Here is a 72089-nt window from a genome sequence, read left to right as displayed (position 1 = left end):
GCCCCCTTGTGGCGCAAAAGAGAATTAAAATGTTCACCAACTGGGATTAAACAAACGAACAAATCCCGCTGCAAGTGTCCGGAACAGAACAAATACATTATTGCTTATGTCATGTTTATCAAAATGTGTTGTACGTATTGTCTGTTGAATTGTCTTACTCTCCAAAACATTTAGACCCAACGCCTGGGTCATTAGATGCAAAAGTGCTGAACATGTCGTCATAATCTCTAAGGCATCATTTTACTTCTTTTTTTTGTCGTTACATTTTGGTAATTTTTTCCTAACTTGATTAAATTTTTCGCAGGTGAACATTCAGATACAGTAAAAAAGGGAATTTGTGAAGGTTTAGATCAACCAATGGTCTCAACTACAGGTCAGAGGTGCGTCTCATGAACCTTTACTGTAATTGGCAAACATTTATAGAGGCTAAACACTGCAGTATCACAAAGTCTCATAATGGAAACACAAGGCCATGTGCAGGGTGAACAGCCAAGAAGAGGAGTAAGACTGTGTGGTGTAAGGCTGAGGGGACAAAACAGTGAAATAAGGGCAACAATTGTGGACCATGTTGTACATGTAAGTCATGGTTTTACAATGGCTGAAGCTGGTCACTGGGTGCAGCTGAATATTGGAAGAACAACTGTGTCTGTGTTCAATTGTTCAAACATTTCATAGAGAAAATGTATGTAAATTCAGAAATGTGTATATTCTCTGGAGGCTGTATGTGCTCAGGTTGTTTTGAATGTGTAGAATAAGTTTCTTCTAATTTTGCAGTTTTTCCAGTCAGCTGTCTGTCTTTTCTGAATTTCAATCAGATTTGTTTTTGTCAACAAATTGCAGTGCAAACAATACAGTCAAACAATATTGCTGTACAAAATTGATTCCAGCCCAATTACTTTCTATCAGTCTCCCAAATACAGTCATGTGTAACTTTGTGTTCTGTGTAACTTTGTATTTTGTGTGTAAAATGTATTGTTTCATTTGATATACCACAGCATGTGCAGCATTCTTGAAATCAAAAGCTTAGCTAGTTTCCATCAGAATGTACTTACAGTCTGCACTGACTGTGACTTGTGACTGTAACGGGCCGCCCAATGGATGGGTTCCCTTTTGAGTCTTGGTCCTCCCGAGGTTTCTTCCTATTCCCCACCATCATAGGGAGTTTTTCCTCACCACTGTCGCCTTTGGCTTGCTCATTAGGGATATGGACCCATAGTATTGTTAACCATGTAAATCCTGTAAAGCTGCTTTGTGACAACATGTGTTGTGAAAAGCGTTATATAAATAAATTTGACTTTGACTTATAGTTGCACTGACAACATGACAACATAATTATTTTGACTGCCTTGTTCATAGTTAATGGCACACAGACTAGATACTCTGATGGCACTGACAAATTGACTGACCTAAATATTTGCTTTTGAAGCAAAAACAAAGAATTTTGAGTGAATTATGTGCTTTGCAACTGTTTTGAAAATCATGATGAAAGAAATGTACCAAATCGACTGAGAAAAACTGTAAATCAAATCTAGCTACCACCAACTCTCTATCTCCACAAATATGGACTTGTGCTAAAGGGCCGCCCAGTGGAGGATGGGTTCTCTTTTGAGTCTTGGTCCTCCCGAGGTTTCTTCCTAATCTCCACCATCATGTTTTTCCTCGCCACTGTTGCCTTTGGCTTGCTCATTAGGGATCTGGACCCATATGATTGTAAAGCTGCTTTGTGACAACATGTTTTGTAAAATGCGCTATATAAATAAATTTGACTTGACTATCTATCTCTATCTCTCTCTCTATCTATCTATCTATCTCTCTCTCTCTATCTATCTATCTATCTATCTTTCTCTCCAGAGATGGGTAGAGGTTCACCAATCTGTCAATATTGCATCTAAATATTTTCTAAAAAGAAGTGCAAATATTTTAGCCAAGACTGTATACAGTTTTATATTATTAGTCAAAAACGTTCTAATCACTTACTTTAAGTCAATACAATGAATAAGATATTAACTGATTTTAAATAAGAACCCTGATTACAAAATGCAAAACAGAATGTACATTTCCTAGGACATATGTTATGAAGGTGCAGTTGGTGCAGTGAGATTGCTGTTTATCCATTTCTATTCTTATTGTGCTTTATTTCAGACCAACATGCTGTCACTAAGTGGAGGCCACACAATAAAGAGAACGATATGGTGGATCTCCAGCAAGGTCTTCACCCCAAACCTGGCAAAAAGCCTTAACTGGTGTGGCAGGGGACACAAGCGAGGATTAAAACAGACAGCCTGTGGACAGCTTGTTATTGGTGAGTATATTAGAACGACTTACATCTTACATTTTTAGCTTTAGCATGAAGCGCATAGCATTTACGGACTCTTATAGGTCATGTGGTTTTTAAAGTTTTACGGCAAAATGACCGGTAAATAACAACACCTTTGTATATTTTGGAAAATACTACTCCTCCTCCAATTACTTACTATGCTTGTAACCTAATACCTTAAGCCTAGCCTAATAACAGATACATTAGATGATTTATTTCTTACATGCAGTTTACTTTATGTATTCAGGGTAATATAACTGATAAATGTGTAGCCCTTATGCCTCTTTAACAAGAATAGTAATAATATTCTACATTTTGACACACAGCTGCCGCAGTGAAGAACCCAGCGCTACCCGCTCCTATGAAAGCAGAGGCTGAAAAATGCCTAAAAGACTACCTCCACCTGGCACCAGCAAGACGCTCATCTTTAATTTGTTAGTTACACGTTTGTTGCATATTGTTGATTTTCTGTTAAATAAACATGTTAAATGAAAATCCCTTTCACTTAATTTTGTTTTGTGCTAATAATATTAATAATATTAATTAATTACATAAAATAATATAGCATAATTTTCCAGTGTATATTTCTGTTTGAGTCTTTAGGCTTCTTAGTGGCTCATACGATCGCGCTGCTTGTGTATTTCGTAGCTTTAACTTAGGGAGGAAGAAGAATGTAAAATCTAGCTTTAAGTGTAATTCAATCTGGTTTGATTTTAAATGCCACATTCACAGGGTTGCCAACTTTTGACGTTCGCTTGGAGTGAGATTTTAACCTGGAGCCGGTGGCGAGTGTATTTTGTTGAGCGGGGGAGGGGGGGGTGGCGAACGTAAAATGGACACAGATTCAGTGTTATATCGCTGGTGGATGGCGCCAGAGCTAGCGAACTAGTAACGTATTGAATCATATATGTGGATCTGGGGTAAATAAACTGGATATTTTTTTTCGTCGTGAGATATCGGAAGTGTGGCTGCAGATGAATAAACGCCGTATTAAATAGTCTAGGAGAGATCTCATAAGCGTCTCCGAGACGCAGGCGCGATCATGACGCAGCCAGGTAGGTCTGTAATGCAGCTGCTGGAGGTCTTTCACGATCCACCACAGACTATCAGAGACGTGTTGGCGATGAGCACGCGCTCTTAAATACGTATTCCAGACGAACTGTGTTACATCCAGCAGAGTCTCTGAGATGTACATGTGCTATCAGTTTATCCTTCTATACAACCCCCTTCACCAAGCGTTCGGCTGAAGAATTAAAAGCATAAAGGAGTTTGTAGTGGACAGACCCAATTTTAGGGTTCGTACGACTGCTTGAAATACTTGGAAATACTTTCATTTTAATGTTGCTTTTTCAGATTAAAAAAAAGTGTTGGATATTGGCTAAAGCATTTGAAGATGCTTGAAATGAACTGTGTTTCGTTTCGCAACAAATAGCTATTTGACTGAATGGTTCGCTTATATAACGTTACAAATATATAAGTTACAAATACATAAGAAATGTATCAACCTCTTGTAATTCCAGCGGTAAACTCGAGAGTGCATTAAGACGTTAAGATTGTGTGCTTTGAAAATAAACTACCATTAAATAAAATATTGCTAGTTTGTTAGGTAAGGTAGAGCTACTGGATTAAATCCTACCCAAACGAGCATATATCTTAACTACATATTAATACGCCAACGTGATCGTTTGGGGGGGGGGGTGGTTAGGTAATAGCTAGCGAGCGAATTAGAGAAAAAGCAAAACTGTAGCTGGCTACCCAAACACGCACATTTAAAACAGTGCTGTTGGTTTATGTATTGTTTTGAAATTAATCGACCTTATATTTGATCTTATATGCTAATAAAGCAGCGCTGCGTAGCGCGTTGTGGTGCCTGTTACCACGTCACAATCGTAGAATTCGAATTGAGCTTCCATGGAAACCGCTAGTTTACATTACGCGTTGTCATAGTGATGTGCAAACAGAACAACATTTACGGTCGACTACGAATGAATTCCGTGTAGTTTTCTTCTGCTTTTTATTCAAAGAGTTTGTTCTGAGGTTAGTTAACCCAGATAACTAAATAAGATATTCAGATTGGTTAAATCTCTACCACCTGGTCCATGGCGTACTTTGACTCCATGGCTACAAGCAGCAGTTTCCTCAGCATGGACGACTATCGTCTAGTGCAGCACGAGGTCCTCTGCTCTGCCTCCAACAGATACGAGGTGCTGGAGTTCCTTGGCCGCGGGACTTTTGGCCAGGTGGCCAAGTGCTGGAAGCGCGGCACCAGTCAATCTGTCGCCATCAAGATCCTGAAAAATCACCCTGCCTATGCCCGCCAGGGCCTGATCGAGGTGGGGAAATTATGGTAGATTTAAAAGAGGTTTTGAGAATCAATGTGTCAGGGCTGGCTCGGCTGCCACTCCCTCTACCACCAGGAGTTGCGGGACGTAATCAGCAATGATCCGTTTCAGCTGTCTGAAGTTTTGTTTATTGTTTTACTGTGCTCTCACGGCTTATATTGTTTCTCTTTTCACACGTCAAGTACCTACCTGTACTCCCGCGTTACACAATTGTAGCCCTGATGTTGCTTTGTTCCTGCTCTAATAAGATGTAATAGGCTGATATTGGCTAACACTGCAATTTGTAATCAGGGGCAGTGGCGGCTGGTCAATATGGGGCACTGGGGCGCCGCCCCCTTAATATTGTTCCGATATTAAAATGAGTTCATTATAAACTGCGATAGTGAGGAAATTATTTAGTGACACTGTGTGTCTAATTGCCATGTTTGAATTTATTAAAAGTGTAAACACATAATTGTATTTAATTGCTTACATTGTGCACACTTCCTGTGTGCGGGGCACCGGTCTAATGAGAGTGCATGGAGAGGCATAAACTTTTGCCAAGCACTGATCTGAGGCTGCAGTTTAATTGGTCGGTTTCAGACACACCCACTCTTGTTGGACACACCCACTCTTGTTGGTAGTGTCAGTCAGCTGCGGTTCGTTAAAGCTGGTTTATACTTTCGCGAGTGATCGTAGGGCGAGACTCCGCCCACCTCGCGCGAACCTCCAACGTAAATCGGTTCATGTTGAATATCAGCAGGCTGGAGCAGCAGCTCATACAAAATGAGAGAAAATTCAGTTTTATCTTTACAAAATAATCTTCTCACAAAGCATTCACTTGAAGAACGTTAGGGCAAAATTCATGTTCAAATAAATAAAGGGCAATAAGACTGCTTTATTTGTTTTTAATTTGTTTACACCCCCCTCAATTATTTGTGCACCAGCCGCCACTGATCAGGGGTCATTTCCCTCTGGAAAAGAGCATCTGCCAAATATAGCAAAAGTAAATGTCTGAAGGGAGCCATGCAGTAACTGGGCTGATGCTATTGAAGTTACGTAGCATATTAGCCCTTGAATGCTGTGCCCACATAACTTAACGCCTGTCCCATCTTCCCCCATCTGCTCAGATGAGCATCCTGAGCCGTCTCAACAAGGAGAACGTAGACGAGTTCAACATTGTTCGCTCGTACGAGTGCTTCCAGCACAGGAACCACTTATGCCTGGTGTTTGAGATGCTGGGGCAGAGCTTGCAGGACTTCGTCAAGCACAGCCCGCTGCCGCTGAAGTGCATCCGGCCCATAGTGCAGCAGTTGGCCATGGCGCTCCTGAAGCTGAAGAGTCTGGGCCTGATCCACACCGACCTCAAGCCTGACAACATCATGCTGGTGGACCCCGTCAGGCAGCCGTACCGGGTCAAGGTCATCGACTTCGGCTCCGCCACCCACGTCTCCAAGGCCGTGTGCTCCTCCTACCTGCAGACCAGATACTACCGGTGAGTGGCACGGCCTAAGGCATATTGGAAACAGATGCATGGTTGCGGGAATCGCTTCCGCTCGAGTGTGCTTGAGAGGTGAACTGCCCGTTGTGGATGGCTATGGTGACACGGCTGCACATTAAGATTGTGATAAGCATTACAATGAACTGCAACGCGTTTGATTGCCATTTGATTTATAAGTGATGTATTTTTAACTGGATCATGTAAGTGTTGTCATTTATCCAAACACCAAAGAATATCTTAATATTTTCAGTGCCTGAGAAGTTAAGATGCTCTCAGCACACATAAAAATATTTTTTTGGTTGGTTTTATGCTTCAGGCTTTGGTAATATCAGTACAGGGTACCTGCACTGCTCCATTGTAGTTACACCATGGCAGTGTTGTTCTGTATTTACGTAGTGGAGAACAGCACATCAGTATGTAGTGTCAGTGTGTCAGTGTAGTGTCAGTGTCAGGTTACACTACAGTAGTAGATGGGTAATGCACAGGCCAGTATTGTGCTACCAATTTACCAAAAGAATATTTCAGGTAGTAAAAAAAATACTTCTTAAAGCTTTTACATTTTCACACATTAATTCATCACTCTGTGTTAAAGTGAGTACCTTTGAATCACCACAAACCACAGTATCATGCTAAACGTGATGATGGACGTTTTTGTCTTTTTGGTCCAGATCGCCCGAGATCATCCTGGGTCTCCCGTTCTGCGAGGCCATCGATATGTGGTCCCTGGGCTGTGTCATCGCCGAGCTCTTCCTGGGCTGGCCCCTGTATCCTGGAGCATCTGAATACGATCAGGTCAGCCCACGGGCCTCGGACCCGAACCTCGCCTTTCTCACGCTTCTGTCTTTATTCACGAAGCATCGAAGAACAGTGCTGATTTAGAGTCTGCTTTCCCACCTCCTTTCCAGAACTTCCTCGCTGTGTAATAAAGATGTAAATCTTGTTTGGGAGAAGAGTGGAGTTGCTAACAGTGATGGCCACCTTTATTCTAACTATGCAGCTTGCTAGCTGTTCTGTAATGACTGGCAAGGAAGAGACTATGAATGATTTTTGGGGAACCAACAAAACAATTAACTCAAATGTGTTGAGAGTGTGATCTGTGGGCCCTTTAGGCCTGAGATGTGTTTGCTGGCTATAATTGGAAATCTAATAAGAGCTCTTTACAGTAGTGCTAGAAATACTGTCTTGCAGTGGGAAAAAATCTCAGGTTTGCATGACAGTGGAATTCTAAGATGGGTCCAGGTGAAGCTCCCAGTACAACAGGGTTGACTGGTGCAAGGTGTTTTAGGAAAGCGAAGCCCTTACTGTGTTAGAGGTGCAGACCCATGGTGGCTTTGTGGCTGTAGGGACATGTAGGGTTTGGATAGAGTAGTTGTCTTTGCTAGCTCGTCTTCAGGATCAATATATGAACATAAAATAAAGTCATCCATAAAATCATCCCTCCTGTACGCTGTCGCCGCAGATCCGGTACATCTCCCAGACGCAGGGCCTTCCAGCAGAGAACCTCCTGAGTGCGGGAACCAAGACCAGATGCTTCTTCCACAGGGGCTCTGGCTCCAGCTACCATCTGTGGAGACTCAAGGTCCCCCATCCTTCTTGTGCCATGTGTTCGGTTCATAAGAGATCTGTAATGGCACCTGACAGTACACCTGAACGTTTTTTCTCCTTCTATGTTCCCCAGACGCCTTTAGAGCATGAGGTGGAGCTTGGCGTCAAGTCCCAAGAGACCAGGAGATACATTTTCGACCGTCTCGATGACATGAAGCAGGTTATTTGTGCTCTTGTACACCTTATTGCACGCTTAGCATCACTGCTGTGACATGCAAATGAAGAACAAAGCGCACCAGCTGCTGGTGGAGCATGTAGAGCAAGGTCTTGGTTTTGAGTTCAAGGGTTCGAGGGTTCGTGCTGTCATAATAAGAAGTGTATGTAAGTCACAACAGCGCCTGTGAAATGCAGAGGAACACACGGCAATGTTGCTGCTGAAACAGCGTCTTAGGCACATCGCCGCCCTCTGCTGGCACATAATATGACCTACCCGTTCGTCTCCCATGCAGGTCAACATGCCCATTCTGGAAGGCACAGACGTTCAGGTGGAGAAGGCTGACCGGTGGGAGTTCATCAACCTGCTTAAAAAGATGCTGACGCTGGACGCAGGGAAACGGATCACGCCATTGGAGACTCTCAAACACCCATTCGTCACCATGGCTCACCTCTCTCACTACCCTCACAGTGCACAGTGAGTGTGTACAGGGCCGTCCCTCCGTCTCACACAGTCCAGCCTGTGTTCCAGCTCCGACGCGGGCAGGATGGTTTGCGTGTCGATCATTATGCAGGGCTGGGCGCTCCATAATTTGCTTCTTTCGTGTTAAATGTATTCAGACAAGGAGCTAAGAATTCCAACTGGAAGCACACTAAAGTTGCATGCAAATGGAAGAAAACCCCAAAGAGCTCTTTTTAAGGAACGCCATCTTATTGTAACTTGCTGTAGCACAGTGCTGTAACTCACCTCTTTCTGTCTCACTGACTCTGTGTGTCACTCTCGTTGTCTGTCTCACTCTCTGTCTCTCTCACTTTGCAGTGTAAAGTCTTGCTTCCAGAACATGGAGATCTGTAAGCGGAGGTGCACGGGCTTCGACGGCAGCAGAGGCCTGTTCGGCAGTGGGGGCGTGGCTGGGGGCGGGGCTGGGAGCGGGGGCCAGCACCAACTCCAACCTTCCAGTCACCTTCAGCAGCCAGCCCGACCAACACAGCCAGGTGGGCCTGCCAGCACAAGCTTGTCGTGTGTTGCACCAGTATCCCCAAACCTACAGCTCACATTAAACACTGCAGGTGTTCAGATAAGAAATTACTCACCGGAAATGTGCTTTTCAGCTATGTTTGAAGGGTCTTGCCATTAAGTACATGTGACCTGTTTGTTGGTTGTGTGTGTGTCCTCTGCCACGCACCCATCTCAGCCCATCGTCATCTCGGACACACTCCGCCCCGCTGTCAGAATAATCACCATCTCCAGCGACACCGAGGGCAAGGACAATGCCAAGATCCTGCCCACCAGGTGCCCTCCCCACGAACTCCTTTGCTCCGCCTCCTGTGCCTCTGAGCTCTGTGTTTGCTCTGTGTTGAAACGGTCACCCTTCTGTTTGCTCACTTTGTGGATTTAAACACTCCTCCCTAGCTGCGGCGTGAACAAGCGGGTGGACGTCAACAGCTGTGTGACCGTGCGGGACTCGGACACCTGCAGCCCGCTCAGCCCCAGGCGCCTGCCCACCTTTGTGGAAAACGCCGCCACCCTGCCCAAGTCGCTGGCCATGGTCATCCCACCGGGTGAGTCCCACGCGCTCTGCCTCTCCCTCCCCTCCGGCTCTGTCGACAGGTCGCAGTCGTTGATCACTGTCTCACATCTCCTTATAGAATAGAGCGCCGCGGCCTCCGGGATGGTCCAAAAAGACCTCGGTTGTGCCTTCTGCCAGAGCAGCCCTGCCCGGCGCCGAGAGACACAGAGCCGCGTCCTCCAAGTTTCAGCCTCTCTGAGCCAGGTAGAGCGTCTGTAGAGCAGTTTGCCTTCTCACGCTGCAGCTGCCGTCACACTTCACACTGCCCCATAGAAAATCTTATCTTCGCTCTGTTGTCTTATCCACATGCTGCTCATCAGGTTCATTTTAGATCATTTTCTAGTATCCTGTGCTTTGTACCTCACGTTTACTATCTCACATAACCTTTAGGTGAGTGTATTTGAGAATATAGCAGAATGTGTGTATTGTGAGCAGACCTGTCGCATTGCAAATCTTTGAGTCTGACCGGTGTATTGATTTGCTGGAATACTGTATATGTTGGCCAGAGTATATTTTATATATTCACAGTTGTATATATTCACTGGTCCCAGCAGCAGCACTGGTGTCCTGCTCCCCAACAGTCATAGTCAGAGAGACCCTCGAATGGGCCACTTTTGGCTTGCTTATTTTATTGAAGCGCTTTTCTGATAAACAAAGTGTTTTGTAGGGCTGGAAAAAGGTCTGTTATGTTGGTGGGAAGTGCTGTTGTAAGCTTATTGGTAAAAATCAACCAGGTGTAGTCCAGAGAGTAGTTCAGCTGGGAGTATTGATATCTCACTGCCATTTTGTGTCTTGGCTCCTCCTACAGGTCCAGGATCTGTTGTGATCTCATGACAGTTCAGGAGGCAGATCCCCCTGGCACCAGTCCACCAGTCAGGAGGATCAACTCACTCCCTGCTCTTTCTTCAATTTGCACTCCTGTTACATTTGCACATTATATTTCTAATTCATTGCATACGTTCACTTTAATCGTAATTACACCAGATTCCTCATACATTCACTTTGCACATACAGTATGTTTACTTACTGCTGCATACGCCACTTACTTGAATGTAAATTTCAGAGACCTCTATTTATTTTATTATATATATACACAACTCAGCTATATTTTTTATCTTTACTATTGTACTTACCGTTACTATTGTACTATTCCTTTTTTTACTGTTTTAGTTAATGTTAATTTTAAGTAAATGTTTACCGCTGCACTATGGAGTCTGAGAGTAACGTAATTTCAATCCTGTGTATGTCCCGCACGTATCACAGATTTGACAATAAAGTTGACTTTGACTTTGAACTACCCCTCAGCAGGCTCTTCTTACCTGAAAAAAATGACTTTATTACAGAATTTCAATACTGCAGTGTCTGGGCTTTTTTGTTTGTTTGTTAGTCCATTTTTGTTTGTTTTAGCCTATTTTAATATTTTGTTTTTAAATTATGTTTATTTCAGATGCATCATCTGTTTTATATATTTATTTTTATTTAACATTTATTCAACCAGGAGGAATCTCACTGAGTTACAATACCTCTTCTCCCAGGGAGTCCTGGCCAATATTTGCAGAACAAAACAATTATACACAATGACATACAATACTTCTATACACAACACAATTTCAGAGAGGGTAAGAAGCCTAGGTTTAAGACAGCTTGACGCTCATTCCAAACATAAGGCGCATACAATGAAAAAGCCATTTTCCCCAACTCAATCAATCAATCAATCAAATTTTATTTATATAGCACTTTTTACAACAGTTGTTGTCACAAAGCAGCTTTACAAGTGCCGAGTCCTAGCCCCCAGTGAGCAAGCCAAAGGCGACAGTGGCAAGGAAAAACTCCCTAGTTTTTTGCATGAGGAAGAAACCTTGAGAGGAACCAAGACTCGGGGGGGGGGGGGGGGGGGTGACCCATGGTGATGGTGACCCATCCTCCTCTGGCCGACACCGGTCACCATGACCAACTCTGTTCTTTCTAATGGGCTATCTAAGAGCAACTTATTTTGTGATTTTGTATTATATAAATAAGATAAATTAGATTGAAATGGAAGTAGATTAGAAATATATAAAGGTATTTTCCCCAATTAGGGCCTTTGCAATAAAAAATCAATACATGATACTTCCTTCTAATAATTCTATCCACTGAATTTCTGTGACATTACATGTACACCGTATACGTCCTGTGTGTGGGGCGCCGAACTAATTCGTGTCTATTAAACTTTTGGCAAACACGTGACTTGGAGAAGCTTTTTAACAGTGTGTGATAATGCAGACACAAAATAAAGACAATTGTATTCTTCATCACAGCTGTGGCGTTATGGTGAAATATCTGATCGGTTAGAGCAGTTCTTAACCAATTAGATTGTGTGGCAGGAACTAACTCTTTTATACATGTGCTAGCAATGTATTAATTTGGATAGATTGCTGATAATGCTAGCTTGCTGCTAACGTTAGCAAGCATTTTATTGCTCAAAAATAACTTTATTATAGAAACTCTGTTCATGTCACGTTATAGCCTATGTCTTGTCATTCACTTGATCTTTTGTATGAAGCACACTGTTTTGCTTTTGACTGAAAGCAGTAATGGTTTAAAATGTTATTTGATGCCAAATGATAATAAACAAGTTCATATCTATGAAACCAGTGTTGTCAGTGAAGTTCATTTACAATAATTATAACAATTAAGTATTAATAATAAAAAATCTCATAAGTAAAAGTATTAAAAACTTGATGTATTAACTGTAAGCAGTTCTTTCTTAATAGTTTAAGTTATTTGTAATTGTGTAGTTAAATTAACAAGTAAAAGCAACTGAGTAATTTTAAATTGAGTAATTTCAACTTTTAATTAGTTCACTCTATTTAAATCATATAAGTATGAATTGTATCCATACAACTCAATACCTCTGTTTTTTTATGTAGATTGAACTTATTAGGGTTAACAGTGTGTGATAATGCCGACACAAAATAAAGACAATTGTATTCTTCATCACAGCTGTGGCGTTATGGTGAAATATCTGATCGGTTAGAGCAGTTCTTAACCAATTAGATTGTGTGGCAGGAACTAACTCTTTTATAGATGTGTTAGAAATGTATTAATTTGGAGAGATTGCTGATAATGCTAGCTTGCTGCTAACGTTAGCAAGCATTTTATTGCTCAAAAATAACTTTATTATAGAATCTCTGTTCATGTCACGTTATAGCCTATGTCTTGTCATTCACTTGATCTTTTGTATGAAGCACAGTTTTGCTTTTGACTGAAAGCAGTAATGGTTTAAAATGTTATTTGATGCCAAATGATAATAAACAAGTTCATATCTATGAAACCAGTGTTGTCAGTGAAGTTCATTTACAATAATTATAACAATTATAACAAGACTTCTCTCTTTGTCTCCAAACCTAACATCTCTTATACATATGGTTCCTGTCTCTGGACTGTCTGCTTGACCCGAGGTCACCATACATCAGGATGTCATACATTCATGTTTCACCCATGTCAGCATTATTAGTTCACCACTTCTGCTTGAGCAATCACCTTCTCGTTTATACTCCTTACGCATCATGATTTCCTAAGGCCCCTCTCTCGGGTTCACAGCTCGGACACATTTAAAACAATAGTTACATTTAATTCCTATATTATGTTTAAAGGGTAAGCAAAATATATTGTTGCTAATGCTAGTGCTAAGCAAAAAACTCAAAATCATAACAAAAGTTAAATTAACAAGTAAAAGCAACTGAGTAATTAAAAATTGAGTAAATTGAGTAATTTCAACTTTTGATTAGTTCACTCTATTTAAATCATATAAGTATGAGTTGTATCCATACAACTCAATTATATTAGTTTTGACAGAAGCCATTACTTAATTTTTTTGAGGCAACGAGTTACCTCTGTTTTTTAAGTAGATTGAACTTATTAGGGTTAATTGGTTGCCTTGAAGTTTACGGTGGGGAGCAAAGACACGCGGGACACGCCTACTTTTTTGGTAGCCTATCAGTATAGTTAATTATATTTCCTCTTATGTGACTGGATTATCCTGGATGATTTGCGTTAGCGTTTGGATAGCTCGTTAGCTGACCAGGGGGCTATTCCACGAAGCGAGCTTATGAAAGCGGCGCTTATTAGAGTGAGCCTCGCTTGAGTTAGCCAAACAGTTCACTTCCGTCTAGTTCCGTTCCACTAACGAAATCCAGACGCAACCTATTCCCACTAATTCAAGCCAGGCTTTTGTAATCGGCGAACATGCGCGTGCACACAGTATTTACACAGCCTCACTAATCGATATTCGAAAAGGCAAGAAAATGTCGAAAGAGCTGAAGAAACGAACAGCTTTTTTTTTCTTCTGCTGAACAGGAGCTACTCACACGTCTTTATGAGGAATATAAACACGTTATTATGAAGAAAGGCAACACATCCTGTATTAATAAAGCCAGAGAAGTTGCTTGGCATAATATTGCAGACAGATTAAATGCGTGAGCATATACACTACCGTTCAAAAGTTTGGGGTCACCTAGACAATTTTGTGTTTTCCCTGAAATCTCATACTTTTATTTATCAAATGAGTTGCAAAATGAATAGAAATATAGTCCAGACATTGACAAGGTAGAAATAATTTTCTACTTTAAACTTTGCTTTCGTCAAAGAATGCTCCCTTAGCAGCAATTACAGCATTGCAGACCTTTGGCATTCTAGCTGTTAATTTGCTGAGGTAATCTGGAGAAATTTCACCCCATGCTTCCAGAAGCCGCTCCCACAAGTTTGATTGGGTTAATGGGCACTTTTTTCGTACCATACGGTCAAGCTGCTCCCACAACAGCTCAATGGGGTTGAGATCTGGTGACTGCGCTGGCCACTCCATTACCGATAAAACACCAGCTGCCTGCTTCTTCTCTAAATAGTTTGTGCATAATTTGGAGGAGTGCTTTGGGTCATTGTCCTGTTGCAGGATGAAATTGGCTCAAATCAAGCACTGTCCACAGGGTATGGCATGGTGTTGCAAAATGGAGTGATAGCCTTCCTTATTCAAAATCCCTTTTACCTTGTTCAAATCTCCCACTTTACCAGCACCAAAGCAACCCCAGACCATCACATTACCTCCACCATGTTTGACAGATGGTGTCAGGCACTCTTCCAGCATCTTTTCAGTTGTTCTGCGTCTCACAAATGTTCGTCTGTGTGATCCAAACACCTCAAACTTTGATTCATCTGTCCATAACACTTTTTTCCAATCTTCCTCTGTCCAATGTCTGTGTTATTTTGCCCATATTAATCTTTTTCTTTGCCACTCTGCCCTGAAGGCCAGCATCCCGGAGTCGCCTCTTCACTGTAGATGTTGACACTGGCGTTTTGCGGGTACTATTTAATGAAGCTGCCAGTTGAGGACCTGTGAGGCGTCGATTTCTTAAACCTGAGACTCTAATGTACTTGTCTTCTTGCTCAGTTGTGCAGCGGGGCCTTCCACTTCTCCTTCTACTCTGGTTAGAGCCTGTCTGTGCTCTCCTCTGAAGGGAGTAGTACACACCATTGTAGGAAATCTTCAGTTTCTTGGCAATGTCTTGCATGGAATAGACTTCATTTCTCAGAACAAGAATAGAATGTCGAGTTTCAATTGAAAGTTGTTTTTTTCTGGCCATTTTGTGATTTTAATCGAACCAACAATTGTAATGCTCCAGATTCTCAACTAGCTCAAAGGAAGGTCAGTTTTATAGCTTCTCTAATCAGCAAAACTGTTTTCAGCTGTGCTAACCTACTTGCACAAGGGTTTTCAAGGGTTTTCTAAATATCCAATAGCCTCCTTACAGAGTTAGCAAACACAATGTACCATTAGAACACTGGAGTGATGGTTGTTGGAAATGGGTCTCCATACATCTATGTAGATATTGCATTAAAAACCAGATGTTTACAGCTAGAATAGTCATTTACCACATTAATAATGTATAGAGTGTATTTTTGATGCATTTAATGTTAGCTAAATTGAAAAAAAAAAAACTGCTTTTCTTTCAAAAATAAGAACATTTCTAAGTGACCCCAAACTTTTGAACGGTAGTGTAATTTAATCTATTCATTGGCATTTTAAAAGTGTTATAGTAAATTAATAATGTTAATAATTTCCTGATTTAAAAGTAACATGAGCAGGGTTAAGAGAACGTGGCAGCAGGTCAAGGTGAAATATAAAAATATACTCCAGAATGGTAAGTACAGTTGATTAGTCCAATGTGCAGGAAAAGGTAAAACACCATATTAAATAACTATATAAAATATTTTAGCAACCAGAAAGAAAACTGCTACTGCTGCTGCTGGTGGTGGGCCTCCTGTAGCAGCCCTCACTCCTGCAGAAGACCTTGCTTTAGAGCAAAACAGCGGACACCCCATCATTGTGGGAATTGAAGGAGGAACATCATCTGATCCTGTCTGTCCTCATGATACACAGCCTTATGTTAAAGGTAGGTTCAGTTGTTTCTCAGATTTTACATGTTTGTTCTTACAGGCTACATCATAGTATTATTGTATTCTTGATGACTACAGTGGTGGGGGGTGTGCGGACTCTTTTAGACCCTCCTGTATTTGACAATGATGTGAGTACCATAAACCAGCCTATTTCTTATGACTGAACCCTGAGGATCGTTAACATTTATGTGTCTTAATTTGTTGTTTGCAGGGGGAGATTGCCGGACCATCCAGGATGGTACAGGAGAATGAGGACACAGTGTCTGCCTGTTCTGTAAGGCGTGTGTGTCTATGTATCTGTCTGTTAATGTGCTGTGTGATCTCATGATTTGTGTTGTATTTAAAGGAAATGGAAGAACAGAGAGAAGACCCTCAGGCCTCCATGTCCAGAGCTCACACCTCTGCAAGAGAACACGTGAGTAGTAGTTATGCAGTTCAACATGAATAAATACTTCTCAATCTTGACTATACTTCAGTCTTAAAGGAATCTGAGATTAGTGAGATCTACAAAAGGTTCTTGCTCCAAGATATAGAATGTAAAAAAGCAGATCTGCAATACAAAAAACTAAAAATATGGAAGTTGGAGCTTGAAATAAAGAAAATGGAGAAAAATGTGAGTATTTGCAAAAAGGTCTCACTTTAATATGCTTGTTTTTGCAAGATAAGTAAATCAAAGTTTCTTCTGTCCACAGGCTCAGCAAGACAATTAATAAATTTCTCTTTCCAAAAAAAAAGCCGTCTTGTTTTATGTCAATAGTGTTAATGAACAAATGCAAACAAAATATTCCCTTAACCAAAGTAAGTGTTTGCATACATGTCCCTCATAGCTCTACCATCCATGTGGTCTGCAATTAAAATGCCATCTTCCCATTGCTCCAACTGCACTCTTGGCATTTCTTCTTTTTGCAGTATTGCCACATTGTGCAAAACTGCACAGGGTGCTACGATATCACAGGCTCTCTCAGGGGTGACTCTGAGATGGCGCAAGCAGTTAAATCTGCTCTTTAACTGTCCAAATGCCATCTCACTGCATGCCCTTGTCTTAGAATGTGCACGATTGAACCTCCTCTCTGCATCTGTTGTAGGGTCTGCATATGGGGTAAGGAGAAAAGGTTGGCAGGGGTAACCCCTATCCCTAAGCAATAAGCCAGGAAAAGCACCTACAATTATAAGGAGAAGAGTTAAACACTGAGGCCAAATCTGCACTATTTTGTGTGGTTGGAGTGTTCTTACCTTGGGCAAACCTCTGTGCCAGTGAGGAGGCACGAAATATTGTGCACCGAGCCGGGCCATTTTACCTCAATGTTGGAGAATAGAAATTGGCTGGTGCAAACCATTTAGAACAATGGCAAAAGTGACAAAGGGTGAAAGTTGTTCAAACCCATGAACTGACATGCTTTACATTTTCTGTTGGGTAGGCAAAACTTGCATGTACCTGTACATTGATGCTATGAAATAATTTTTTGGTTCACATAGTCTGCCTCCATGGGTACAGATGGAGCCTTTATCCAGATGTGAGTACAGTCTATAGCACCAATGACATTTGAAAATCCTAGAGAATTCAATGCGTTTTGAATTGAATGAATTTTAGCATGAAATAGTTGATTAAGATGAATACAAAGCACTTTGGTAAGTGCTCTGGATAAGAGCATCTGTTAAAGTCATATACATTTAACTCCAGTGCCAGCCCCCTACTGCCTGACCGGATAAACCTACACCATGATGGACATTACTACATATTTTCCTTTTCTTTAATTTCTTTCTGTCTAAATTGTTGTTGTTGTCATGGTGACCGGTGTCGGCCAGAGGAGTATGGGTTCCCCCCCTGAGTCTTGGTTCCTCTCAAGGTTTCTTCCTCATGCAAAAAAACTAGGGAGTTTTTCCTTGCCACTGTCGCCCTTGGCTTGCTCTCTGGGGGCTAGGACTCGGCACTTGTAAAGCTGCTTTGTGACAACAACTGTTGTAAAAAGCGCTATATAAATAAAATTTGATTGATTGATTGATTGACTCCAAGTTACTGATCAAACCAACACTACTTCTCATGAATACATGACAGCTGTTCTGAAAAGGATGGGAAGGATGCCTCTGTGACCAGGGAATTTGATGAATATATTAAGGAAACGCTTAAGCGCAAGGTAAACCTTTCGAATTTCACGGCAGACCGTTGCCTTACTAAGATGTTATGCATCCCCAACACTGTACAGAAATGCATGACTGGCAAAGAAGCGCAAAGCGATACAGACCGTTTGGGGTTTGGTAAGAGCTTTGCTACGTCTAGTGGTCTTCTCAATATATGGCCCCAGTAATTTACAAAGATATATAATACTGTGTCTTCTGAACAAATAAGTAGTCATCTGGAAAGCCCAGTGGATCTGTCCTGTCCTGGAATGACCTTGGAGCTGGTAGCATGAATGCTCTGCGCACTATACACGCTCCCTCTACTGGATTCTCTACAAATGGACATGCCATGGTCAATCAGCCTTCAGCCTTCACTGTTAGCTGCTCTTTTATAGCCTACATTTTGGATTATTTGTATCACCTGTATGAAAATCTTGGTAAGGTAGTTGTCTGTGTCCATTTCCTTTTTGCACCATTAAGTTAACCACACATTTACATTATTTATACTGAACATATGTAAATTGCAGAGTGATATGATTTGCTTGTAATTTGAACACAAAAGAGGAAGTATGGGGATAAATATATACCTAAAAGTATCTTCACCTAAATTACTCAGTATTAATAATTATTAATACTCAGGTACAAAGAATTGTATTTTTTGTGATATAGAGTTTATACTAATGTATGTTTCTGCACCATAACTGCGATTAGACACTGTATTCCATTTTACACTGACCTGAATTTGTGAAGATTAAACCAATACATTAAAATGTGCAGAAACCTCACTGATTAACAATGAATATGTACTCTTAAGATCGAAATATATATATTGCATTTGGAAATATAATTATTAAATTTTGATAATAATAACCAGCAATCATTCCAAACTAATAATTACAGTACTCAATTAAATGTATAAAGATATGATATTATATGCTACATCCACAGCAATTTAATGGATAGAACTGCAGTGGAACCTTGTTCCTCAATTCAGTTTCCCGGATGGCGAGACTGACATCACGCTGCTCAGCCAATAGAAGCGGTCCCGCTAAGCTAAGCCTCAACTCTAGCCTGGTACAGAGCAGGTTAGTTCAAACGTATATGTTGCTGTAGTAACTGAGCGAGGCTCAAGTCTAGCCTCTTTCGTGGAACCGAATTTGAGCAAAATGAGCCAGGCTTGTCTTAAAAAGCCCGGCTTACTGAGTTAGCTCGCTTCGTGGAATACCCCCCAGATCCTTGTTTCTTGTGTATGTGATAAATTACATTCTGCACAGTTACCTCAGGATATGTCAACAGAAAATAACAATCATAGAACAATATATATCTATAGTCACCATGACAACAGTTATCATAAGTGTTAGTATTTCAAAGTGCAAAAAGAGCAGAGCTCCTAGGTGTGTTAAACCTGATGTGATTCACTAAAATCTGTGCTCCTTATTTAAAAGGACTTCTGAGTTTAAGGATTTAGCTTTCTGCTAATTCAAAATGTTAAAAACGTTTGACTTTCTTCCTCTCTCTTTCATTTAGAGTGCAGGCACAGTAAGAAATGCACAAACATCTCCATCTTCAAGTAGAATCCATGTTGGGCTTTATTTTTGTCTGGAGGTCTGGCTGGCAGCTCTCAGGTGATCGGGAGGTTCTTCACAAACTCTCTTAGGCTCTTGTGGATATTGGAAGGTTGGGAACCAGCGCAGTCCAGCAGCGCGGGGCCCATGTGGGCATGAAGGGCTTGGCATAGGTGGACAGTGGCCCCCTCACGCTTCCACCCCTCCCGTGGACCGTACCACTGTTGCTGGAGGTCCCCAGGAGCTACCAGAGCAGAGGGAGCACCTTCTGCTCAACCAGTTGTGGCTTGCAGGGGTAGAGTTCCCTAACCAGCTCTATAAAAAGAACATTTAAAAGGAACAATGATAAATAAATCAACCCTGGACAGCACTGGGTTATTACAGAAGCATTTTCTTAACCTAGAAAGATTTCATTCAATTAAAGTGACAGTATTTGGTAACTATGGTAACTCTCTGGAATGATTATTATCAATATTATAAATATTATTAATTAATTTAGGAATTATAGTATTTCTGGTAAATCTTTTATCTTTTTTATCTCTGGCATCTCTTAGCATATCAGTGGAATGACTTTCTGAAAGAATAGTTTTTTTATGTCTACACATACATTTGTTTAATGAGTTAACATGGGGCATAGTGGATGGGATAAAAAATCCTCATCATGTATCCAATCATGAATCGCTACCTTGGATTTCAGAGTGAGGACAGTGTCCCTGATGGTTGCCAGGTCTTTGGCAGGGATGTACTTTTCCACCATCTTATCAAAGTCATGGTGGGAGGACAGGAACAGCAGCATACGCCGGCCCAAGCGCCTGAGACGAGGAACAGACCCCAAAACAGGAGAGAACCGTGAGGGACCCGTAACTCACAGCACACCAACCATTTATCTTACCAGGGCGCAATTTTACAAGGCTGTCTGTGTCTAGAAAACACGATAGTGTTTCTATTACTCTACAATTTAGCAGCATTTGCTGACTTCAGGGTATCAGACTAGGAGACTAAAAGAATCAGCAAAATATTACTATCTGGGAAACTGAATAAGCTTTGTAGAATTCTCGTTCTGATCCCAGTACTAACTTGGTTTCTTGTGAAGAGTCCTGTGCCAACTTGGAGACTGCAGGAATAATTCGCGGTGTGACGTCTTTCGCCCCAGACAATAAGCGGCCAGCACCAATCTTCTCTACCAAAGTAGCCAAGTGCCGAGCAGTACACTTTCTTACTGCAGCATTCAGATTACTTTTGAGGAAAACAGAAGGAAAAAAATAACTATTATAATAATAGTAATAACTATTAATCCATCCAATCAATGTATACAGTACAACTTTTAGCTTCTATAAAGAAACTTAAAACCCTTATGTATGATCTAAGTGCACAATCAAATGATCATATTCTATTCGATTGCTTAGCTTGCACCAGTTAGTGTACATGTGTATTTTTAAACAGAAAATGTTTGTATGTCCTCTGTGAGCTAGCTAACTAGCCTATTTTTTAAGCATTGTGAAGGGCAGTTTGGATCAGCAGAGCGGAGATGGAACGCAATAAAAATAACATATAAGAGGATAAATAACTAAAAATATTGATATAGGCCAGGGCAATATTTTGAAAGAACATTGGAGAGGTAAAAACAGCAGCCAAAATTAGTGCTGTGTTAGCTTCTTGTGACTGTTGTTGCTATCTGAAAGCCACAGTTTAAAGCTCACTGCAGGCTAACTGACCAGAGTCCTCCAGCGAGAAGGGCGTTCATGCTCCGAATGGGGGTGCAGTTCTGCACCATGCTGTCCAGAGCTGTGTCCATGTCCTGCCTGATGAAGGCATTGGACTCCGCTGCTTTGTGGAGGAGGACCTTAGCTGTAGCCTCCACTTCCTGGTCCATCCCTTTCTGCAGGCTGGAGTACAACTCCCTCAAGGACACCACCGCCATGCGGGACACGCCAGAGCGCAGGTTCAGCACCTGCAGGAAAGACGACGTTCCAGCTCGTTTTAGCCACATCCAACACTGCCACCGCCATCTTAATAAGTATAATCCACCACTGCAATGTGTTATGTAGGCAGAAATACCTTAATCACTAATTACAGTTAGATATGCCATCTGAATTTCAATTAGATGAGAAATGTTTTTATCAAAAAAGAATTTCAAAGTACTACGCTAAATCTGACTTGACTTTGTCAGCAACATCACCTGTAATGTGTACATGCTGATGGCATGTTTGTATTCTGTCTATCCACTGATGTTTGCATTGGACATACACGGACATCAGTGGGTTGTGCCTCTTCGGTAATGGTAGACCTTGATCTGATTGTTCTCGTCCAGGCCGAGCTGGACCAGCCCATTGGTGGGTGGGGCAGCTGGGTAGCGTGTGAAGAGAGGCCTGGGCAGAGGTTCAGGAGAGTACAAGGGTGCAAGAGAGTGTGTGTGAAAATATGATGCATTCTGTTCCCGTACTGGTTTGTGTGTGATACGTACATGTGTATAAGCTGAGGGGGAGAGAGAGATTGTGAAAGGATACACATTTGGGTCTTTGCGTTGTGATTCCAGCCACCTTTTGTTGTCTTCAATCAGTCTCTGCAGCCTCTGGCTATCTAGCTCAGAGGAGAGACTACACACACACACACACACACACACACACACACACACACACACACACACACACACACACACACACACACACACACATAATGGAAAAGCACTGTATGAGTTCATCAATTTTCCTTCAAAAATCAACAGCAGCACTGACCCTGTGAGTGAGAGTGAGAGATTGTGAGCGAGCCTGCACAGGTGTGCAAGTGTGTGTAGTCACCTTGCTGGAGTGTATCCACTATATGCTCTGGTAGCCCTCATGGGATAGCGGGCACTGGTATCCATGGAAACTCCTAAAATCAGAGCAGTCTTAATACAGGTAGTGCGGTTTAGATTGAAGCTAATCTGAAGCAGGTCTCTACACTGCATCACACTTGCACTGGAAAAGATCGGTATTATCCAAGCACAGAAAATCAATGGAGGTCATCAACTATGCAAAAAAGGCTATAAATCCAGCAGTGACTGGTTTGTGCTTGAGGGAGAGGCAGAAGTTTTCTATTTGTATTTTAAAGGTTTTACGAGTGATGAAGAAATGAAGCATTAGTGAAAGTTACTGCAGCCCACAGAGGTGACCACTGCTCATCACTGCTAATGTTTGGGGTGTGTCTGTCTCTACGTACCAGGGAAGAGTTTGCTCCAGTGGGAGTTCAAATGAAGGTCAGACCCGTGTGTTTTTGGGACAGAACAGTGTAAGAAACTGTTCTGATTGGCCAATGAAGAGGAGGCGGGGCTTGGTGTCCATGCCCAGGACGGGGCAGGAGGGAAGGAGGAGGACGGAGGTGGCTGAGGGAGGGGCTGGACGGTCCTCCCAGTGAGAGATCCCAGTGCACCCAGCACTGTGTTCAGCTGGCCAGAGATCTGCTGCAGGGACTCTGCTAACTGCTGCACTTTCACTGGCACTGCATGTGCTGAAACAGAGAGGAAGACCAGGGTTTGGGTGTATTACTGCTAGAGAGATAAAAACATCAGACAACTATGAACCATCAAGACCAGAGTGGACTCTAGAGCTGCTTACAGTTGTGGGCAAATTTTTAGTTTTCACAGTTTGCTTCCTCAGTTTATTTTTTTAAGAACCTTTTGTCAAATGTTTATGTGATATAATGAAGTACAATTATTAACAGTCCATAATTGTTTGTTGCTAAACTGCTCCTGAATCGTTGGGAGAAGTTGTTCTGGAAGGATGTTTTGATACCTTCCCTTATTTATGGCTGTGCTTTGCTTAGGCAACATTGGGAGTGACCCCACACTTTGATGGTGTGAGGAGGCTCATAGCTGCCTCCTCTGTAGGAGACGCTCCTGTAGGAGACGCTCCCTGAAGCCTCCTTCATGCAACTTGAAGCACTCTCCCCAAAGTCCTTAGTGACTGGATAAATGGTTGATTGGGGTGCATCGTACAAGCCACACTGTCCTTGCCTGTGAAACCCTTTTGATGCAATGATGACTGAACGTGTTTCCTTGGAGGTGACCATGGTTAACAGGAGAAAACGTAAACGCACCACTACCCTTTTAAAGCAACCAGTCTTCTCTTCTAATCAGCATGACGGATTGATGTCAGCTGTCTTATCCTCATCAACTTTTTATCTCCTGAGCTAACGAGATCATCACTGAAATGATCTCCATTAACTGAAATGGAGGAGCCGTAATGCAATAATTTTGTATTGTAATTTTGTATTGTAAAAGGTCATTTTCATCACAGGGAATGACTTTGCAATTAATTGCAATTCATCTAATCACTCTTCACAATCTAGAATCAATACAAATTGCCACCATAAAAAAACTATGGTAGTAAACTTTGTGAAAACCAAAATTAGTGCCTTCTCAAAATGTCTACCCGTGTGTGCGTGTTGTGCATTCAGAGTTTGTCTCTCACTCGTCTCCTCTTGGCCATACTCGTCTCTGCTCGTCTCTGAGTCTCTGACATCAAATGAGACTCTCCGATCTCCCACCAGCCGCTCGCCTTCATCACATGACAGCTGAGAAAAACATTGTAAAGCCCAGGTAGGTATTAATGTGGGTTTGTACGTAAGTGTGTGGGTGCAGGCATACGTGTGTGTGTGTGTGTGTGTGTGTGTGTGTGTGTGTGTGTGTGTGTGTGTGTGTGTGTGTGTGTATTACCTCCTCTGTCAGTGACGTCTCCAGCTGGCTGAGTCTCTCCTCTTTCTTTCTCAGGAGCGTGTGGTCCTTCTGGACTGTCTCCCTCAGCTTCTCCTGCTCACTCACCTCCTACAGCACAGGGGAGCAGAACATCTAAGAGGAACTACACTCATGCTTCCTACTGTCTCCTATCTGACCTGGCTACATGGCTGTAGGCCCTGCAAGACCTAACGTGCTTAGACCCACCACGGCACTGAAACCGTCTAAAGTAGTCTTAAAATCTCTTAATATTCTCAGATAAAGGTCAATCACTCTCCTGGTTCAAATCCTACCTGAACGATCGTTACCAATTTGTACTTGAAAATAATGAATACTCATAAGGATCTGTATTGGGTCCCATGTTAGGCAAGGCAAGGCAAGGCAAGGCAAGTTTATTTATATAGCACCTTTCATACACAATGGTCATTCAAAGTGCTTTACAAATGAAAAGAAAACACAGAAAATGTAGAACAATAGATTTAAGAAATTAATCACATATATAAAGAAAAATATATAATAAAATAACATAGAATGTAAGAAGTACAGTAAATAAAATAATAACAAGTAAATAAGATCTAAAGGGGGGGAGCAAAGATAAGAACAGTAAAAATAAAATGTTAGACTTTCTTCGTAGACTGAAGAAACAAACACAATAAAATCTAAAATAGGAAGCATGATTAAAACAGTAGATTTAAAGGAAGTTAAATTAATGAAGATAAAAGTGCTGTTACAGAGTAAAGGTAATTAAACTGAGCTGAAGGCCTGCTCAAACATGAAGGTTTTCAGTCTGGATTTAAAGGTATCTAGTGTTGGGGCTCTTCTAATGCTCTCTGACAACCGGTTCCATTTCTGAGCGGCGTAGTAGCTAAACGCCGCCTCTCCATGTTTAGTTTTTACCTTAGGCTGCACTAACTGACCAGTTCCTAATGATCTGAGAGTTCTGCTCGGCTCATATTGTTGGAGCACATCCAATAAATATACTGGTCCTACACCATTAAGACATTTATAGACCAGTAATAGTACCTTAAAGTCTATCCTGTAACATACGGGTATCCAGTGTAAGGATTTAAGGATGGGAGTGATGTGCTCCCTTCTTTTACTCCTAGTGAGAACTCTGGCAGCTGCATTTTGAATCAGCTGAAGCTGTTTAATTGTCTTTTTTGGGAGTCCAGTTAGGAGCCCATTACAGTAATCAATCCTACTAGAAACAAAGGCGTGGATAAGTTTCTCCAGGTCTGCTTTAGCCATACAATCTCTGATTTTGTTGATGTTTTTGAGGTGATAGAAAGCTGATTTGGTGACAGCTTTGACATGACTGCTAAAGGTGAGATCAGAGTCCATTAGTACACCAAGGTTACGTACTAGTTCTTTAGATTTTAGGCCTCTCGAATCTAGATAGGCAGCTAGTCTGTGTCTTTCATTGCTGTTCCCAAATAAAATAATCTCCGTTTTATCTTTATTTAACTGCAGAAAGTTGTGTTTCATCCACTTGTTTATGTGCTCAAGGCATTTACACAGTGAGTCTAGGGGACCGTAGTCGTTTGGGCAGAGAGCCATGTAGATCTGAGTGTCATCTGCATAGCTGTGGTAAGATATCCCATAAGAATGCATGATTTCACCCAGAGGAATCATATATAAATTAAATAAGAGTGGCCCAAGAATTGAACCCTGGGGTACACCACAGGTCACTGGCACAGTCTCAGAAACATTACCCTCCATTTCCACAAAGAAGTTCCTTCCTTTAAGGTATGAACTGAACCATTTTAGGACAGTTCCTGAGAGTCCAACCCAGTTTTCAAGTCTATTTATGAGAATTTTGTGGTCAATGGTGTCAAAGGCAGCGCTGAGATCGAGCAGTAGAAGAACAGACATGTTTCCTGAGTCTGTATTTAGCCGAATGTCATTGATAACCCTAATTAGTGCAGTCTCAGTACTATGATTAGGTCTGAAGCCAGACTGAAATTGGTCTAGACAGCTATTTGTGGACAGAAAGTGCATAATTTGCTTGAAGACAATTTTTTCTATTATTTTTCCAATGAATGGTAGATTAGAAATTGGTCTATAATTATTCAACAAGCTTGTATCTAGGGTTTTCTTTTTCAAGAGAGGCTTCACAACTGCAGTTTTTAATGCACTCGGAAATACACCTGACATGAGTGAGGAATTTACTATTTGAAGAATGTTCACAGATATTGCAGGAAAGACATTCTTTAAAAACTTGGTTGGTAATGTATCAAGGCTGCAAGTGGATGATTTGAGATGACTCACTGTATCAATTAAACCTTCTTCATTAACACTAGAAGTCCCTGAAATTTCAACCACCCCCCTGAAGTCCCAAAAGAGGGTCCAAAGAACCTTAGTCCAAACTGACACCTCTGGTGGCTCCAATTAACATCCATTCATTTGCAAAAGTGCCCATTGCCTGAGGAATCAGCAGGGGGGAGAAGAGCTGAACTTGCCTCCAGTGTTATGTAAATGAGGCGTGTGTCAGGTATGGGTGGTTGCTGCTGAAAGCTTGCACCTCCTTGGCTGCCATATGAGACTGTGCAAGATCTCTTGCAAGAAGTCTCCTCATCTACAGAACCATATGTTTGAGATTTGATTTGTGAAAGGTTGAAATAATGTGAAATTGACACAAACATAATATTTGAATTATAATGGCATATAAGTGGCATATTGATTAGTCAAAATGGCTCTGATATTTTTAACCTTATTTTAAGTAGTTTTGTCTTTTGAAAAACTGCTAATAGGTAAAAATGTTTTTACATAAATGTATACAAAAAACCCTCAGCTACTTGAAATAGAATAATATTATTGAGCAATTTTAACTTCAAGATCAAGATTTCGCATGTGTGTCTCTTCCAAATACAGCCATAACCAGCAAACAAAAATAGGAAATTTAGGAAATCTTACCAAAAGAGATATCACTACTACAGATTTTCACTACTCTCTGAAAACTAACAATGTGTTGTGTGTGATGTTTGTGACCCTAGGCTTGAAAATTGCTTCATATGGGCTTTTCAAACTTTTTTTTTTGGCCCACCTCCACCCTTTCACCTTTGGAGGACAACTTTGTTTTCATGTAAGGATCAAAAGAAAACAATTCTGTATAATACAGTACAATAGTGATAAAAACAATTGGGGTTAGGTGAACCATACAGGACAGGAGAGAAAAGAGGGGGAGAGAAACTAAAAAGGGAAAAGACAGAAGAGCAGAAAAAACAGCTCAAATGATTCACCAACTGCTGCTACTAAATGAAGAGCAGAAAGTAAGACATACAGCACAAATGACTGATGTATGTGTGTGTGAGTGTGTGTGTTTATGTAAGTGCAACATAGGATAAATGTACAGAATGTACTTATTAGCAAGGCCCCAGAGGCCAGAGGCAGGCAGAGAAAGACCAGGGAACCCCACCCGCCCACGGCCCCTCCAGGATCATGTCCAAAGCCTGCTGTGTACCTTTGCTATCCTTGCTTCTCAGTCAATAGAGTAAGTGAAATGTGTGGTGACATGAATTTTCATCCACATGTAGGTGGCTACAGTCATCTTTCTCTTTATTATAAAACTGACACAGACATTATTTGAACTATAATTCCAAAACATCTCAAGTCTGCCTCCTTTGTACTAATTTTGGATTTTTTTCTCACTGCAAAAGGTGACATGATTATTGGTCAAAATAGCTAAAGTTCAGATTTCTCTGAAAGGGTCTTTTCTTCTCCGTCTGAGTCAATGGATCAACATAGCTCACACTATCACCCATCCCCCGTCTACCTAGAAGTGGCTGCATGACAAAAGATGGCCTCATGGCCTCATGATCCAAAATACCTCAGCACTGGCTTTTGGCAGGCTCAGGTAGAAATGTAGTAATGTTAGTAATGTTTTTCTTCTAAAAAAGATAAGTGGGTTCAAAATAACAATTTTGAAAAAAATTACCAAATTAATTGTGTTGATCCACCTCAAAAAAGGTCATGCAAAAGTCTGTAAGCTGGTCCTGAGTGTGTCTGCCCATCCCCCAGCTGCATTGTTGTGCAGGGGACATGCATAAGGTGAGAGAGGCAGTCAGAGGGCCTGGCTGAGAGCAGAAGCTACAGAGGACATGATGTAAGTTTAGAAATATATACAATAAAGTTGAAATGTTCTCAACAGAGCACTCACATACAATTATCCACTCAGTCTGCCACTCCCTCATTTGGGGAGAAACCTACACTATTGTGGCTATTCCCAACTTTAGACAATTTAGACAATTTTTAATCATGGAGGGGTCTGAAATTTTCGTCTTAGGTGCATGTCCTCACTGTATTGGAATATTTTATTGTCTGAGTGAAAGAGAAACAAAATGGGGTCACTAAAGTGGGAATAGCCACAATACTGTAGCTTTCTCCCCAAATGAGGGACTGGCAAACTGGGTAGATAGTTGTATGTGAATGCTCTGATGAGAACACTCATGAACAATTGTGCAAATGTGAGATGTGTGGACTGCTACAGATACACGTGTGGCAAATGTACCAGGGAGATACCCTGGCAGTGCCAGGCATGTTCTGACAGACTGCTGAGTGACTGCTAAAGTGCTAGTCACACAAGAAGGACATGCCACTCACACACACACACACACACACACACACAGCCCTGCACTGCAGCCTATTGTAAATATGTGTGGAATTGTTTTATTCCTTGTATTTTTTGTATAATTTTATGGCAATAATAAAAAGCATGGAACATAAAAAAGCATGGAAACATAACAGTTGTTCTTTTGTATGTTTCTCATGCTGAAATTTCAGTCCTCCTGACTTAGACACAAATGCTTCTGGTCATTACTCACATGTACCTGGCTATAAAATTTCTAATTTTCTATTTAAAATATAAAAAAATAATTTATTGTTTGTGCTTTGTTGCTCAGATAAAACTAAACTAAATACAATATATATAACCTTTATATTATAAAATACAATAAACTGAATAGAACTAACTAGAAACTAAATGGCCAAACTCAATGAAAAACAACAATTAGTTGTGAGCTGAAGCATGCCCCCTCCTGTGGTGCGCCAGTAATGGCCTTATTTACAGAACAAAAGTGCCTGCTTACAGCTGATAATAGGGTGTTAGCTAAAATCCTTCAGTTCTTTCGACCCTTCTCTGGGTTCCGATAGTAGAAGTGTTGAAAGACCCTTCTCTGGGACTTCTAGTGTTAATAGTACTGAACTGGGACATGTTGAACATTTTGCGTGGTTTTGGAGAGAAAATCGGCTCGTTGGTGGACGTAGGCGTACAGATGGCTTGTCTGATATTGTGGATTTTAGTATTAAAAAATTTTGCAAACTCATTACATCTCTCAACTGAAACTAGCTCAGGGTCCATATATGTAGGTGGGTTTGTTAGTCTGTCAACCATAGTGAAAAGCACTTTGCTATTGTTAACATTATTGTTAATAATGCTAGAGAAGAAGGATTGTCTAGCTTTACACATTATTATATTGTAATCACGCAGCCTATCTTTGAAAATCTCTTTATGTACGTGAAGGTTGGTTTTACGCCATCTGCGCTCAGCCTTTCTGCATTCTCTTTTTTGGTGCTGAACTGAAGGATCATTTCTCCATGGAGCTTTCTGCTTACATTGCATGGTTTTAACTCTAACTGGTGCAATCTGATCCAAGATACTGGCAGTTTTTGAGTTGAAACTATCCAGCAGAGTATCAACAGAGCCTGATAGTTGGCAAGGTGCAGAGCACATTTTGGTAACAAAAAGTGCAGCAGTCCTGTCATTTATCTGTCTTTTCTTTAACCTAACCTGCCTGGCATTGCTATGGATTGAAATCCACATTTCAAAAAATACACAGTAGTGATCAGACAATGCAACATCCTTAATACAGGCTGAAATGTTAAGACCCTTTGAGATAACCACATCCAAAGTGTGACCATGGCAGTGCGTGCTTCCAGTCACATGCTGAGAAAGTTCAAAAGATTCAAGTACATCATAGAATTCTTTGGCATAACTATCATTGGGATTGTCAATATGAATGTTAAAATCACCAGCAATGACAAAATGATCAAATCCAGTAGAAATAAAAGATAACATATCTGTGAAATCATCAATAAAATTAGCATTGTACCTAGGAGGCCTGTAGACAGTGACTAGTAATATTCTTTGTACCCCTTTTAAAATTGCACTCAAATATTCAAAAGATGTGAAATCACCAAGTGACAACTGCTTGCATTGGAAAGTATCATTAAACAGCATTGCTACACCTCCCCCTTTCTTGCCATTGCGAGAAACATTTAAAAAGTTAAAGTTTGGTGGAGCCGACTCAGTTAGCACAATATCAGCACTATATGAATTTAACCATGTCTCTGTTAAAAGCATGAAATCAAGCCCATAAGATGTAGTTAAATCATTAATTAGATAAGACTTATTTGTAATAGATCTGATATTTAGTAGAGCTAACTTAATAACCTGTGCATTTTGTTTCAAAGCCTGTGGGATATTTCTAACATACTGTAGGTTGGATGTATTCACAGTATCTGACCTAAACTCCTTGTTCTTTCTGCTTCTGATAAGAACTGGAATGGGAGAGATAATTGGGACACAGGGTCCATGCTTGTTTTGAAAATATGTACCGCTGATATCAACACTGTAGCAGCACGGACCCAAAAGATATCAATTTTCCTTTACGGTGGTGGAGGGTGGGTGGAGCTCCTGCTGGTGATGAGCTCGCGAGCGGAGCTGTCTATTTGGTGGATTATGAGCTTGTTTTTTAATTTGAGGTTGTGGGGGAGATTTGTTCAATAGTTCATCCATTTGGCTGAGCTTAGATTTGGCTCCTTTCACTAACTCCTTGATTGGGGAAAGTGGTTGTGGTGACTGTGGGGAAGGAGTTGAGGTGATTTTCCGCTGTACCTGAGGACTCGCTGACAGTGAAAGCGTCAGTCTTGTCCCTACAGATACAAGCTTCTCTAAAGTTTCTGGAAAGTTCAGGTGAGGTGATGATGATGATGAGGTGGAGGTGGTGGAGGATGGTGTGGATTGTTTATTCGGTTGTGGTGTTTCTGGCAGCTGATACAGCACATGGCTCCCATCCTACATCATCCAATTGCACACTCGGAGAGCCAACCGCAGTTTTAGACCTGCAGTTTTAGACCTGCAGTTCTAGACGTGCCTTAGTTTTAGATGTATGTAACGTAATATCCAGATAGTGTTTTAGTATGTCGCGGGAGCAGATGGAAGAATGATATTTATAAGCAATAATAATATATGATAATGTCTGAAGGTCATTTTTGGGTTATCGTAATGTTTATGTCATGAAGGATGAATCTGGCAAGCGTTAGTGTGTCTTGGTTCGTTAGTTCTGGCTACCTTTATGGCTACTTAGTAGCTACTTTGATTAAATTTGAAACAACTTAAAGGAAGGAAATTTGCACTTACTACACTACTATTAATATTAAAAGTAGTAAGCAAGCTAAAGTAGCATTTCCCCATCATTATTAACCCCTAAGAACCCAGACTATGTTCTGAATATTGATACAATTGAGCATATTAATATATGATATACATATATTTAGTCTGCTAAATGCCATAAATGTAAATATAATCGGTCTGAAGGTCATTTTTGTGTTATCGTAATGTTTGTCATGAAGAATGAATCTGGCTAGCGTTAGTGTGTCTTAGTTCGTTAGTTCTGGCTACCTTTATGAGAGAAATGCTAGTCCTGCGAACGTAAATTGTTGCCGGGGGGGTGGCGAACGTAAAATGGACACAAATTAAGTATTATATTGCGATCGATCAGTGTTTGCGCCAGAGCGAACTGGTAACTCATTGAATCATAGATATGGATCAGAGGTAAATAAACTAGATTTTTTTTTTCGGCGTGAGAAATCGGATGTGTGGCGTGTGAGCGAAAAACCCCAAGTATCACATAATATTTGCTAGTTGCATGCCAATGAAGGTATACGAGTAAAATAAATCACTCCTAACATTCTGGAAACGTATGCTTACTCACTGAAAGCATCCTGACATTATGCAATTTTTGCTGATTTTTAATACAAAATAGCCTATGCCAGTAATCCAGTAGTTTAATTAAAAATAAAATATCTTCAGGAGACAAGCTGTGTGTGTAAATGACAAAATTTATCAAAACTCTCTAAAAGAACAGGGAAAATGAGGCGTACTACTTCTATTTAAATACAAAATGTGGTGTACATTATCGTTTAAAACTTGTCAAATGTTAGAGATTTGGCTAAAACAATTGAGAATCAATGGGCATATTTAACAAATAAACTCTTTATACAATGGATTATTACAATATACAAGCCCCTGAGCCTACCGCATGCATTGGAACTGCTGGTCTAGAACTGCAGTTGGCTGTCGTTAGCTACATTCCGAGCCGCTAGGTGGCGCATGTCTAAAACTACAGCACGTCTAGAACTGCAGGTCTAAAACTGCAGGTCTAGAACTGCAGTTGGCTCTCCGGCTGTGCAATTGGATGCATCTCCTCCCATCTGATAACTCCGCACCCTCTATGGGGGGAGGATGTTGTGTCTCTGTAGCGGCGATGGTGTCCTTGGGTGTTAACGCTGTCGTTTCTTCACCAGTTGAAACAGAGAAGTTACACAAAGAGAAAAGAAAGTTTTCTGACAAGAGATTGACACCCCTCTTGTTAATTTGTAGTCCATCTCGATTGAAGAACTCTCTCTTCCCAAAAAACAGATTGAAGTTGTCGATGAAGTTCAGTCCATTTGACCTGCAGGTTTTCTGTAGCCAAACATTTAATGCCAGTAGCCTTGAGAACATATTGCAGCCCCCTGCAGGCACAGGGCCACTGATGAATACCTGGATGTTAAGTTTCAGCAGTGTGGAAAAAAGATCATTAAAGTCCCTTTTCAACACCTCAGACTCCTCTTTTCTTATGTCATTCTTTCCAACATGAATAATGATCCGTTTCATTGTTCTGTATTCAGCCAATACTGTTGGAAGTTTCACATTCAGTTCAGAAACTGTGATGTTCGGCTCACATCGAGCTAATAGTTTCCTATTGTTTTTCATGCCATGAATAGAGTCATCCCCAAAAACAAGGGTGTCTGCTATGGCTACGGCCTGGAGCCTGGTGGCTCTTCTAGGATGTTCTGAATGGCTGAATCTTCTGGTTCTTTCTGGGTTAAGTAGACTGTTATTGGGAAAGTCATTGAGGTCTTGCAGTGGCTCAAATCTGTTTTGCAAGTGCAGCGACTGAGACTGATTTCCTCTGTGTCTGTGCTGTGATCTCTCAGCAACAACTTTAGCATTAGCATTAGCTGGATGTACTATGTTAGCCGGAGCATGTCGTTTGGGTTTAGCTCCAATGCGAACCCATTGCTCGTTTTGCCCATATCTTTCCGCTGTACTCACGTTTTGGACTCTGTCCACCTGTTCAGCCGGTCCAGCTCTGTGCATCTCCACCGCTCGCCTGTCTGCCCGCTGTCCGCCAGCAACATTCCCACACACAGATTGTCCTCGAACAGCGCTGAGATGCCATTCCTTAAACTCTGATAACACGGTCCTAAAATTTGTTTCTAAAATGGTCATTCTTTGTAAAAGATTGTAGCAGTTCTGGCAGCACATGTGCTCTGAACCAAAGTGCAGAGGCATCTTGTAGATTTCTTCTTAAATGTTATTCTCATTATATAGGCTAGCAAGCATTTGTAGGCATGGTATTAGCTTCCATTGCTATGCAGATGATACTCAGTTATATATATCTTCTAATTTGGATGATGTCAATACTACTACCAAAACTGACAACTGCATCCAAGAAATAAAGAACTGGATGGTATCTAATTTTCTTCTTCTAAATTCTGATAAAACTGAGGTGTTACTTCTTGGATCCAAGACTGCAAGAAGCAATTGGTCGAATCTTCTTATTACACTAGATGGCTTTTCAGTAACACCTGAATCTCCTGCTAAAAGTTTAGGTGTCTCTAGTGATTTGGATCTTTCATTTTTCACACACATATGCAATGTCACTAATGCTGCCTTTGCAACTTCATGTAATATTGCCAAGCTGAGACATGTACGTTCGGTATCAGATGCAGAGAAACTGGTCCACAATCTCATCAAGATTGGACTACTGTAACTCTCTTTTAACTGGATGCTCTAAACAGTCCCTGAAGAAAGTCCAACTTGCTGCATTTGAATCCAAGAGCCAGAGTCCTAACTAGGCCTTGAGAAGTCCATCACATTAGTCCTACTCTCTCAGCGTTGCACTGGCTCCTGGTTAAATATCAAACTGATTTTTAAATTCTTCTGTTGGCCTATAAAGCATTAAATAGTCCTCCACAATATCTGAGTTAACTCACTGCATACCATAATCCATCTCACCTGCTGCTCTCTCAAAGCGCAGAAATGCGCTCAGCTCCGAAAACTACAAGATTACAGCCGAAGGCAGAGTAATGTCTCAGTACCCTCATGCCTGTGGTCACCTCCAGGCCCCTCCCTTTAGTTATGCTGCTAGGGATAAGCCTGCTGGAGCCACATGCTAAATCACTGGCACGTCTACTATATATATGGAAGTTTAATTTGATTTTACATATTTAACCTGCATTCTGTATCTTGACTACATGTTTCTACAAAGACAATTCCATAAAGCAGCTAGAAGATGCTCTGGGTTGCCAGTGGATGTGCCAATACGGCCAGCATCCTACCTGAGGCCCAGCATCCATATTGGAGAGACTGTGACTGCTCAGATAGACACAGGACTATAAATATGAACTTAAAGTTGCTGGGCCAATGGAGCATGGCTTCCCTTTTGGGTCTTGGTCCTCCCAAGGTTTCTTCCTAATCCACCTAGGGAGTTTGTCTCTGCCACACTCGCCCCCGTCTTGCTCATTAGGGATCTGGACCCATGCGCTCGTGAAGCTGCTTTGTGACACCATGTTTTGTAAAAAGCGCTTTATAAATAAAACTGACTAGACTTGACGGACCTGGCAGAGAGGCTGAGCAGAACCTCCTGCAGCGGACCTCTGCGGGCTGGGGTGGGCCGTCCTTAGTGCCGCTTGTCTCGCTCTCAGACAGCTGGTCTCTTTCTCTAAGAACTGTCTTGCTCTCTGCAGAGAAACACCTTCACACGAGATATACTCCCGCAAGCTAGAGAGAAAGAGAGAGAGAGAGAGAGGAGATTACAAACGAGTATATAAACATATGATAAATACATACAATCGGACAGCCTCCCTCCCCACCCACACACACACACCCCCACATACTCGTCTATGCTGCTGTGGTTGTTGTGGGAGGTGGGCACAGGGGAGAGAGGAGGTTCCATTTCCTCCACTCCGAGGGAGCCCTCCTTCTCTCTGCTCTTCTCCTTGCCCTCCTCCTGTTTCTTCCTCTCCAGGTTATCGTCTCCATGCTCTCTCTGCTCCACCTCGCTGACAGACACAAACCACACCAACACAGATCTGTACATGTACACACTCTGTGTACTGTGTATTTGTGTCACCAGAGACCAGTACTGACTCGGTCAAAGCTAGTGTGTCTGTGTGTGTGTGTGTGTGTGTGTGTGTGTGTGTGTGTGTGTGTGTGTGTGCCCACACATGCGTATGCGTGTGTATATTATCTAAACCTCCAGCGCATCGACAGAAGTTGGTATACGTATACATTACCCAAGTCTTCAGGATGTGTATTATAGCATGTTTGTGTGTATATGGGGGTGTGGGTGTGTGTGTGTGTGTGTATATGGGTGTTTGTGTGTGTGTGTGTGTTACCTGAGCCTTCTGTGGAGTTCATCACATCTATCCTGTAGAAGCACTGTATTGCTCAGTAGCTTCTCTCTCTCCTCCATCATCCTTCTGCTCTCCTCCCTCTCCCTCCTCCTTCCCTCTCTCTCTTTTTCCAGCTCCTCCCTTTCTCTCTTCCTCTCATCTCTTAGTCTGTCCAGCTCCGCACGCAGACTGTCCCGTTCTCTCAGGACACGTGAGAGAGCCTGGGACACACACACACACACACACACACACACACACACAACCTAGTATAACAGTTCACAATGACACACACACACACACACACACACCTGGGGGACACACACAACCTAGCATAATAGTTCACAATGACACACACACACACACACACACACACACACACACACACACACACCTGGGGGACACACAACCTAGCATAACAGTTCACAATGACAAACACACACACACACACCTGGTCATACACTCTCAGATACACACACACAAACACCTGGCCACACACTCTCAGATACACACGCACACACACACACACACACACACACACACACACACACACACACACACACTCACACTCACACGCACTTCTATCCCCTTCTCAACATCATCTTCTTCCTCACTCAGCTGTTGTCTCCTCTTCTTCAAATCTGCAGCCTACAGACCAACAGTACGAACACACAGATCATTTTATCAGGCAGCTGAGTGACTGGACTGAAGATACACACACATGCATGCACGCACACGCACACATACACACACTCCAAACTTGACCTATTCATTTTTTTCCTTCAAAACAGGTCATTGACTCAGTTAACTTCTCAGCACAAAGAACTGACTGACGAATGATTAGTAACTTATAAGTACAGTTATAAGGGCACCTAATACAATGGAGCTCAGTGTACCAGTTGCACATACACACTCAAAGTAGCTAAAGTACCTGAGTTTGGAGTAGCACACACACACCTACACACTCAAATAAAGCAGGTAAAATACCTGAGCATGGAGTAGCACACACACGCCCACACACACACACACTCAAATAAAGCAGGTAAAGTACCTGAGTTTGGAGTAGCACACCCACACACACACACACACACACACACACACACACACTCAAATAAAGCAGGTAAAGTACCTGAGTTTGGAGTAGCACACCCACATACACACACACACACACACCCACCCACACACTCAAATAACGCAGGTAAAGTACCTGAGTTTGGAGTAGCACACCCACATACACATACATACACACACACACACACACACACACCCACCCACACACTCAAATAACGCAGGTAAAGTACCTGAGTTTGGAGTAGCACACCCACATACACACACACACACACACACACACACACACACACACACACACACACACCCACCCACCCACCCACCCACTCAAATAAAGCAGGTAAAGTACCTGAGCATGGAGTAGCACACACACGCCCACACACACACACTCACACTCAAATAAAGCAGGTAAAGTGTAGCAATGATGCATTTATAGGTTACATGGTATTATACTCCCCTTGTGGTTAGGTGGGGGATATAGTTTACAGGGGACTTGAATAAAGTGGAGCTTCATGCATGCATCCAAATATGACTCTCCGTGTCTATCATTTAGTTAGAAGTAACTAACACTACATAAAGTACCTGAGTTTGGAGTAGCACACCCACATACACACACACACACACACACACACACACACACACACACACACACTCAAATAACGCAGGTAAAGTACCTGAGTTTGGAGTAGCAGTTCCTGACTTTTGAGCTCTTTGGATTTCATGTCCAGTTGCTCCATCATCTTCTGCACTTCTAACTCCTAAACACACACACAAGAAAAACAAACAAATACAAACAACTCTCACCGTCTTTATACACATAAACACCCGACTGGGTCCGGCAGAAGAGGCGTTTTTGCGCGTGCGTATCGTGTGGGTGTGGGATCTTACTTTCTGCATGTGTGTTTTGTGGGTGTGTTGGAGCTGAGAGTCGAGCTGTAGTCTGAGCTGCTCCAGCTGGGATGTGTGTGAATCCTGCATCCTCTCCCTCTCCTCCAGATGAGCCCTCAACAAGCGCTCCCTCTCCACGCTCTCCTGCACACACACCGTGTGATGAACACACATTGGCTCGGCCTCTCAGGTGATCACTGAGCTGTGAGTAAATAAATTCTCCCTACTGCACCTCCTCCAGGTGCTCGTGTCTGAGGGTGAGGAGCTGCTCCTGGTGCTCCTGCGACAGCTGCTCCAGCTTCCTGCTGTGCTCCCTCTGCACCTCCTCCCTCACCTCCTGCAACAGACCAGACAGCTGACCACACTCACACACACACACACACTCCTCCTCTCTCTTTGTCTTTTCTTCCTCCACGTCCAGCTCAGTCTCCTCTGCCACGCTGCTCCTGCTTGCTGTCCCGCGAACCGTCTCCGGCCTCAGCCAGCAGAGGGCGCTATTGTTCTTCAGTGGCTCTTGCAGTCCACCAGAGGGTTTGGAGAGTGAGGAAGAGGATGGAGGCGAGGAAGGCTCCAACATCATCCTGTAACACCCAACAGTGTAATGTTACCAATCATGACACACACACTACTCACAAAGTTATAGACATGTTTGGCTTTCAGGTGAAATTTATGGAAAACGTTCACACCTCAGTGATATTATACAGTATCTTGAAAGTAGAAACATGCAATTGTGATTTCCTCACTTAAAACAATTTATTGAAACAAAGTCAAATTCTCCGAGTCAATTTGCTGAACTTGTGAGCATTTGTGCATTCTGACTTGGAAGTCACACAATCTGACTGCACAACAGAAGTAGATTTAAGATTAAATATGAAAATGTTCATGGACGATGTCCAAATTTTGAACTGAATTGAAGTTGAATTATCAAAAGCTGTGTGTGTCTATGCATGTGTGTGTGTGTGTTGACCACATTCTGGTATCAACAGCATTAGTGAGACCAACCTCTCTGCCACTTGTGGTCTCATCTTCTCATCTTCCTCTCTCTCTCCATCTATCTCATCCTGAGACTAACAGACGAATGGATAAATGGATGGATGGATGGACGGAAAGGAAGAAGACAAAAAGAAACACTGAAAGAAAGAAACACTCTGGTGCATGACCTCAAATAAAACCCTAACCTCAAATAAACTTTGAGGTCCCCTCACTTATACCACTGCTATAGTGTTTGTAGAGAAAGACAGACAGACAGACAGAGAGAGGGAGGGAGGGAGGGAGAGAGGGAGAGACATATAGGAAGAGAGGCAGTGTGAGTGTTAATGAGTACCTGCAAGGGTGGGTCAGGGCTGTGGTCTCTTAACGGAGCGAGATCTTGGCGTTCTGGTTCGGATCTCTCCTCCACAGGAGCACTGCCACTGACTTCACTGTCCTGCTCATACACAGACAAACACACCAACACATGCAAACACATATGCATGAACATGCATGTACAGACATTCACAAGATCATTGTGTGTGTGTGTGTGTGTGTGTGTGTGTGTGTGTGTGTGTGTTTGTGAAAGGTAGAGCAAAGTGCTACAGTAACACCAAGATCACGTGAGCACACACAGTGATGTTAGTGGCGCTGTATAAATGTGTGTGAAAAGCTGGAAACATAATGTGTGAGTGAGGGAGAGTGAAGAACATCGTGGCCACCTCATACTGCAGTCCCCCTTTCAGGATGTCCAGGTCCAAGTGTATGTTCTGCAACAGGTCTGATGACCCTAGCAGACTCTACGTACACACAAACACACACCGCAACACGGATACAGAAAATCATTCCTCATACTTTACGGCACTGTAAAGACTACAAAGGTGACAGTGAGCTAAAAATCAGAGCATTATATTCTAGCAGGTGTTTTCACCTCATGGACAGACGCCGCCTTCTGCTCTTCATCCTCCTCCTCTTCATCCACCTCCAGATCTGAATTAAATATGGGCGGAGCCAGACTCTCCAGCTGTCGTCCTCTTAGCGAATGCAAATTTGCTCCGGATACATCCTAAGATACACACCATCATACGCTCTACACCTCTGCCATGAACTCAGACCTCCATCACTTCAAAGTCAATTTGGTAAAAGCTAAACTTTGCAGAGGAGTGACGTGTTCTTTTACCTCCAGTGACGTATGTAGGGTTTGTTCTTACACCACCTTATAAAAGTATACAATGAGGTTTCATTCCCCTACTAGAGGATATAGACTGTACATGTTCACCCCTACTAGAGGATATAGACCGTACATTTACCCCTAATGAGGACTTTAAAGGATGAAGGTCTGTGGAGTTGCCCAGGGAACCTCGCAGTCCTGGAACTGAAAGGTCACACATCCCTCTCAGTGGAGCCAGAGGAGCCAGCAGCTGAGAGACAGTGATAGAGTGAGTGAGTGTGTGAGTGTGTGTGTGTGTGAGAGAGAGAGAGAGAGAGAGAGAGAGAGAGAGAGAGAGAGAGCGCTTTAGCAGAATGGCACACACAATTTAGCTTTCTTTCTCCTTTCTGCTCAACTTTAGGCGACTGCTATCCTAAATCTTTTGATATACTTCGATGAGCAAATAATTGTTCAATTCATTTCAGTGTTCTTAGAAACACAGCAGTCAAGAATGTGTAGAATGGAAGAGAAAGTGTGACAAATATAACTGCTGTGTAACAAAATACATTTTAGGGTACACAGATCCAAACTCACTCTTGGGGCCTTCAGTCCCTCTGGTTCCTTCTTTTTTTTCTCCTTCTTCTTCTTCTTCTTCTTCTCCTTGTTCTTTCTGGTTCCTGTGGAGGCGGAGCCTGAGATGGCAGAGGCAGTCCGGCCGTGGCATGTCTGAGCACGCTCCCGCTCCTGGGCCACTAGTTGGCGGTAGTGCTCATCACAGGGGTGGTCCCAGGTGGACTGGCCCGTGGAGAAGTTGAAGTAATAAACTTCTCCAGTCACATCCTGACTGGAGAGTAGGAAAGGGAGACAAGCTCATCACATAGATAAACACACACATAAAAACACATGACATGTAGACAAGCCTAGGTTCTCCAGCACAGGACTGTCCACAAAGGTGTCAACAGGACAACATCTGAAACACTGAGTGGTGCTCTGGGTCTCATTGCTCAGATTAATAGTGCCAGAAGGCCAAGTCTACAAGCAAATCTGCTGCATAGAGTGATGAAATATTAATTATATACTTTGCAATTGTTAGTTTCGGGGACAACTAACATTAAATATCTCCTGGATCTTGTCTTTGTGTGTTTTATCTATGAAGGTACTGACACCACTGTCACACCTGACAATAAGGTCATACTTTCCCCCAAACCATTTGAATACAGAATCCAAAAATGATTTCATATGTTAAAATGTGTCTGATCTTTCATGTCACATCAAACTCCCCAACTTCAAAAAAATCATCTTCTGCCTGTTATATTTTCTCTTGCCCAATCTTATTTCCCAGTCAAATTATTCAGTCTTCTCCAGACTTGCAGTTCCATGGTCTTTAAAAAAAAGTTGGGCTGTCTAATTTGCTCATCTAATCACCTAGGTCATAAGTGATTTAATGCCCACTTCTTGCAAGCTTCCAGAGAGTCCGTGTGACATTATGACACTCACAATAAAGTCCTGATGCATCCTACTTATATAAATGGTATTTAAAATTATAACTGAGTTACAGGGGACAAAGGGCCTTGGTACGTCAGGTAATCGAGAACCTGAATGAACGAGCCAGCATGAATGAGACGTAGAGTTCTTGGAATGGAAGCCATTCCTCAATTAAGGGCACATTAGAGTATGCTTGGATTTTTCTAAAAGGAACCAACGCTCACACCAACGCTCACTGCTCTGTGTGTAAGGATAAGAAAACTGTTTCATTATGGGTGACTGTATGAGAATGAGCTTGTCCTACCAGGGTTTCCATTCAGGAGGTAGTGGGGCAACAGCCACCTCTCTGGCCAGCCATAGGAGCTCTGGCTCCCTCTCAGGGTCAATGCCAATTTCTCTGGCAAAATCATGGACCTCTGAGGAGCAATACAGATAAGAAGAATATACCCACAATAAGTATGATATTTTCAAATCAAGACAAAATCCCACAAATTCAAATATTTAAGTCCATAATGCATGGAGATTGATTCTATGTTATAAAGTGTAGCTATAGCTTGGACGAACATACAAGAGTCCCAACTGGAACTGTGTTGTTAATATTATTATTATATATTATAATATTATTATATATTATTAAGTTATTATGTCAATGTTATAATTTAGTTTTTAAATGATGGAACTGTTGTAGCTTGTAGACTTTATCAATGGTGGATATTAAATGATACCATTTCAGTAACATATATTAAAGTTCAGGGCCGGAGTTCAGGGCCACTTTTTCAGCCCGGGAGTTTCATGCCCAAAATTATTTTTCCATCCCAATCGGCCCAAACTAGAGATTGACATGAGCCGGCCCATCGAGAATCCTCCCGAATCTCCCGATTAGCCACTCCGGCTCTGTTAAAGTTTTATCCGGGGTCCTAAACTGTAACAGGTAGTATGCGACAGCTAATGTACCTTGTTCAGATGGGATATAATTCTCATCATAATCCTCTTCCAGGATCAACTGGTCTCCAACTGGTCTCTGAAGGGCATCTGCTGTCATGTTGATTGAACATTAAGAAAAAGATTATGAATAACAGTGGAGTAGACAGATCACCTCGCCATATTGTCTCTAAACTCTCCGTGGTACCGTTCGCTAGGCTAACCTAACTAACTAGCCAATAATAGAATTCCATAGCAATAATAGCGTCCATAGCAACCGTAGCATTCCACACAAAGCAACGTTATACCCAAAATACCCAAATACCCACCATCAGGCTGGAGGTTGACTGGATCCATCTGTCTCAGGACCTCGCCTTGAACATGGGGCTGAGCAAGGTGTCTCTGCCTCTCCATGTCAGGGCCTAAATGCAAAACACCAACCCAGGGCACAGAGGAATGTGTACTGTTAAGATCATCAGGTCTATAAGAAGGGCTACAGTGCCATTTGAATTCATTACAATGTTGAAGAATATGTCATGTCATATTTTCTGATAAAACTGATGTTTTACTGGTCAGGTCATGTGCAGAAAGCTGATGGTTCTGCACCTCTGCCAGTCCTTACAAACAAATGTAATAAATGTTTTTTTCTACTTTATCATGCATGATTATTTGGTTTGTTGAATACGCATGTAATCTTCAGTGTTACACAGTACCAGTGTGGAGTGGTCCTTCTACAGGGGTGTTAACATGGCCGACATCTGAGGGTCCCGCCGTCCTTCTGTGAGGGAAGGGTGCTGGTCCACAGGGATCCGTGTGGATCACTGTCGCTTGGGGGTTGTAGGGCACACCTGAAAATCCCACAGCAGGTAAAGTGAAACCCAGCACACCTCCCAGTGAGGCTCAAATGCCTTGTAAGTGTTTCCCAATGAACAAGTGATTATAAGAAGGGCTATGGTGCCATGTGATGTCATTAGAATGCTTAAGAATTTGTGATGTCATGTTAGAAATCTGTTTCTTTTTAAAAATGTTTATTTTTATTTGCTTTTTCCATGGTCAAAGAAATCAAAGAAATAACCCATGGTCTATTAATTATATTATCCTGTACCATGTGTAAATGTAAAATAAAGATCTTGACAGTTGACAGTAGAATAAATATACATGTTATTTTTCTGAACCTTAGAAACCTACTACATAAATGTGTATATTTAATTTTGTATTATTATGATTAAGCCTATGGAAATCCATACTCATAAGAACTAAATATACTGTCTTACATAGAAGTATAAAATTATGTATAGTATATGAAAATGTATTTTTCTCACCATGAGTGGTAAAACCTGGTGTGTCTATGAAGTTCTTCTGTTCCTGTCCAGGCCTTGGCTGGTCGGTTCTCCTGTGGAAAAAACTCATTCTCAAGATAAAAAATTAGAAAGAATAGAAAGATAGAAAGATATACAACAAATAGAAAGATCTGGGATTGTAAATTAAATATTATTTGTAAGATTTGTAATGTTTGTAAGTATTGTAAATCACAGCAAAATGTCATGCGACTACTTCTCAGCTTTTCAGCATCGAAATTGAAATCCAAACATTCCACCTTCCCAACCAAACATTCTAATCCAAACATTCCAAAGTTGAGTAGCACGTCATATCACAATTTCCTATTTTTTTAACCAAAACACCAAATCAGCCAGGCTGCTACTATAACCTGATGCAGCCTGGCTTGTACCCAAAGGGTTCATACCAGAGACCGTATATATATCAGTAGCGAACCGTGACCATTAAAAGTGGGCCCCCCTTTCCTAATTAACTGCAATAAATAAAAAATAAAAAACTGAGACGACAGTACAGCTTTAGAAACGCAATAAACAATAATATCTGTACTAGATAACTTTTTAAGCAAAATAAGGTTCCAACAATATGGTCCACAGCTCCGTGATCCTCTTTGTAAACAACGCGCACGTCAGCTAGCGTCGCCACAGCGGGCGGAAATTATCATACAGTTAAGCCCGCCCACTAAGAGGGAAGATATGATTGGTCAATTTTACTGTCATTTGAAACTTGGTGCACGCACCACTTCCTCGTTTGGTGTAAGGATGTAACCATATTTCCGGTTGGTATGCGGAAGTGCAGATGTTTATGGCCGAGTCTATGAAATTCACAAGGTGCCTGTTGGAGTTACCGAAGTTTACCGTCAACGATGTGCGTCGTATTGTCAGAGCATCAAGTACAACGACACAGAGTAAACTTGAAAAGGGTTTCAAGTTCTACGTTTCATCCTACCTCTGCAATTTTGAAGGTAAGTGGCTGACGCTAGTTAGCTAGCTAGCCTGAGGTGGAAGTCTAATGAAGTGATGTTGTTTTTAGTAACGAACCGACCTGTCCTAGTACTAGAAATGCCTTTTAAAAACATGTTTGTATTTCTGATGGAAGTATCAGGCAAAAGTAAGGCTAACGAGATAACAGTGAGGGCTCACTGCTACAGATCTATGAAGAAAACAGATACGCCACACCAGCTGAGAGTAGGACTGGTTAAAATGACACGAGTTCTGTTCAGTGTCACGTTCAAAGTTCTGTTGAACAAGTTCAAAAGTTAGTTCAACACAAGTTCAATCTTTTATCCTTGCTCTTACTTCACGTAAGCTGTGATAGCCATAGGCATTGGTTTTCAAAGCTTACAATGGTAGCTGAGTGGGAATCATTAGCAGTCTGTTTTGCCTATAGTAAACAAATGGGAGTTTATTTTACAGTTCGAGCTATTGTTATCTACTTCTATGACTCAAAAGCAGAATATAGTCCACCTCAGCTATTCTTCAAACTGCATTTTCTAAAATCTGTCAATCTGTCTTTCAAATCTTTTATCTTCTTTATTAACATATGGCTTCAACACTTACACCTATTAACATATTCTGATAACACTCTTCAAGAAGCAGTTGAAGTAAAACCTGCACTGTTCTGTTGTTGGTGGTGGAAACAACAAAATAATATAAATATAAGTAGGCCTGTTTCACTCCTATGTGTAAGCATTTCATCTGGAGTGAAAATGAAGTTTAAATCTAAAATATATTTTATAGTTTATACTATAACGCAGTCTTCAACAAGGAAACCCTTGTCCACCATGATGGCCATAGATGGGTCAAGGAGGGCCACAATGCCAGACTGCTTTAAGATCTCTTTATCACTGATAGCACCTTGATAAAGAGAAGACACAAAGGTCACTGCGCCATGAGGGGCTATCCCAATCAACCCTTTGAATGTACAGTGTGATTTATAAGTGGAAAACACTTCACTCTGGAGGAGAAGGGAATTTGGAGTTTGACATCTCAGTTCTGTGCAATCTAAAATTATTTGAGTGTCAGCGTAGTCCTGAAACACATCTGGCAGGTGAGTTTTCACAGTGTCCACATCTAACCAAATAGAAACAGCTCCCAATACAGTATAAAGGAAGTTGGCCCAGGTGTTAATAATACGACTAACAGTTGACCGATGTATTCTAAATCTGTGGGCCAAATCCTTTTGCATCAGTCCCAATGACAGGTAGTTCATGAAGAGAAAAAACTCATCAATTGGTTGAAGAACCTGGGGAAAAAATACATTATCCTATTGTCATATTACATTATGACTATCAAAACTTCTTTTGATGTAAAGATTAATTTGAAAATGATGACATAACATGCTTTGTATGGACAAGACGAAAACATTTACCGTTGCACTGGCAGAGTGAGGGACCTGATCAGTCTTCTCAACAGTCTGTGCTCTTGTAACCCGTATGATGTGGGTGGCTGGCTCTATTTGCTTCCAAAAGCCCATCAGGTGGGCATGGCTTGCAAATCTGTGGAATATAAAAGTTATATATAAAGTTATATAATGGCTAATTCATTCACAATGTATTTCAGACACCAGAGAAGGCCCATCCGTGTACTGTGTCCTGCCATATTTTTTATTTACCTGGTAAAGAATCGTATGTCATCATCAGAGGCAGAAAACCGCTCCAAACAGAACTTGCTGCTGACAGTTAAGTCTTCGATTTGTTTTCGGAGCCTTGGTATCTCCTCGCGTAGCTCTTCATTTTCATTGAGGGAGAGATCAAGCGCAGCAGGCTCATTACTGACGCAGTAGTCATGTTCATGACACGGTAAGGGGTCATCATCATCATCATGGTCAGTCTGCATCTCTGTTAGATCAGTGTTGGGTGGACGCTCTGTTCTTTCCCATACTCCAGGTCGTGGAGTTGGAATAGTATAGTTATTCCATTGAAATAGCACAGGAAAAGCTCCAGGTCGCAGTCGTCGTCGTCCAGTAGGATTGGGAGGTTCAAGCAGCGATAAAATATCGCAAACACACACGGGAAGTACTCGTGATAATAAAATGATCTCTCCTGATCTTAACCACCCATTGTTTCTGCAGTTCTGAGTCCTTTGGAAAGGTGTGGAAGCTCAGGTAGGAATTACACCTTGTCGATGCTGTGCACAATAGTACACAGCAATGGTGGTTGGACCTGCTGTCTGTACGTTGTTGAAACGATATTTTTTTTTGTTTAACTGTCATGTTTAGGACACGTAAACGGACAGGAGATGAAGGAAACTTCCAAGTAAATAACGGTAAATATGCTCGTTACAAGACTGGTGAGGTGAATAGCTAGCACAGTGTACGCTTTCAATGGCTACCGGATGTCAACAACCATCCTAAACTTTTAGCAGAAATTACGTCACTTAACAGCGTGCACATATGCCATTGTCCCCTGATTGTCCTCAGGTATTATTGTTTGTGTGTATTTGTAACTTTCCATATTCCCCAGTAATTGTTCTAGGTAAAGACACTCTTGAACAGTAGAAGCAAGTGCCATATACTCTGCTTCGCATGTGGAAAGTGCAACAGTAGGTTGCTTCTTCGTCTTCCATGAAATAAGTGCGCTGTTCTCACTTAGGCTCACACAGTATCCTGTTGTACTGCGGCGATCACTGGTATCAGCCGCCCAGTCTGCATCGCTGTAGGCTTGTATACCAAGATTCTCAGTGTTGTTTCTCCTAAAGGTTAAACCTTTGTTTGATGTACCTTTAAGGAATCGCAGGACATGTTTCACAGTGACCCATTGCTCCTGTGTAGGCTCAGCTAGGTACTGTGACAGCCTGCTCACCACAAAACTCAGATCTGGCCTAGTGCAGGTTGTCAGGTATATCAGACTGCCCACGGCCTCTCTGTACATTCTGATGTCTGTCATTTTAACTGCATCATCACTGTATTCAAGCTTTTGCTCACAAGGAGTTTCTCTTACCCTACATTCTGACATGTTAAAACGCTGTAGAGTTTTGTTTGTGTACTTTTCTTGTGACATCTTAATACACCCACCAGAAAAATCAAAATGTATACCAAGAAAATGCTTGAGTTGCCCCAAATCCTTCATCTTGAATTGCTGTGCAAGCATCCCTTTCACTCTTTTCAATTAATTTCCATCCCTTGCAGCGATGATTAGATCATAGAACCATAAAATTATGATCACTTTCCCTTCTTTTGACTCTTGAGAATATACACAATGGTCAGCTTGGTTTTGTGTGAATCCATTTTCTGTTAAACAATTATGTAAAACCCTATTCCAATTTCGTCCAGACTGTTTGAGTCCATAAAGTGATTTCTCCAGCTTATATACTGTAAGAACGCCGTTTTCACATCCATCTGGTGGACCAGTAAATTTTCCTGTACTGCCTTTTGTAACACAACTCTTAAACTCGTTAGGTCTGCTGTTGGTGAAAACGTTTCCCCATAGTCTACTCCCATTTTCTGGCTGTAGCCCTTAGCGGTAAATCGAGCCTTGTATTGGTCATTCCCATCTACACCAGACTTGATTGCGTAAACCCACCTACCCCCCACGGGTTTCTTGCCCACTGCTAGTGTTGTCGGGGTGAAGGTTTTGTTCTCATTTAGAGATTGGATTTCTTCATCCATTGCTTTTCTCCATTCTTTTGAATTGTCTGATTGCATTGATTCATCTTAAGTCTGTGGAATGCCACACACTGCTCTACAGCAGTAGTCTACTGTGATATGCATTCCATCACTATCCTCGTCTTCAGTTACGTAGTCACCTAGGTAATTTGGTGCCCTTCTATCTCTAGTTGGATACCGCCTACTCTCAGGATATAAAGTTACACAGGTCTAATAATTAGGAACAAACTAAAATACAAATTATTTATAATAAATACATTTTATATATTATATTTTTTTATAATAAATTATTTTTGTTATCATTAAAAGTCAGTTTCCAGTAATTCAATTTCCCATGATGTAATTTATTGACATGAGACAGTACTCATGCATTTACTCACTACTTGAGTAGCTTTTTATCAAAGTGCTTTTTTACTTTTACTCAAGTAAATTTTTGGATGCATACTTTTACTTTTACTTGAGTAACATTTGGTTCAAGTAACAGTATTTTAACTTGAGTAAAATTGTTGAATACTCTACCCACCTCTGTCAGTGTGTGATGTTCATACATGCAGCCCTAATCCTGTAATTAGGCTTGTTGACGCAGCTCTAGTTAGTGATGCGCGGATCGATACTGAAATATCCATTCCATCGATACCAGGTCTTTATGTTGTAAAATCGATTTTCCAATCAAAATATCCATACTTTTGATACTTCGGTCATTTGAGGTAATGCAAAGCACTAACAGGAACACTGTGGAAGTAACAAAAATATTGAGATCTTGTCTAAATGATATGCGGTTGGTGGGAACTACTTTTTCTTCCGCCTGGGTCAGTGCATAATGCGTAAGTACTGCGGCACGCTCACACACACACACACACACGCTCACTCAGTGTACTAGGGCGCTGTACGTACGCTATGGCGGAACGCAAGAGAAGTCATGTGTGGAGCTATTTCAGCCCCACAAAGAGCCAAGATGCTGTTTGTGATTTGTGTAAAAAAAAAAAACTATAAGGAGTTGTGGCAACACAAGAAATCTTGTTAAACACCTTAGGGTAAACCCAAAGGTCCAATATGAGGCTTTCATGCTTAGGCGGACAAAATAGGAGAGCACTGTGTCAGGTGGTGCTAAAGGTTGTAAAAAAAAATCGGTTGCAGGTCACTAGGAGCCCTTCATCCCTTCAATCGCATGCCATTACCATACGATTCCTTTCCAAGGGAGCGCAACATCTAGTGCTTCCTAACAACACGTTTAACTTTGGCCATTTGTACAATATATATAGCACTATAAATTGATATATGTCTCGATGACGGTATGCCAAAAAATATATTAACCTAAATATATTAAAGATTTCGCTACCAGAATGCGTTACTATTTTGCATATTGAGGCTACTAAACCAATCAGCTTGAAGTCGCCATATTACGCCCTCTGACGTTTCTAGAAAGTAAACAGGAAACTAACGAGCTAACTGTGATGCCCGCTGTTCGTTTACAGAGGGCCACGCAGTTATAATTCAGCTCAATACCAGTTTCAAATGACAGCTAAATTGACTAATCATATCTTCCGTCTTAATGGGCGAGCTTAACTGTAGCCCGCTGTGGCGACGCTAGCTGTAGTTAGCGTACCACCGTTAGATAGTTTCCACTCGCGTTGTTTACATATTCCACTCCAGAGGAACACGGAGCTGTGAACCTTATTTTGTTGGTACCTTATTTTTGCTTATCTAGTACATATGTTATTGGTTTATTGCGTTTTTAAAGCTGTAATGTCGTCTCAATTTTTATTATTTATTATTTTTTAATGGCTTAGGTGCACGCACCACTTCCTCATTTGGTGTAAGGATGTAACCATATTTCCGGTTGGTATGCGGAAGTGCAGATGTTTATGGCCGAGTCTATGAAATTCACAAGGTGCCTGTTGGAGTTACCGAAGTTTACCGTCAACGATGTGCGTCGTATTGTCAGAGCATCAAGTACAACGACACAGAGTAAACTTGAAAAGGGTTTCAAGTTCTACGTTTCATCCTACCTCTGCAATTTTGAAGGTAAGTGGCTGACGCTAGTTAGCTAGCTAGCCTGAGGTGGCAGTCTAATGAAGTGATGTTGTTTTTAGTAACGAACCGACCTGTCCTAGTACTAGAAATGCCTTTTAAAAACATGTTTGTATTTCTGATGGAAGTATCAGGCAAAAGTAAGGCTAACGAGATAACAGTGAGGGCTCACTGCTACAGATCTATGAAGAAAACAGATACGCCACACCAGCTGAGAGTAGGACTGGTTAAAATGACACGAGTTCTGTTCAGTGTCACGTTCAAAGTTCTGTTGAACAAGTTCAAAAGTTAGTTCAACACAAGTTCAATCTTTTATCCTTGCTCTTACTTCACGTAAGCTGTGATAGCCATAGGCATTGGTTTTCAAAGCTTACAATGGTAGCTGAGTGGGAATCATTAGCAGTCTGTTTTGCCTATAGTAAACAAATGGGAGTTTATTTTACAGTTCGAGCTATTGTTATCTACTTCTATGACTCAAAAGCAGAATATAGTCCACCTCAGCTATTCTTCAAACTGCATTTTCTAAAATCTGTCAATCTGTCTTTCAAATCTTTTATCTTCTTTATTAACATATGGCTTCAACACTTACACCTATTAACATATTCTGATAACACTCTTCAAGAAGCAGTTGAAGTAAAACCTGCACTGTTCTGTTGTTGGTGGTGGAAACAACAAAATAATATAAATATAAGTAGGCCTGTTTCACTCCTATGTGTAAGCATTTCATCTGGAGTGAAAATGAAGTTTAAATCTAAAATATATTTTATAGTTTATAGTTGCTCAGTGAACTAGTAGATTGAACCATGCACAACACTGTAGAATAGAACGACAGTATAGTCAAGTGTTTTAAGAGTGATGCAAAACAGCACAAACGTTACATGAAACAATAGACAAGTGACATTCACCACTAACAACATGATGGGACAGAAATTGCGCTTATTGACATTGCTGAAGTCTTCTTTTCAAGATATTACATTTTGCCTCTTGTGTATTTCGGATGACATTACGTGATTCAATGCCAGTTGTGCTCATTAACAGCAACTGCTCTTGTGTTGCTGGTTGCGGAATCTGCAACCACTTGGTTGCATTGCTTTTCCAGACTGCTCATTATTCTGAATCTGGCATGTCTGTCGTGCCTCCTGTCCTTTCATGCACACAGACAGAACAGAAGTGGCATAAACCACCAACAATGGTTTGTCTTATTTCATTATTTAATGTTAGTTAATGTATCACAGTCACTTTACTAACACCATCTTTTTAATTAATAGGGGGTGAAGCCTGGACCCGTGGATGCCATGGTTGTCCTAAAGCCAAAACCAGGTGCTACTACAGCCAGTGGAGTTAGGTATGTAGTACCAAATTTAATAGGCAGATTACAGTGTGTGGTAAAAAAATAAATGCTTTTGATCATCTGATAAGACCCTGTTCTCTTCAAAATTTAATTTAGCCTCGTTGTACTTCAGATGACATGTGATATGTGATTCACAATCAGTTGTGCTGGTGAACAGATTACAATGTGTAAAAATAAATGTTATTCACTCTTCTTTTAGTACACTTTTCAAGGGCTACAGCGGTGAGCTCCCACACCGGGCCACCCTCAATCCTGGACCAGTCTACGCTGGAATGAAAGCAGATTCTCTTCCACTCATCTGCACAATGAACATCTCGCCTGACAAGCCACTTGTGGACTCCATCTTTGGGAAGGTACAAGTTGGCAGTGTATTGTCCTATCAACAACCACCACCTCCATCTGACAGTGTTGTCATACATGAGGATGCACCCCCATTCCCGAGTCTGCCACTAGAATGTTACCATCTAAGCCCACCTGAATATTCATTTGTGCCAACACACCAAGAACAGCTACACCTAAGCTCACTTTCTGTGACCTTGTCACAGTCACACCTTATTGAGGAGGCAACAAGATCCCAAAGTGCTACACCTAAGTGGCATTCACTTAGGAGAGAAAGAGTGACTGCCTCACATTTCAGAGAGGTGAGCCACGTTAGAGGTCCAGGTGCTGCAGAAAGCCTGGCAGAAAGGATAATCCGAGGGACACGACAAACAGCACACATGAAGAGGGGACTTGAAATGGAAACGGGGGCCTTAAAGGACTATGCAGTTCTGAAAAACTTGAACTTGACCCACTTGAGCGTCCATCATTTGGGCTTGTTGAAATTAAGTGCCCAAATGCACAAAGCTATGTAGACTGCAAATTCCTCAAAGTGGCACAAGGCCTACACAGATTGAAGGAGATCCATTGTTATTATTGGCAAATCCAGGGCCAGTTATTGATTACTGGTATGCAGTGGTGTGATTTAGTTATCTGTGCCCATGATGATATTTTTGTGCAGCGAGTTTACAGAGATAGCAGTGTATTAGAAGAGGTGAAAAGGAGGTGTGACATGTTTTTCTTTAACACTTACATGCCAAAATACCCCTCTATGCCCAAGCAATAGAAAATCATAATGAACTCATGAACAATTAAAACAATTTCAAATTATTCTGTCAATTGTATTACTATTGTATTCATTTCATTTTTACAAATACAGTAAAAGTTAAGAAATACATAATGTTGTATTGTGTTGTCAATTTTACATATAAAAGTGAAAGCATTTTATACTATTTATCATATTGCACTGTACCTTAACATTGCAGCCAATATTTACAGACTAGCATGACCTAAAGCAGGGGTCGGCAAGCTTTTTGACTCGGAGCCACAAAAGCAAAATAATTGGAAATTTATTTCAGTGACGATGACATGTCACTCAAGCGAACCGAAACTAAATACTGGACATTTGTGAAATTCCGTCCGAACATTTTTTAAGTCTCAAAAATATTATACGTTAATTAAATACTCATTAATTTTATTCAAAAGCTGAGCTGCATGCGGCTCTGGAGCCGCGGCTTGCCGACCCCTGACCTTAAAGGGATCATTTTAAGGTTGGAGAAAATATAAAATAATAATAAATCACCATCATTCATATTACATCATCTGTCTAATTCTGGATTGAGATTAGCCATTGTTTGCCCAGGCTTTTACCAAGGGGCCATTTTGATAATTCACCAAAAGACAGGCAACAGTAAAAAATTTGGTTTATGCTCCCTGTGATTGAAAGGGGGATCACTGTGCTGAATATTTTATGTTCTTTGACTCTGCGAATCACACGCTCAACATGGACTCTCAGTCTTGCAATGGACTGTGACGTTCTGACCTCTGACCTAGACAGTTGAGCTCTCTTTGACAGAAACGTGGGTATGTGGACTTTGCATGGAACGCAGTCTTCAACAAGGAAACCCTTGTCCACCATGATGGCCATAGATGGGTCAAGGAGGGCCACAATGCCAGACTGCTTTAAGATCTCTTTATCACTGATAGCACCTTGATAAAGAGAAGACACAAAGGTCACTGCGCCATGAGGGGCTATCCCAATCAACCCTTTGAATGTACAGTGTGATTTATAAGTGGAAAACACTTCACTCTGGAGGAGAAGGGAATTTGGAGTTTGACATCTCAGTTCTGTGCAATCTAAAATTATTTGAGTGTCAGCGTAGTCCTGAAACACATCTGGCAGGTGAGTTTTCACAGTGTCCACATCTAACCAAATAGAAACAGCTCCCAATACAGTATAAAGGAAGTTGGCCCAGGTGTTAATAATACGACTAACAGTTGACCGATGTATTCTAAATCTGTGGGCCAAATCCTTTTGCATCAGTCCCAATGACAGGTAGTTCATGAAGAGAAAAAACTCATCAATTGGTTGAAGAACCTGGGGAAAAAATACATTATCCTATTGTCATATTACATTATGACTATCAAAACTTCTTTTGATGTAAAGATTAATTTGAAAATGATGACATAACATGCTTTGTATGGTCAAGACGAAAACATTTACCGTTGCACTGGCAGAGTGAGGGACCTGATCAGTCTTCTCAACAGTCTGTGCTCTTGTAACCCGTATGATGTGGGTGGCTGGCTCTATTTGCTTCCAAAAGCCCATCAGGTGGGCATGGCTTGCAAATCTGTGGAATATAAAAGTTATATATAAAGTTATATAATGGCTAATTCATTCACAATGTATTTCAGACACCAGAGAAGGCCCATCCGTGTACTGTGTCCTGCCATATTTTTTATTTACCTGGTAAAGAATCGTATGTCATCATCAGAGGCAGAAAACCGCTCCAAACAGAACTTGCTGCTGACAGTTAAGTCTTCGATTTGTTTTCGGAGCCTTGGTATCTCCTCGCGTAGCTCTTCATTTTCATTGAGGGAGAGATCAAGCGCAGCAGGCTCATTACTGACGCAGTAGTCATGTTCATGACACGGTAAGGGGTCATCATCATCATCATGGTCAGTCTGCATCTCTGTTAGATCAGTGTTGGGTGGACGCTCTGTTCTTTCCCATACTCCAGGTCGTGGAGTTGGAATAGTATAGTTATTCCATTGAAATAGCACAGGAAAAGCTCCAGGTCGCAGTCGTCGTCGTCCAGTAGGATTGGGAGGTTCAAGCAGCGATAAAATATCGCAAACACACACGGGAAGTACTCGTAATAATAAAATGATCTCTCCTGATCTTAACCACCCATTGTTTCTGCAGTTCTGAGTCCTTTGGAAAGGTGTGGAAGCTCAGGTAGGAATTACACCTTGTCGATGCTGTGCACAATAGTACACAGCAATGGTGGTTGGACCTGCTGTCTGTACGTTGTTGAAACGATATTTTTTTTTGTTTAACTGTCATGTTTAGGACACGTAAACGGACAGGAGATGAAGGAAACTTCCAAGTAAATAACGGTAAATATGCTCGTTACAAGACTGGTGAGGTGAATAGCTAGCACAGTGTACGCTTTCAATGGCTACCGGATGTCAACAACCATCCTAAACTTTTAGCAGAAATTACGTCACTTAACAGCGTGCACATATGCCATTGTCCCCTGATTGTCCTCAGGTATTATTGTTTGTGTGTATTTGTAACTTTCCATATTCCCCAGTAATTGTTCTAGGTAAAGACACTCTTGAACAGTAGAAGCAAGTGCCATATACTCTGCTTCGCATGTGGAAAGTGCAACAGTAGGTTGCTTCTTCGTCTTCCATGAAATAAGTGCGCTGTTCTCACTTAGGCTCACACAGTATCCTGTTGTACTGCGGCGATCACTGGTATCAGCCGCCCAGTCTGCATCGCTGTAGGCTTGTATACCAAGATTCTCAGTGTTGTTTCTCCTAAAGGTTAAACCTTTGTTTGATGTACCTTTAAGGTATCGCAGGACATGTTTCACAGTGACCCATTGCTCCTGTGTAGGCTCAGCTAGGTACTGTGACAGCCTGCTCACCACAAAACTCAGATCAGGCCTAGTGCAGGTTGTCAGGTATATCAGACTGCCCACGGCCTCTCTGTACATTCTGATGTCTGTCATTTTAACTGCATCATCACTGTATTCAAGCTTTTGCTCACAAGGAGTTTCTCTTACCCTACATTCTGACATGTTAAAACGCTGTAGAGTTTTGTTTGTGTACTTTTCTTGAGACATCTTAATACACCCACCAGAAAAATCAAAATGTATACCAAGAAAATGCTTGAGTTGCCCCAAATCCTTCATCTTGAATTGCTGTGCAAGCATCCCTTTCACTCTTTTCAATTAATTTCCATCCCTTGCAGCGATGATTAGATCATAGAACCATAAAATTATGATCACTTTCCCTTCTTTTGACTCTTGAGAATATACACAATGGTCAGCTTGGTTTTGTGTGAATCCATTTTCTGTTAAACAATTATGTAAAACCCTATTCCAATTTCGTCCAGACTGTTTGAGTCCATAAAGTGATTTCTCCAGCTTATATACTGTAAGAACGTCGTTTTCACATCCATCTGGTGGACCAGTAAATTTTCCTGTACTGCCTTTTGTAACACAACTCTTAAACTCGTTAGGTCTGCTGTTGGTGAAAACGTTTCCCCATAGTCTACTCCCATTTTCTGGCTGTAGCCCTTAGCGGTAAATCGAGCCTTGTATTGGTCATTCCCATCTACACCAGACTTGATTGCATAAACCCACCTACCCCCCACGGGTTTCTTGCCCACTGCTAGTGTTGTCGGGGTGAAGGTTTTGTTCTCATTTAGAGATTGGATTTCTTCATCCATTGCTTTTCTCCATTCTTTTGAATTGTCTGATTGCATTGATTCATCTTAAGTCTGTGGAATGCCACACACTGCTCTACAGCAGTAGTCTACTGTGATATGCATTCCATCACTATCCTCGTCTTCAGTTACGTAGTCACCTAGGTAATTTGGTGCCCTTCTATCTCTAGTTGGATACCGCCTACTCTCAGGATATAAAGTTACACAGGTCTAATAATTAGGAACAAACTAAAATACAAATTATTTATAATAAATACATTTTATATATTATATTTTTTTATAATAAATTATTTTTGTTATCATTAAAAGTCAGTTTCCAGTAATTCAATTTCCCATGATGTAATTTATTGACATGAGACAGTACTCATGCATTTACTCACTACTTGAGTAGCTTTTTATCAAAGTGCTTTTTTACTTTTACTCAAGTAAATTTTTGGATGCATACTTTTACTTTTACTTGAGTAACATTTGGTTCAAGTAACAGTATTTTAACTTGAGTAAAATTGTTGAATACTCTACCCACCTCTGTCAGTGTGTGATGTTCATACATGCAGCCCTAATCCTGTAATTAGGCTTGTTGACGCAGCTCTAGTTAGTGATGCGCGGATCGATACTGAAATATCCATTCCATCGATACCAGGTCTTTATGTTGTAAAATCGATTTTCCAATCAAAATATCCATACTTTTGATACTTCGGTCATTTGAGGTAATGCAAAGCACTAACAGGAACACTGTGGAAGTAACAAAAATATTGAGATCTTGTCTAAATGATATGCGGTTGGTGGGAACTACTTTTTCTTCCGCCTGGGTCAGTGCATAATGCGTAAGTACTGCGGCACGCTCACACACACACACACACACGCTCACTCAGTGTACTAGGGCGCTGTACGTACGCTATGGCGGAACGCAAGAGAAGTCATGTGTGGAGCTATTTCAGCCCCACAAAGAGCCAAGATGCTGTTTGTGATTTGTGTAAAAAAAAAAACTATAAGGAGTTGTGGCAACACAAGAAATCTTGTTAAACACCTTAGGGTAAACCCAAAGGTCCAATATGAGGCTTTCATGCTTAGGCGGACAAAATAGGAGAGCACTGTGTCAGGTGGTGCTAAAGGTTGTAAAAAAAATCGGTTGCAGGTCACTAGGAGCCCTTCAACCCTTCAATCGCATGCCATTACCATACGATTCCTTTCCAAGGGAGCGCAACATCTAGTGCTTCCTAACAACACGTTTAACTTTGGCCATTTGTACAATATATATAGCACTATAAATTGATATATGTCTCGATGACGGTATGCCAAAAAATATATTAACCTAAATATATTAAAGATTTCGCTACCAGAATGCGTTACTATTTTGCATATTGAGGCTACTAAACCAATCAGCTTGAAGTCGCCATATTACGCCCTCTGACGTTTCTAGAAAGTAAACAGGAAACTAACGAGCTAACTGTGATGCCCGCTGTTCGTTTACAGAGGGCCACGCAGTTATAATTCAGCTCAATACCAGTTTCAAATGACAGCTAAATTGACTAATCATATCTTCCGTCTTAATGGGCGAACTTAACTGTAGCCCGCTGTGGCGACGCTAGCTGTCGTTAGCGTACCACCGTTAGATAGTTTCCACTCGCGTTGTTTACATATTCCACTCCAGAGGAACACGGAGCTGTGAACCTTATTTTGTTGGTACCTTATTTTTGCTTATCTAGTACATATGTTATTGGTTTATTGCGTTTTTAAAGCTGTAATGTCGTCTCAATTTTTATTATTTATTATTTTTTAATGGCTTAGGTGCACGCACCACTTCCTCGTTTGGTGTAAGGATGTAACCATATTTCCGGTTGGTATGCGGAAGTGCAGATGTTTATGGCCGAGTCTATGAAATTCACAAGGTGCCTGTTGGAGTTACCGAAGTTTACCGTCAACGATGTGCGTCGTATTGTCAGAGCATCAAGTACAACGACACAGAGTAAACTTGAAAAGGGTTTCAAGTTCTACGTTTCATCCTACCTCTGCAATTTTGAAGGTAAGTGGCTGACACCTAGTTAGCTAGCTAGCCTGAGGTGGCAGTCTAATGAAGTGATGTTGTTTTTAGTAACGAACCGACCTGTCCTAGTACTAGAAATGCCTTTTAAAAACATGTTTGTATTTCTGATGGAAGTATCAGGCAAAAGTAAGGCTAACGAGATAACAGTGAGGGCTCACTGCTACAGATCTATGAAGAAAACAGATACGCCACACCAGCTGAGAGTAGGACTGGTTAAAATGACACGAGTTCTGTTCAGTGTCACGTTCAAAGTTCTGTTGAACAAGTTCAAAAGTTAGTTCAACACAAGTTCAATCTTTTATCCTTGCTCTTACTTCACGTAAGCTGTGATAGCCATAGGCATTGGTTTTCAAAGCTTACAATGGTAGCTGAGTGGGAATCATTAGCAGTCTGTTTTGCCTATAGTAAACAAATGGGAGTTTATTTTACAGTTCGAGCTATTGTTATCTACTTCTATGACTCAAAAGCAGAATATAGTCCACCTCAGCTATTCTTCAAACTGCATTTTCTAAAATCTGTCAATCTGTCTTTCAAATCTTTTATCTTCTTTATTAACATATGGCTTCAACACTTACACCTATTAACATATTCTGATAACACTCTTCAAGAAGCAGTTGAAGTAAAACCTGCACTGTTCTGTTGTTGGTGGTGGAAACAACAAAATAATATAAATATAAGTAGGCCTGTTTCACTCCTATGTGTAAGCATTTCATCTGGAGTGAAAATGAAGTTTAAATCTAAAATATATTTTATAGTTTATAGTTGCTCAGTGAACTAGTAGATTGAACCATGCACAACACTGTAGAATAGAACGACAGTATAGTCAAGTGTTTTAAGAGTGATGCAAAACAGCACAAACGTTACATGAAACAATAGACAAGTGACATTCACCACTAACAACATGATGGGACAGAAATTGCGCCTATTGACATTGCTGAAGTCTTCTTTTCAAGATATTACATTTTGCCTCTTGTGTATTTCGGATGACATTACGTGATTCAATGCCAGTTGTGCTCATTAACAGCAACTGCTCTTGTGTTGCTGGTTGCGGAATCTGCAACCACTTGGTTGCATTGCTTTTCCAGACTGCTCATTATTCTGAATCTGGCATGTCTGTCGTGCCTCCTGTCCTTTCATGCACACAGACAGAACAGAAGTGGCATAAACCACCAACAATGGTTTGTCTTATTTCATTATTTAATGTTAGTTAATGTATCACAGTCACTTTACTAACACCATCTTTTAAATTAATAGGGGGTGAAGCCTGGACCCGTGGATGCCATGGTTGTCCTAAAGCCAAAACCAGGTGCTACTACAGCCAGTGGAGTTAGGTATGTAGTACCAAATTTAATAGGCAGATTACAGTGTGTGGTAAAAAAATAAATGCTTTTGATCATCTGATAAGACCCTGTTCTCTTCAAAATTTAATTTAGCCTCGTTGTACTTCAGATGACATGTGATATGTGATTCACAATCAGTTGTGCTGGTGAACAGATTACAATGTGTAAAAATAAATGTTATTCACTCTTCTTTTAGTACACTTTTCAAGGGCTACAGCGGTGAGCTCCCACACCGGGCCACCCTCAATCCTGGACCAGTCTACGCTGGAATGAAAGCAGATTCTCTTCCACTCATCTGCACAATGAACATCTCGCCTGACAAGCCACTTGTGGACTCCATCTTTGGGAAGGTACAAGTTGGCAGTGTATTGTCCTATCAACAACCACCACCTCCATCTGACAGTGTTGTCATACATGAGGATGCACCCCCATTCCCGAGTCTGCCACTAGAATGTTACCATCTAAGCCCACCTGAATATTCATTTGTGCCAACACACCAAGAACAGCTACACCTAAGCTCACTTTCTGTGACCTTGTCACAGTCACACCTTATTGAGGAGGCAACAAGATCCCAAAGTGCTACACCTAAGTGGCATTCACTTAGGAGAGAAAGAGTGACTGCCTCACATTTCAGAGAGGTGAGCCACGTTAGAGGTCCAGGTGCTGCAGAAAGCCTGGCAGAAAGGATAATCCGAGGGACACGACAAACAGCACACATGAAGAGGGGACTTGAAATGGAAACGGGGGCCTTAAAGGACTATGCAGTTCTGAAAAACTTGAACTTGACCCACTTGAGCGTCCATCATTTGGGCTTGTTGAAATTAAGTGCCCAAATGCACAAAGCTATGTAGACTGCAAATTCCTCAAAGTGGCACAAGGCCTACACAGATTGAAGGAGAGCCATTGTTATTATTGGCAAATCCAGGGCCAGTTATTGATTACTGGTATGCAGTGGTGTGATTTAGTTATCTGTGCCCATGATGATATTTTTGTGCAGCGAGTTTACAGAGATAGCAGTGTATTAGAAGAGGTGAAAAGGAGGTGTGACATGTTTTTCTTTAACACTTACATGCCAAAATACCCCTCTATGCCCAAGCAATAGAAAATCATAATGAACTCATGAACAATTAAAACAATTTCAAATTATTCTGTCAATTGTATTACTATTGTATTCATTTCATTTTTACAAATACAGTAAAAGTTAAGAAATACATAATGTTGTATTGTGTTGTCAATTTTACATATAAAAGTGAAAGCATTTTATACTATTTATCATATTGCACTGTACCTTAACATTGCAGCCAATATTTACAGACTAGCATGACCTAAAGCAGGGGTCGGCAAGCTTTTTGACTCGGAGCCACAAAAGCAAAATAATTGGAAATTTATTTCAGTGACGATGACATGTCACTCAAGCGAACCGAAACTAAATACTGGACATTTGTGAAATTCCGTCCGAACATTTTTTAAGTCTCAAAAATATTATACGTTAATTAAATACTCATTAATTTTATTCAAAAGCTGAGCTGCATGCGGCTCTGGAGCCGCGGCTTGCCGACCCCTGACCTTAAAGGGATCATTTTAAGGTTGGAGAAAATATAAAATAATAATAAATCACCATCATTCATATTACATCATCTGTCTAATTCTGGATTGAGATTAGCCATTGTTTGCCCAGGCTTTTACCAAGGGGCCATTTTGATAATTCACCAAAAGACAGGCAACAGTAAAAAATTTGGTTTATGCTCCCTGTGATTGAAAGGGGGATCACTGTGCTGAATATTTTATGTTCTTTGACTCTGCGAATCACACGCTCAACATGGACTCTCAGTCTTGCAATGGACTGTGACGTTCTGACCTCTGACCTAGACAGTTGAGCTCTCTTTGACAGAAACGTGGGTATGTGGACTTTGCATGGAACGCAGTCTTCAACAAGGAAACCCTTGTCCACCATGATGGCCATAGATGGGTCAAGGAGGGCCACAATGCCAGACTGCTTTAAGATCTCTTTATCACTGATAGCACCTTGATAAAGAGAAGACACAAAGGTCACTGCGCCATGAGGGGCTATCCCAATCAACCCTTTGAATGTACAGTGTGATTTATAAGTGGAAAACACTTCACTCTGGAGGAGAAGGGAATTTGGAGTTTGACATCTCAGTTCTGTGCAATCTAAAATTATTTGAGTGTCAGCGTAGTCCTGAAACACATCTGGGAGGTGAGTTTTCACAGTGTCCACATCTAACCAAATAGAAACAGCTCCCAATACAGTATAAAGGAAGTTGGCCCAGGTGTTAATAATACGACTAACAGTTGACCGATGTATTCTAAATCTGTGGGCCAAATCCTTTTGCATCAGTCCCAATGACAGGTAGTTCATGAAGAGAAAAAACTCATCAATTGGTTGAAGAACCTGGGGAAAAAATACATTATCCTATTGTCATATTACATTATGACTATCAAAACTTCTTTTGATGTAAAGATTAATTTGAAAATGATGACATAACATGCTTTGTATGGACAAGACGAAAACATTTACCGTTGCACTGGCAGAGTGAGGGACCTGATCAGTCTTCTCAACAGTCTGTGCTCTTGTAACCCGTATGATGTGGGTGGCTGGCTCTATTTGCTTCCAAAAGCCCATCAGGTGGGCATGGCTTGCAAATCTGTGGAATATAAAAGTTATATATAAAGTTATATAATGGCTAATTCATTCACAATGTATTTCAGACACCAGAGAAGGCCCATCCGTGTACTGTGTCCTGCCATATTTTTTATTTACCTGGTAAAGAATCGTATGTCATCATCAGAGGCAGAAAACCGCTCCAAACAGAACTTGCTGCTGACAGTTAAGTCTTCGATTTGTTTTCGGAGCCTTGGTATCTCCTCGCGTAGCTCTTCATTTTCATTGAGGGAGAGATCAAGCGCAGCAGGCTCATTACTGACGCAGTAGTCATGTTCATGACACGGTAAGGGGTCATCATCATCATCATGGTCAGTCTGCATCTCTGTTAGATCAGTGTTGGGTGGACGCTCTGTTCTTTCCCATACTCCAGGTCGTGGAGTTGGAATAGTATAGTTATTCCATTGAAATAGCACAGGAAAAGCTCCAGGTCGCAGTCGTCGTCGTCCAGTAGGATTGGGAGGTTCAAGCAGCGATAAAATATCGCAAACACACACGGGAAGTACTCGTGATAATAAAATGATCTCTCCTGATCTTAACCACCCATTGTTTCTGCAGTTCTGAGTCCTTTGGAAAGGTGTGGAAGCTCAGGTAGGAATTACACCTTGTCGATGCTGTGCACAATAGTACACAGCAATGGTGGTTGGACCTGCTGTCTGTACGTTGTTGAAACGATATTTTTTTTTGTTTAACTGTCATGTTTAGGACACGTAAACGGACAGGAGATGAAGGAAACTTCCAAGTAAATAACGGTAAATATGCTCGTTACAAGACTGGTGAGGTGAATAGCTAGCACAGTGTACGCTTTCAATGGCTACCGGATGTCAACAACCATCCTAAACTTTTAGCAGAAATTACGTCACTTAACAGCGTGCACATATGCCATTGTCCCCTGATTGTCCTCAGGTATTATTGTTTGTGTGTATTTGTAACTTTCCATATTCCCCAGTAATTGTTCTAGGTAAAGACACTCTTGAACAGTAGAAGCAAGTGCCATATACTCTGCTTCGCATGTGGAAAGTGCAACAGTAGGTTGCTTCTTCGTCTTCCATGAAATAAGTGCGCTGTTCTCACTTAGGCTCACACAGTATCCTGTTGTACTGCGGCGATCACGTATCAGCCGCCCAGTCTGCATCGCTGTAGGCTTGTATACCAAGATTCTCAGTGTTGTTTCTCCTAAAGGTTAAACCTTTGTTTGATGTACCTTTAAGGAATCGCAGGACATGTTTCACAGTGACCCATTGCTCCTGTGTAGGCTCAGCTAGGTACTGTGACAGCCTGCTCACCACAAAACTCAGATCAGGCCTAGTGCAGGTTGTCAGGTATATCAGACTGCCCACGGCCTCTCTGTACATTCTGATGTCTGTCATTTTAACTGCATCATCACTGTATTCAAGCTTTTGCTCACAAGGAGTTTCTCTTACCCTACATTCTGACATGTTAAAACGCTGTAGAGTTTTGTTTGTGTACTTTTCTTGTGACATCTTAATACACCCACCAGAAAAATCAAAATGTATACCAAGAAAATGCTTGAGTTGCCCCAAATCCTTCATCTTGAATTGCTGTGCAAGCATCCCTTTCACTCTTTTCAATTAATTTCCATCCCTTGCAGCGATGATTAGATCATAGAACCATAAAATTATGATCACTTTCCCTTCTTTTGACTCTTGAGAATATACACAATGGTCAGCTTGGTTTTGTGTGAATCCATTTTCTGTTAAACAATTATGTAAAACCCTATTCCAATTTCGTCCAGACTGTTTGAGTCCATAAAGTGATTTCTCCAGCTTATATACTGTAAGAACGCCGTTTTCACATCCATCTGGTGGACCAGTAAATTTTCCTGTACTGCCTTTTGTAACACAACTCTTAAACTCGTTAGGTCTGCTGTTGGTGAAAACGTTTCCCCATAGTCTACTCCCATTTTCTGGCTGTAGCCCTTAGCGGTAAATCGAGCCTTGTATTGGTCATTCCCATCTACACCAGACTTGATTGCGTAAACCCACCTACCCCCCACGGGTTTCTTGCCCACTGCTAGTGTTGTCGGGGTGAAGGTTTTGTTCTCATTTAGAGATTGGATTTCTTCATCCATTGCTTTTCTCCATTCTTTTGAATTGTCTGATTGCATTGATTCATCTTAAGTCTGTGGAATGCCACACACTGCTCTACAGCAGTAGTCTACTGTGATATGCATTCCATCACTATCCTCGTCTTCAGTTACGTAGTCACCTAGGTAATTTGGTGCCCTTCTATCTCTAGTTGGATACCGCCTACTCTCAGGATATAAAGTTACACAGGTCTAATAATTAGGAACAAACTAAAATACAAATTATTTATAATAAATACATTTTATATATTATATTTTTTTATAATAAATTATTTTTGTTATCATTAAAAGTCAGTTTCCAGTAATTCAATTTCCCATGATGTAATTTATTGACATGAGACAGTACTCATGCATTTACTCACTACTTGAGTAGCTTTTTATCAAAGTGCTTTTTTACTTTTACTCAAGTAAATTTTTGGATGCATACTTTTACTTTTACTTGAGTAACATTTGGTTCAAGTAACAGTATTTTAACTTGAGTAAAATTGTTGAATACTCTACCCACCTCTGTCAGTGTGTGATGTTCATACATGCAGCCCTAATCCTGTAATTAGGCTTGTTGACGCAGCTCTAGTTAGTGATGCGCGGATCGATACTGAAATATCCATTCCATCGATACCAGGTCTTTATGTTGTAAAATCGATTTTCCAATCAAAATATCCATACTTTTGATACTTCGGTCATTTGAGGTAATGCAAAGCACTAACAGGAACACTGTGGAAGTAACAAAAATATTGAGATCTTGTCTAAATGATATGCGGTTGGTGGGAACTACTTTTTCTTCCGCCTGGGTCAGTGCATAATGCGTAAGTACTGCGGCACGCTCACACACACACACACACACGCTCACTCAGTGTACTAGGGCGCTGTACGTACGCTATGGCGGAACGCAAGAGAAGTCATGTGTGGAGCTATTTCAGCCCCACAAAGAGCCAATATGCTGTTTGTGATTTGTGTAAAAAAAAAAAACTATAAGGAGTTGTGGCAACACAAGAAATCTTGTTAAACACCTTAGGGTAAACCCAAAGGTCCAATATGAGGCTTTCATGCTTAGGCGGACAAAATAGGAGAGCACTGTGTCAGGTGGTGCTAAAGGTTGTAAAAAAAAATCGGTTGCAGGTCACTAGGAGCCCTTCATCCCTTCAATCGCATGCCATTACCATACGATTCCTTTCCAAGGGAGCGCAACATCTAGTGCTTCCTAACAACACGTTTAACTTTGGCCATTTGTACAATATATATAGCACTATAAATTGATATATGTCTCGATGACGGTATGCCAAAAAATATATTAACCTAAATATATTAAAGATTTCGCTACCAGAATGCGTTACTATTTTGCATATTGAGGCTACTAAACCAATCAGCTTGAAGTCGCCATATTACGCCCTCTGACGTTTCTAGAAAGTAAACAGGAAACTAACGAGCTAACTGTGATGCCCGCTGTTCGTTTACAGAGGGCCACGCAGTTATAATTCAGCTCAATACCAGTTTCAAATGACAGCTAAATTGACTAATCATATCTTCCGTCTTAATGGGCGAGCTTAACTGTAGCCCGCTGTGGCGACGCTAGCTGTCGTTAGCGTACCACCGTTAGATAGTTTCCACTCGCGTTGTTTACATATTCCACTCCAGAGGAACACGGAGCTGTGAACCTTATTTTGTTGGTACCTTATTTTTGCTTATCTAGTACATATGTTATTGGTTTATTGCGTTTTTAAAGCTGTAATGTCGTCTCAATTTTTATTATTTATTATTTTTTAATGGCTTAGGTGCACGCACCACTTCCTCGTTTGGTGTAAGGATGTAACCATATTTCCGGTTGGTATGCGGAAGTGCAGATGTTTATGGCCGAGTCTATGAAATTCACAAGGTGCCTGTTGGAGTTACCGAAGTTTACCGTCAACGATGCGCGTCGTATTGTCAGAGCATCAAGTACAACGACACAGAGTAAACTTGAAAAGGGTTTCAAGTTCTACGTTTCATCCTACCTCTGCAATTTTGAAGGTAAGTGGCTGACGCTAGTTAGCTAGCTAGCCTGAGGTGGCAGTCTAATGAAGTGATGTTGTTTTTAGTAACGAACCGACCTGTCCTAGTACTAGAAATGCCTTTTAAAAACATGTTTGTATTTCTGATGGAAGTATCAGGCAAAAGTAAGGCTAACGAGATAACAGTGAGGGCTCACTGCTACAGATCTATGAAGAAAACAGATACGCCACACCAGCTGAGAGTAGGACTGGTTAAAATGACACGAGTTCTGTTCAGTGTCACGTTCAAAGTTCTGTTGAACAAGTTCAAAAGTTAGTTCAACACAAGTTCAATCTTTTATCCTTGCTCTTACTTCACGTAAGCTGTGATAGCCATAGGCATTGGTTTTCAAAGCTTACAATGGTAGCTGAGTGGGAATCATTAGCAGTCTGTTTTGCCTATAGTAAACAAATGGGAGTTTATTTTACAGTTCGAGCTATTGTTATCTACTTCTATGACTCAAAAGCAGAATATAGTCCACCTCAGCTATTCTTCAAACTGCATTTTCTAAAATCTGTCAATCTGTCTTTCAAATCTTTTATCTTCTTTATTAACATATGGCTTCAACACTTACACCTATTAACATATTCTGATAACACTCTTCAAGAAGCAGTTGAAGTAAAACCTGCACTGTTCTGTTGTTGGTGGTGGAAACAACAAAATAATATAAATATAAGTAGGCCTGTTTCACTCCTATGTGTAAGCATTTCATCTGGAGTGAAAATGAAGTTTAAATCTAAAATATATTTTATAGTTTATAGTTGCTCAGTGAACTAGTAGATTGAACCATGCACAACACTGTAGAATAGAACGACAGTATAGTCAAGTGTTTTAAGAGTGATGCAAAACAGCACAAACGTTACATGAAACAATAGACAAGTGACATTCACCACTAACAACATGATGGGACAGAAATTGCGCCTATTGACATTGCTGAAGTCTTCTTTTCAAGATATTACATTTTGCCTCTTGTGTATTTCAGATGACATTACGTGATTCAATGCCAGTTGTGCTCATTAACAGCAACTGCTCTTGTGTTGCTGGTTGCGGAATCTGCAACCACTTGGTTGCATTGCTTTTCCAGACTGCTCATTATTCTGAATCTGGCATGTCTGTCGTGCCTCCTGTCCTTTCATGCACACAGACAGAACAGAAGTGGCATAAACCACCAACAATGGTTTGTCTTATTTCATTATTTAATGTTAGTTAATGTATCACAGTCACTTTACTAACACCATCTTTTAAATTAATAGGGGGTGAAGCCTGGACCCGTGGATGCCATGGTTGTCCTAAAGCCAAAACCAGGTGCTACTACAGCCAGTGGAGTTAGGTATGTAGTACCAAATTTAATAGGCAGATTACAGTGTGTGGTAAAAAAATAAATGCTTTTGATCATCTGATAAGACCCTGTTCTCTTCAAAATTTAATTTAGCCTCGTTGTACTTCAGATGACATGTGATATGTGATTCACAATCAGTTGTGCTGGTGAACAGATTACAATGTGTAAAAATAAATGTTATTCACTCTTCTTTTAGTACACTTTTCAAGGGCTACAGCGGTGAGCTCCCACACCGGGCCACCCTCAATCCTGGACCAGTCTACGCTGGAATGAAAGCAGATTCTCTTCCACTCATCTGCACAATGAACATCTCGCCTGACAAGCCACTTGTGGACTCCATCTTTGGGAAGGTACAAGTTGGCAGTGTATTGTCCTATCAACAACCACCACCTCCATCTGACAGTGTTGTCATACATGAGGATGCACCCCCATTCCCGAGTCTGCCACTAGAATGTTACCATCTAAGCCCACCTGAATATTCATTTGTGCCAACACACCAAGAACAGCTACACCTAAGCTCACTTTCTGTGACCTTGTCACAGTCACACCTTATTGAGGAGGCAACAAGATCCCAAAGTGCTACACCTAAGTGGCATTCACTTAGGAGAGAAAGAGTGACTGCCTCACATTTCAGAGAGGTGAGCCACGTTAGAGGTCCAGGTGCTGCAGAAAGCCTGGCAGAAAGGATAATCCGAGGGACACGACAAACAGCACACATGAAGAGGGGACTTGAAATGGAAACGGGGGCCTTAAAGGACTATGCAGTTCTGAAAAACTTGAACTTGACCCACTTGAGCGTCCATCATTTGGGCTTGTTGAAATTAAGTGCCCAAATGCACAAAGCTATGTAGACTGCAAATTCCTCAAAGTGGCACAAGGCCTACACAGATTGAAGGAGATCCATTGTTATTATTGGCAAATCCAGGGCCAGTTATTGATTACTGGTATGCAGTGGTGTGATTTAGTTATCTGTGCCCATGATGATATTTTTGTGCAGCGAGTTTACAGAGATAGCAGTGTATTAGAAGAGGTGAAAAGGAGGTGTGACATGTTTTTCTTTAACACTTACATGCCAAAATACCCCTCTATGCCCAAGCAATAGAAAATCATAATGAACTCATGAACAATTAAAACAATTTCAAATTATTCTGTCAATTGTATTACTATTGTATTCATTTCATTTTTACAAATACAGTAAAAGTTAAGAAATACATAATGTTGTATTGTGTTGTCAATTTTACATATAAAAGTGAAAGCATTTTATACTATTTATCATATTGCACTGTACCTTAACATTGCAGCCAATATTTACAGACTAGCATGACCTAAAGCAGGGGTCGGCAAGCTTTTTGACTCGGAGCCACAAAAGCAAAATAATTGGAAATTTATTTCAGTGACGATGACATGTCACTCAAGCGAACCGAAACTAAATACTGGACATTTGTGAAATTCCGTCCGAACATTTTTTAAGTCTCAAAAATATTATACGTTAATTAAATACTCATTAATTTTATTCAAAAGCTGAGCTGCATGCGGCTCTGGAGCCGCGGCTTGCCGACCCCTGACCTTAAAGGGATCATTTTAAGGTTGGAGAAAATATAAAATAATAATAAATCACCATCATTCATATTACATCATCTGTCTAATTCTGGATTGAGATTAGCCATTGTTTGCCCAGGCTTTTACCAAGGGGCCATTTTGATAATTCACCAAAAGACAGGCAACAGTAAAAAATTTGGTTTATGCTCCCTGTGATTGAAAGGGGGATCACTGTGCTGAATATTTTATGTTCTTTGACTCTGTGAATCACACGCTCAACATGGACTCTCAGTCTTGCAATGGACTGTGACGTTCTGACCTCTGACCTAGACAGTTGAGCTCTCTTTGACAGAAACGTGGGTATGTGGACTTTGCATGGAACGCAGTCTTCAACAAGGAAACCCTTGTCCACCATGATGGCCATAGATGGGTCAAGGAGGGCCACAATGCCAGACTGCTTTAAGATCTCTTTATCACTGATAGCACCTTGATAAAGAGAAGACACAAAGGTCACTGCGCCATGAGGGGCTATCCCAATCAACCCTTTGAATGTACAGTGTGATTTATAAGTGGAAAACACTTCACTCTGGAGGAGAAGGGAATTTGGAGTTTGACATCTCAGTTCTGTGCAATCTAAAATTATTTGAGTGTCAGCGTAGTCCTGAAACACATCTGGCAGGTGAGTTTTCACAGTGTCCACATCTAACCAAATAGAAACAGCTCCCAATACAGTATAAAGGAAGTTGGCCCAGGTGTTAATAATACGACTAACAGTTGACCGATGTATTCTAAATCTGTGGGCCAAATCCTTTTGCATCAGTCCCAATGACAGGTAGTTCATGAAGAGAAAAAACTCATCAATTGGTTGAAGAACCTGGGGAAAAAATACATTATCCTATTGTCATATTACATTATGACTATCAAAACTTCTTTTGATGTAAAGATTAATTTGAAAATGATGACATAACATGCTTTGTATGGACAAGACGAAAACATTTACCGTTGCACTGGCAGAGTGAGGGACCTGATCAGTCTTCTCAACAGTCTGTGCTCTTGTAACCCGTATGATGTGGGTGGCTGGCTCTATTTGCTTCCAAAAGCCCATCAGGTGGGCATGGCTTGCAAATCTGTGGAATATAAAAGTTATATATAAAGTTATATAATGGCTAATTCATTCACAATGTATTTCAGACACCAGAGAAGGCCCATCCGTGTACTGTGTCCTGCCATATTTTTTATTTACCTGGTAAAGAATCGTATGTCATCATCAGAGGCAGAAAACCGCTCCAAACAGAACTTGCTGCTGACAGTTAAGTCTTCGATTTGTTTTCGGAGCCTTGGTATCTCCTCGCGTAGCTCTTCATTTTCATTGAGGGAGAGATCAAGCGCAGCAGGCTCATTACTGACGCAGTAGTCATGTTCATGACACGGTAAGGGGTCATCATCATCATCATGGTCAGTCTGCATCTCTGTTAGATCAGTGTTGGGTGGACGCTCTGTTCTTTCCCATACTCCAGGTCGTGGAGTTGGAATAGTATAGTTACTCCATTGAAATAGCACAGGAAAAGCTCCAGGTCGCAGTCGTCGTCGTCCAGTAGGATTGGGAGGTTCAAGCAGCGATAAAATATCGCAAACACACACGGGAAGTACTCGTGATAATAAAATGATCTCTCCTGATCTTAACCACCCATTGTTTCTGCAGTTCTGAGTCCTTTGGAAAGGTGTGGAAGCTCAGGTAGGAATTACACCTTGTCGATGCTGTGCACAATAGTACACAGCAATGGTGGTTGGACCTGCTGTCTGTACGTTGTTGAAACGATTTTTTTTTTTGTTTAACTGTCATGTTTAGGACACGTAAACGGACAGGAGATGAAGGAAACTTCCAAGTAAATAACGGTAAATATGCTCGTTACAAGACTGGTGAGGTGAATAGCTAGCACAGTGTACGCTTTCAATGGCTACCGGATGTCAACAACCATCCTAAACTTTTAGCAGAAATTACGTCACTTAACAGCGTGCACATATGCCATTGTCCCCTGATTGTCCTCAGGTATTATTGTTTGTGTGTATTTGTAACTTTCCATATTCCCCAGTAATTGTTCTAGGTAAAGACACTCTTGAACAGTAGAAGCAAGTGCCATATACTCTGCTTCGCATGTGGAAAGTGCAACAGTAGGTTGCTTCTTCGTCTTCCATGAAATAAGTGCGCTGTTCTCACTTAGGCTCACACAGTATCCTGTTGTACTGCGGCGATCACTGGTATCAGCCGCCCAGTCTGCATCGCTGTAGGCTTGTATACCAAGATTCTCAGTGTTGTTTCTCCTAAAGGTTAAACCTTTGTTTGATGTACCTTTAAGGTATCGCAGGACATGTTTCACAGTGACCCATTGCTCCTGTGTAGGCTCAGCTAGGTACTG

General features: G+C 41.2%; 3 protein-coding genes and 1 long non-coding RNA gene across 5 annotated transcripts; 1 reads left to right on the top strand and 3 right to left on the bottom strand.

Moving 5' to 3' along the window:
• Window positions 1-4416: 4416 nt before the first annotated feature.
• LOC143474609 (homeodomain-interacting protein kinase 2-like) lies at window positions 4417-10302 on the top strand. The gene is made up of 12 exons (XM_076972108.1): window positions 4417-4650; window positions 5769-6133; window positions 6808-6931; window positions 7599-7718; window positions 7818-7904; window positions 8194-8375; window positions 8718-8797; window positions 8829-8893; window positions 9094-9191; window positions 9312-9460; window positions 9553-9672; window positions 10277-10302. The coding sequence occupies exons 1-12, from the start codon at window positions 4417-4419 to the stop codon at window positions 10300-10302; spliced, it is 1650 nt and encodes a 549-aa protein (XP_076828223.1).
• Window positions 10303-19026: 8724 nt separating this feature from the next.
• Window positions 19027-39004, bottom strand: LOC143475261 (uncharacterized). Of its 2 annotated transcripts, none has more exons than XM_076973048.1 (17): window positions 38971-39004; window positions 38201-38549; window positions 37969-38112; window positions 37755-37838; window positions 36580-36660; window positions 36019-36236; window positions 35518-35682; window positions 35239-35401; window positions 24277-24384; window positions 24032-24134; window positions 22782-23069; window positions 22382-22454; window positions 22048-22180; window positions 21299-21534; window positions 20661-20819; window positions 20269-20395; window positions 19027-19898 (listed from the first exon to the last, which is right to left on the bottom strand). In XM_076973048.1, the coding sequence occupies exons 1-17, from the start codon at window positions 38991-38993 to the stop codon at window positions 19773-19775; spliced, it is 2580 nt and encodes an 859-aa protein (XP_076829163.1). In that variant the 5' UTR covers window positions 38994-39004; the 3' UTR covers window positions 19027-19772. The 2 variants fall into 2 exon arrangements, with proteins under 2 accessions (XP_076829163.1, XP_076829164.1); XM_076973049.1 differs by having other exon boundaries at window positions 36586-36660.
• Window positions 39002-39739, bottom strand: LOC143475262 (uncharacterized). The gene is made up of 3 exons (XR_013120967.1): window positions 39660-39739; window positions 39293-39394; window positions 39002-39035 (listed from the first exon to the last, which is right to left on the bottom strand). It is a non-coding gene; the product is annotated as an uncharacterized LOC143475262 (long non-coding RNA).
• Window positions 39740-39844: 105 nt separating this feature from the next.
• Window positions 39845-44460, bottom strand: LOC143474608 (centrosomal protein of 164 kDa-like). The gene is made up of 8 exons (XM_076972107.1): window positions 43816-44460; window positions 43207-43341; window positions 42823-42915; window positions 42527-42607; window positions 41877-41988; window positions 40682-40931; window positions 40248-40358; window positions 39845-40003 (listed from the first exon to the last, which is right to left on the bottom strand). The coding sequence occupies exons 1-8, from the start codon at window positions 43901-43903 to the stop codon at window positions 39845-39847; spliced, it is 1029 nt and encodes a 342-aa protein (XP_076828222.1). The 5' UTR covers window positions 43904-44460.
• Between the last annotated feature and the right edge of the window lie 27629 nt (window positions 44461-72089).

The sequence above is a fragment of the Brachyhypopomus gauderio genome, chromosome 14, assembly GCF_052324685.1.
Source record: "Brachyhypopomus gauderio isolate BG-103 chromosome 14, BGAUD_0.2, whole genome shotgun sequence".
In the NCBI taxonomy this organism is placed as follows: Eukaryota; Metazoa; Chordata; class Actinopteri; order Gymnotiformes; family Hypopomidae; genus Brachyhypopomus; species Brachyhypopomus gauderio.
This window is presented reverse-complemented; position numbering and strand designations above follow the sequence as displayed.

Coding starts and splice junctions, on each gene's coding strand:
- LOC143474609 (XM_076972108.1), top strand. CDS start 4,417: ATGGCGTACTTTGACTCCATGGCTACAAGCAGCAGTTTCCTCAGCATG. Junction 6,932..7,598: donor GAGCATCTGAATACGATCAG/GTCAGCCCACGG, acceptor CTGTCGCCGCAG/ATCCGGTACATCTCCCAGAC. Junction 9,673..10,276: donor TTTCAGCCTCTCTGAGCCAG/GTAGAGCGTCTG, acceptor CTCCTCCTACAG/GTCCAGGATCTGTTGTGATC.
- LOC143475261 (XM_076973048.1), bottom strand. CDS start 38,993: ATGAGACCACAAGTGGCAGAGAG. Junction 38,113..38,200: donor GACACGAGCACCTGGAGGAG/GTGCAGTAGGGA, acceptor GTGTGTGTGCAG/GAGAGCGTGGAGAGGGAGCG. Junction 37,839..37,968: donor ACAAAACACACATGCAGAAA/GTAAGATCCCAC, acceptor GTGTGTGTTTAG/GAGTTAGAAGTGCAGAAGAT.
- LOC143474608 (XM_076972107.1), bottom strand. CDS start 43,903: ATGAGTTTTTTCCACAGGAGAACCGACCAGCCAAGGCCTGGACAGGAA. Junction 42,916..43,206: donor AGAAGGACCACTCCACACTG/GTACTGTGTAAC, acceptor TTTTGCATTTAG/GCCCTGACATGGAGAGGCAG. Junction 40,359..40,681: donor AGGGACTGAAGGCCCCAAGA/GTGAGTTTGGAT, acceptor ACTGTCTCTCAG/CTGCTGGCTCCTCTGGCTCC.